The 71263-nt window shown below is 42.7% G+C and overlaps 3 protein-coding genes across 10 annotated transcripts; 2 read left to right on the top strand and 1 right to left on the bottom strand.

Moving 5' to 3' along the window:
• Positions 1-25191: 25191 nt before the first annotated feature.
• On the top strand, positions 25192-36710 carry hey2 (hes-related family bHLH transcription factor with YRPW motif 2). The gene is made up of 5 exons (XM_040018246.1): positions 25192-25838; positions 27752-27830; positions 27915-27998; positions 29689-29770; positions 32757-36710. The coding sequence occupies exons 1-5, from the start codon at positions 25753-25755 to the stop codon at positions 33398-33400; spliced, it is 975 nt and encodes a 324-aa protein (XP_039874180.1). The 5' UTR covers positions 25192-25752; the 3' UTR covers positions 33401-36710.
• A 7494-nt stretch (positions 36711-44204) lies between these two features.
• Positions 44205-56064, bottom strand: LOC120724974 (mitotic checkpoint serine/threonine-protein kinase BUB1-like). The gene is given in 25 exon segments (XM_040017528.1): positions 44205-45140; positions 45142-45231; positions 45320-45426; positions 46256-46433; positions 46581-46738; positions 47347-47508; positions 47683-47783; positions 47896-48683; positions 48767-48830; positions 48949-49126; positions 49230-49314; positions 50016-50100; positions 50278-50388; positions 50585-50704; positions 50781-50821; positions 50990-51354; positions 52496-52587; positions 52680-52864; positions 53432-53481; positions 53568-53641; positions 53760-53800; positions 54627-54823; positions 54934-55075; positions 55563-55622; positions 55776-56064. Coding segments are annotated over 25 exon segments (3606 nt in total). The 5' UTR covers positions 55799-56064; the 3' UTR covers positions 44205-45031.
• A 475-nt stretch (positions 56065-56539) lies between these two features.
• On the top strand, positions 56540-65905 carry LOC120724975 (heterogeneous nuclear ribonucleoprotein Q). Of its 8 annotated transcripts, none has more exons than XR_005694028.1 (12): positions 56540-56682; positions 57283-57442; positions 58465-58583; positions 58696-58917; positions 60388-60564; positions 60958-61093; positions 61218-61423; positions 62269-62418; positions 62497-62618; positions 62711-63249; positions 64782-64863; positions 64960-65905. XR_005694028.1 is itself a non-coding variant. In XM_040017533.1 (12 exons), exons 1-11 carry the CDS (start codon positions 56680-56682, stop codon positions 64818-64820), a joined length of 1719 nt encoding a protein of 572 aa, XP_039873467.1. In that variant the 5' UTR covers positions 56541-56679; the 3' UTR covers positions 64821-64863; positions 64960-65905. The 8 variants fall into 8 exon arrangements, 6 of the variants coding, with proteins under 6 accessions (XP_039873465.1, XP_039873464.1, XP_039873463.1 ...); XR_005694027.1 differs by having other exon boundaries at positions 64779-64863; XM_040017533.1 differs by having other exon boundaries at positions 56541-56682; positions 62711-63092; positions 64779-64863.
• Positions 65906-71263: the final 5358 nt, after the last annotated feature.

Genomic DNA, 71263 nt, shown 5'->3' with positions numbered 1-71263 from the left:
ACTGGAGGATTGCTCACTCACTGGCGCTCAACTTGTTTTTCTCCAAATTTTATTAATCCAGGGCACCGACGGCCTTCTTGTCTTTGCAGTCATGCTGCCTGACACGGCTCAGGGTTTAGCCCTCAGCTACAACACAGGAAAATACTAGCACAAATAAATAAAGGTGCAGTAAAGGTAAATAATGGGAACCGTCCCCCTGGGTGGGATTGGGCAGTTATTCCGAGAAACAATGAAAACCTGTGAGCCCATAAATGCTTTTAAATGAGCAGTTTTCCTGGAGAAAAGCACCTTATCATCTGTTTGTCCATGTGACCTCTGCTAAAGAATTCCACACTGAACTCTAGTGACTGTCCTCTTCCTACTCCTTTAGTTTGGGGTGTCGGTTATGAAATGGATGCTGTTACTTTCAGTGGGTCACAAAGTCAAGCTCAGTCACAGTCACAGCGAATCATGTGATGTTACAGCTGACCCCCTTCTGTACAGTTCCAAACAGCAACTCTAATTTCAAGTGCAAAATTTTAGCTTCATACAGCTACTACATGTGTGCAAGCTGCTTTGCAACCCACTCCACTCCAGCTCCTCCTTTTCATGCAGGCTCTGACTCCGTCGCTGGTGCCTCTCAGGGGGTCTTGCTTCTGTTTTACCCACCACTAATTTCTATGTGCGCACATGGACTAACAGGGAGGTGCCAGAGCAAACTGCCATCGTGCCAAATAAAAACGGCTGCAGACGGAAACGTCGGTCTTTTATACGATAATGTCACTGCTGGAAAGTTGCTGGTATTTGTTCAGTCTTATGCAAACAACCAAGAAACTTTTGGAGGTTTCTATCTGAAGCTGGTGATTTTATTTGCAACCAAAATGTTTACATGAGTGACAAAACAGGGGCAACTTCAGTTTTTTCTTCTTCTTTGACTTTTCAAACTAGCTTTCAATAAGCCAAGCATGGTGACAGAGGAGGATCAATAAAAGTGTAAATCATTCTTGAATAACGGCACAAACATTTTAATATCAGAGTATCTAAAGTATTGCACAAAGGCTGTAAACCATTAGTCATGACAGCCTTGTGGGCTTTCCTCTCATGCCCATCTTTACAATCATGAAGTCAGAGTAAAGTTTAACACAACACCTCATCACACCGTGTGTGCGGTGATCCAGGTGAGGACGAGTGTGTGTTCACGGCAGTGTGTGACTCTGTTCTGCTGGCTTTCCCTTTCAGTCACCACAGAGGCCTGAGAGGAAGGGTGTGTGTGTGTGTGTGTGTGTGCTCTTTGTAAATGCATCTTAAATATGCGTGAGTGTGTTTGTGTGTGTGTGTGTGCGGCGGGGTGTAGCAGTGTCTGCAGACTGTCGAGGATGTGTGTGAGTGTGTGTGTGTGATGGTGGGAAACACGGGAGTGCTTTCTTATCTTGATAGTGTTTAACAAGGGTGGAGGGGTTAAAGCGTATCGCTGCTGTATGTGAGTGTGTGTGTGTGTGTGTGTGTGTGGCAGGCCTATCGTTGTGCCCATCGCCTACAACAACAGTGGGAAGTGGTTCAGAGCAAAGGCCATTGTAGCTGCAGTGCTGTGTGTGTCCTTTATACTTGAAATGCAGCAAACTTGAGGAGAACAGAAGAAGAACGCAGCGTGCAACCTGCGAGCACACGCTGGTACACGGGTGTGGTCACATGGTCATGCAGTGTCCACGCCACGTGCGCAGACTAGTATAGTAAGAAAGACTGTTTTTAAAACGACCAACACTTTTATGCCAGTTCAGCTCCGTTTGCTTGACTGTGATCAAATTTATAACAATATTAGAAACTTTTGTGTCTGCAGTTGTTTAGGATGAGGTGTGACGGCCCTCCTGCATTCACTTTACCTGTGGAGTCTTTCAGAGCTGGTCGACTGAAGCTTTGCTCTCTCCATCCCAGCACCACGCTTGGTCTCCCCCAGTGTTTGTCACAGTTGAAATGTGGAGTTTGCATTAAACAGGCTGAATTTTCTCAGTGCCTCAAAACTCTAAAGCACAGCTGCTGCCTGGGTTCATTTCGAGTACTCTTTATTTTATTGCATGTTTGTTTCATGTAGCATGCTTTCATGTTCCGTGAATATGAATATTCGTGATTATTTCAATTTGTTGTGTTTTCAGCTGCACACCTCAGATCAGTTTGTTGGTGTTCTGGTTCAGCTGCTGGCAAACATTCTCCTCTTCAGGAACGTGACCCAGCTCAGCATGACCTCCCGACCCCACACGTTCCACTGAAATTGGCCGCGCTCTGTGTGTGTGTGTGTGTGTGTGTGCATGTTTTGACATTTGTGGCACTTTCTAAAGAGAGAAAGTGGGTGTGGGAAAGACCTGCTCGCCCATCTCAGACTGTCCAGGACGCACACACTCTCACACATGGTCAGCTGATCCCTGACTCCCCCAACTCTCCCAGTACTTTATCTGTGTGTGTGTGTGTGTGTGTGTCTGTGAGAGTGTGAGTGTGAGTGTGTGTGAGAGTGTGAGTGTGAGTGTGTGTGCGTGTGTGTGTGTGTGTGAGAGAGTGTGTGTGTGAGAGAGTGTGTGTGTGTGTGTGTGTGTGTGTTGCCTTGTAGCAGAGCTGCTGGGAAAGTCCCCTCGTCTACAATAATATTTTAATGTGAGCAGATTCTCAGAAACATCACATGCATTCATGTTTGAAATTCTTTCTAGATTGGTAAAAATTCTAACTGTAGAAGTATTTTATTCTGAAAGTCTTTCTGGTGATTTTATTTCCTGTGTTTTATAACTTCCATTCACAGGTATAAATTATTAATATGAACTTGGATCACTGTGTGTGAGCTGTAGTAATTATGTTATTAATGCTTGTCTCGGTATGGAGCTAATTTGTGGTGTCTGGAGCAGTTTATTATTATTTTATATGTTCATGTGTTGTTTTACTGCAGGGTCGACGTGTAAAGTTTTGTGACCCCAGGAAGAATCACTCACTCTGGACTATGAATCTGCTGCTTTGCTTTGAAAGTTGAGAAATATTCAACATCATCAGTGTTCATCCAATCAAATCACTCTGCAATACTTAGAAATGGATCATTTGAGTGAAAAATCATCAGGCTTTGGAATCAGGCTTTTATCAGAGCTTGCACAATCATCAGTATCCGGTTGTTAAGTGATGACGTATGAACCCTGCTTCCTACTCTGCGTTTATTAAAGTTGTTGTGTTTAAAACATGTTTTAATGCTTCGTATCCAGTTCCATTTAATCTGAACAAGCCCCTAAAAAAAGTCAGTGATCACTGTTGGCCTCTCTCGGTTTTTATTACCACTATTCATTTTAAAGCTCAGTTTTTAAAACCTTATGATGTAGCTACAGCCCAGCCCATGCAGCAGTACATTAATGACGAACCTCGTATTGTGGATGGATTATCTTAGTTGTTCTCCTGACTAAAGTTTGGTCCATTTAGCATCCTACCATCCGATTGCATTTGTCCCTAACCATCGGGAAACCTCACATTAACTTTTATTGAGTGGAAAAAGGTTAGCGTTCATCCTCCAGCTTCAATGTGTTTATATTATGCTAACTATAGCTGTGTAGCTAGCCTCCACGTAGCACATAATTATATACCAGCTAGCCCAACTTCAGTAACCCTACAAATGTCATTACTGTTTAGTTTTGTCTTCATTTATGTCAGAAGTGATAGCAGAGCTGTACATTTTAATTTTTCAGAAATCCCTCCATCAAAACATGGTATATCATCTTTAGATGGAAACTAGCGAGCTAACTCTCTGCTAACTTCTAACTCCGTTAAATATCATAAATTCTCTTTTCATGGATGCCTGGATGTTAAACTTAATCGTTACACCTGGTAGAGCAGCCACACTGATCATTTTATTAACGATGAAAGAATTTAGACAGTCTGTAACTCTCAGTGATGCTGCACGTCACACTTAAAAGACTGAATTCAACGTGTCATGATCACTGATCAGTAGCCACGAGTGCTTTTCACAGTGAGCTGAATAACACCTGCAAAATGACGGGCTATTTTACTCAGACTGAAACCTCCATCAGTCATGGAGGATATTTGAAAGAGAGGTGTACTTTACTTGCGACATGGATGAGCACGCATCCCGAATCCCGAATTTCAGTGCCCCTCCCAAAAATCTCCCTGAGCCACCATTCTCCCAAATTTCTCCCGATTTTCCACCCGGACAACAAAATTTAAAAACCATATCCCAGATTTCATATCGCAGCCCAGCCAATTTCAAACAATGGCGGCAGCTACTTAGTTTCAATATTACTCTTATTACTCTTTCTGGGTCGTAAAACAAACTTTTAACAGATTTTCAGTCAAGAATGTAGCTGTGTAACCTTCAAATATCTGAGCCAGCAAGAACAGCGAACTCCTGGCTAGGGATGGGTATTGATAAGATTTTCACGATTCCAATTCCCTTTTCGATTCTGTTTAACGATTCGATACTTTATCGATTCTCTTATCGATTATTTTTAAAAAAGGAGAACACTAAAGTCGATTAGCTTAGAACTTTGTTTTATATCTTCTCTTTGAACAAGATAGAAATTTAGGAGTTATCTTAAGTGACTTATATATAGATGCTACCGGTAGACTGCAGCAACAACTGCCAGCATCTGAGCCAGACTCTGTCTCTCTCATCATGGTCACCTAAATGCACAGTAATGGCAGGTTTTGTAATAAGGCAGATCGCGCTAACATAATATGCACTGTTAGTTGATTATTTACCTGCCGCGTTAACGGGAGAGGACCTTCAAACGTTACCGTTGCTGCTGGGTGAGATTCACGAGTCCGGAGCGGAATTAAAAACACGACATTCATTTAAGGTCATCGCGTGTTTTGTGAGCAAATGCTTTTGCATATTCGTAGTATTTCCTCCCTTAAATGAAATAGCTACTTTGCAAGTATTGCAAGTTGCCCTGTTGTCATCTGTTCTCGTAAAGTATAACCAAACTTTTTAGCGTTTGAGCCGCTTACGCGCCGTGTTTCCTGCCAGGTAAATGACGCTCCGCAACGTGGTGACGTCATTCGGGGTGACTGGAATCGATAAAGGAATCGTTTGCAAAAATGGCAAACAATTCCAAGGAACTGAAACAGTGGGAACCGGTTCTCAACAAGAACCGGGTTTCGATACCCATCCCTACTCCCGGCACATTGTTTGCAGACCGCCCGCGGTCTTTAACTAGTCAGATTAAACATGATATATACAGTTGTGGTCAAAAGTTTACATACACTTGTAAAGAATATAACATAATGGATCTACTGAGTGTCCCGTTATTTCTAAAACTCTGATTTTTCTCTGATAGAGTGATTGGAACAGATACTTCTTTGTCACAAAAAACATTCATGAAGTTTGGTTCTTTAATGACTTTATTATGGGTTAACAGAAAAAAGTGATCACATCTGCTGGGTCAAAATTATACATACAGCAACATGAATTAGCAATTTTGGTGACTTAGAAAGTTGTCAGTGAACTGAGCTTCATAGCATGGCCTCTTAACTTCTTGTGAGTGATTATGAGTGACTACAGCTGGTGACTTCTCTTAGACAGGTTAAATAGGGCTCATTGGATACAAACGCCCACAAATGCTACAATGGGAAAGTCAAAGGAGCTCAGCATGGATCTGAAAAAGTGAATTATTGACTTGAACAAGTCAGGAAAGTCACTTGGGGCCATTTCAAAGCAGCTGCATGTCCCAAGAGCAACAGTGCAAACAATTGTTTGTAAGTATAAAGTGCATGGCACTGTTTCATCACTGCCGAGACCAGGAAGAGAACGCAAGCTATCACCTGCTGCTGAGAGAAAATTGGTCAGGAGGGTAAAGAGTCAACCAAGAATCACCAAAAGGCAGATCTGCCAAGAATTAGAAGCTGCTGAAACACAGGTGTCATTGTCCACAGTTAAACGTGTTTTGCATCTCCATGGACTGAGAGGCTGCCGTGCAAGAAGGAAGCCCTTGCTCCAAAAGCGGCACCTTAAGGCTCAACTGAAGTTTGCTGCTGATCACATGGACAAAGATAAGACCTTCTGGAGGAAAGTTCTGTGGTCAGACTAAACAAAAATCGAGCTTTTTGGCCACAATGCCCAGCGATATGTTTGGAGGAGAAAAGGTGAGGCCTTTGACCCCAAGAACACCATGCCTACAATCAAGCATGGTGGTGGGAGTATTATGCTGTGGGGCTGTTTTGCTGCCAATGGAACTGGTGCTTTACAGAGAGTAAATGGGACAATGAAGAAGGAGGATTACCTTCACATTCTTCAACATAGCCTAAAATCATCAGCATGAAGGTTGGGTCTTGGGCGCAGTTGGGTGTTCCAACAGGACAATGACCCCAAACACACATCAAAAGTGGTAAAGGAATGGCTAAATCAGGCTAGAATAAGGATTTTAGAATGGCCTTCTCAAAGTCCTGACTTAAACCCCATTGTGACAAAGTGGAGAAGCAGTTGTAATTCTCTCCATTTGTCCCATATGTGTTTACCTTTTTTTTGCACATTGTACACATTATTCTGTTTCTATGTATTTGCTATGATTTGCTATTTGTCAAGTAACATTGCTTCACTCACTATCCCGGGTTTGTTTGTGTAAGCGTTTTGTTGCCGGCAAATCAAACATTCTGCAAATTAAGACAAATACTAAGTTATGTTTCTTTATACTTTATTATGTTACAGATTAAGTCATTTGTTCATACTTACTCTGTTTGTCTTTTCAGTCATCATGAGTGTCAGGTGTGGGGAAACGCCCGCTTGGCATTTCCTCATTTTAAAGTCCTGATCATGTCACACATGACATCATCAGGTCAAACCATGTGGAGGGGTTTCTTTTTCCAGAGAGATGCTTCCTTTTGTCTGTGTTAATGTTTAAAGGGATTTGTTGAATGTTTTTCCTTTTGTTAATACTGCCATTTAGTTGTGTAAATGTGCATATTAGAAGTGAGTAGAGGTTTTGTGTTTTTAGATAATCTGTGTAGAGTTTTAGATCCCTCAGTTGAGTGAGTGGTACTGGCTGGGCAATTGGAGGGAAATTGATGGCCCTATTTAAAGCCAGTCTCTACCAGATGCAGGAGAGGTGAGGTGAGCTGTGTCACCAGAGCCATGTTATGTTGAGTTTTTGAATTGATTTGGGGGAAGTTTTGTTAAGTTACATTAAAATTAAGTTCACTGTAAATAAATTGCTCACCTTGGAAACCTAAAATGTCTGCATAGTCTGCTTCCCTACCACCTTCCTTGACGTTCGAGTCTGACTACTTCACACCCATTGAAAACGTGGACAATGCTGAAGAAACAAGTCCATGTCAGAAAGCCATCAAATTTAACTGAACTGCACCAATTCTGTCAAGAGCAGTGGTCAAAGATTCAACCAGAAGCTCGTGGAAGGCTACCAAAAGCACCTAATTGAAGTGAAAATGGCTAAGGGACATGTAACCAAATATTAGCACTGCTGTATGTATATTTTTGACCCAGCAGATGTGATCACTTTTTTCTGTTAACCCATAATAAAGTCATAAGAGAACCAAACTTCATGAATGTTTTTTGTGACAAAGAAGTATCTGTTCCAATCACTCTATCAGAGAAAAATCAGAGTTTTAGAAATAACGGGACACTCGGTAGAGCCATTATATTATATTCTTTACAAGTGTATGTAAACTTTTGACCACAACTGTAAGTCACTTAAGATAACTTAAAAATGTTATTGTTTGGCTTTTTTCAGTGTTTTATTTGTTCGTGAGTAAATCGGTTTGGCTGAGATTAAAGTTAGTAGATTAGATTAAATATAACTGTTTTAATCCCTCGGGAGGGTTACTCTGGGGTTTTCACACAGCTGAATAAACATGGATGGATGGAGGGATGAATAAACGTCAAACAGAAAACTGATTAAACAGAAGTGTGAGATGGTCGAGAATTTACGGCAGCGTACGGTCATATTTTAGATAGCAAGGAGCAGACGGCAGAGTTTCACTCCACCGAGAGAGCTTGTGACGTAATTCTGAAGGGTAGACGGTCAAATTTCACAGTCGCTCACTTCCGGCCTACCCGGCTTTCGGAGGACCTGGCCCACGTAGACCACAAAGGCCAGGTCCTCAGGAGGATGCAGCCTGAATTTGGACATCCCCGCTGTTTCCGGCTGGACAGTAATAACGGCGACATTTAGCTTATTTTATCTGATAAATGAACACTGTAAAATTCACGTTACTAACAGGCTAATGCTAACAGCTAACCAAGGTTCAACTTGCTTGTGCTGTGATGATGGGTTATTATTGATGATGTCATCAGCAATTGTAACAACCCTTTATATATAGCACCACTGGGGGGGGGGGCGTTGCCCTACTATTGTAATAGCTTTGGGAGTCTCCTAGTGGGTGTGTGTTGTTAGTGGCAGCCACTCCATGCTGCTCGTGTTCCATTCTCAAAGAAAACCTTACTGTTGTAACAGGCTGGCACCGGCAATACCGACATCCTGAATATATGATACCATACAGCTCTGGGTCCTTTCTGCTTACAGTACTATTTTGGTGGTTAACAAATAAATAAATAGTAGAACTTCAGAAACCTTTGTGGGAAGTATTGTAATGCTTCAGTAAATTCTGTTTTGTCAGTTTGAATTATTAATTACAGTATAAATATGTAAAATTGGCAGCTTTGGGTTGAGCAACATGTGGTTAGCTTCTAGTTTGGAACTCGGCGAGGGAAAAAGGTCTTCTGAGAAAGAAAGAAAGAACAACAAAAAAGAACTTTTACATTAGAAAACGTCCCATTTCTTCCTTTTTCCCATCCATTTCTATAAATACTGAACATGAGAACAGCTTTGATGGTGACTAACACTCACAGAGAGGACAGAGGAGGTTTCTTTGTGCGAAAAGTTGTTCTTTAAGTGAATTAACATCTTGACCGATGAAAGAAAGACTGAGAGAGTTTGAGGGAGCTAGTGCGGTGGATGAAGAGAGAAAAGGATAATTGTGTGTCCCTGCAGTGAAAGACTGTTATTCTTTGGTGCTGCTGAGAGGCGGTCATTGTTTAGTGGAGTTTACAAGTGGGACCGGTCATGAGAGATCACACATCCCGATAGTCGCCCTCAGACCTGACATCCACGAGCTGCCGGAGGAGGCTTACCCAAGATTATCTCCCGGATTCGACAGGAAACTGCAGAGAGATCAAGCCCATCTGGTCGCTGTGTCTTTATCTGTTCATTTATCATCTGTAATAGCCCAAAACATCCGAACCATTATATAAAATTCCAGGTTTGTGCTTTTTGTTGTTTGGCCTGGTCCAGTAAAAGGAATCTAGAGAATTAAAAAGCTTTTTCCTAAAATCTGCCTCAAGGTTTGTTGATGTTTTATTTGTACACTTGGTCTCAGAAATCTGATTGAGACTAAACAGAACATGAAGGAAACTTGCAGTCAGCTCCAAACGTATTTGTATAACCAAATTTAAACCATTTTAAACCAAACAATCCAGACATAACTCTAGTTCAGTCACCAGATTGCTCCAAATGTTCCAGCCTTCGCTCGTGCTTCCAGGGGTTATTTGTGTATGGCTACTGCTCATTCTTGACCCGTGATGTTGTCTGCAGCTTGACTTCTAATGCATTGTGTATTTTTGGATTCTGTCCTTTGCTTCCCCGGTTGCCTGCGTGCGTGTCGACTCACTGTTTGCTTATTGAACTAAAAATGCTGGACTTCAGTTTGTTGTTTTGATCCCTGCTTCCAAGTCCAGTTTGGTCCACGGCCATTACAGTGTTTACGAAGTGGCTGAAAGGAAGGAGTGGTTGGCTTAATCTCCGCTTACAGCGCCTCATTTTGTGTGGTTGCTGGTGTTATTGACTTGATTTAAAACATGTTGCATACATGTGTATGTAACATACATAAGTGGCTGATATGATGCTGGTGTTAATGCTCGAGCTGGTGCATTATGTGATATTTACTGTGTGATCGTATCCCAGTGTTTCATACATGGTGCCAGCTGACAAAAATACATTTTTCTGCATAGCTGGTTACTGTGGAGTTAGGTATGTAGTCCCATGAGGCTGGGGCCTAACTGGGGATTTATGCTTCAGATAAGTACCTACACGCCAGGTCAACGCTGCCTCTGACTGGCCTGTTCCCTACCATTGATTCCTCCTGTTCATTTCTGGCTACTTTTTCATTCAGGAAATAACAATACATGTGTCAGTATATTAAAATAATCATAACTTAAGTATAAGGACTCACAAATGTGGCACTGTCACTTGGTTTTTGCTCTCTCTGTAGTAGAGTATCACTTCCTCTTCCTGTTCCAACACACAGTGCTGTTTTTCTAGCAATTTAATTAAAACCCTTTAGATAAATTCTTATTTCATAGTGTAATCCTCACGTGCTTCATCAGAAGCACACTTTTCATGTACTCACTCGCTAATTTACAGCCAAAGTATTCACTCACCGTGTCTTTATTGTTTTGCTAGCTTAGCTTAGCTCATAGCCGACTTGCTAACAGCATGGCCTCTTCACCTGTACCCCCTGCACTTTCCTTCTCATTGTGTCAGATGTTTAGTTACTCCTCAGCCTCCTTTAGCAGTAATGATACTTATTGCAGGGTTTACCATACAATATAAAGCACCTTGAGGTGACTGTTGTTGTGATTTGGTCCTGTATATATAAAATTGAATTGAATTGAATTGTTGTCGGACATCTCAGGAAACATTACAAAAAAACATGAAAAAAAATTTTAATTTACTAAAATCAAAAAATTCCAACCAATTGAAACGATTCTGTGAACTTGAAAAACTGAAATAAAATAAACAGAGGAAATGTCCTTAGTTGTAGTTAATTTTATTACAGCTTGGCTTACGAGTCAGTGATGGACATGTCTGACTCTACACGACTGTGACTGACGGCTTTCAACAAGTTCACCTTAGAATCTAAATCAGCCCTTGAAGGATGCGATTAGAACGGATGGTTAATATAAATAATGCGCAGCACATAATCTAATGTTACTGAAACATCAAACGTGATGCTGGAGCCTATTACATTGGCAGTGCAAGCAGGGATGGTCAGCCTGTGGTGACTTCAAGGTTTTTCTCAAAAAATAGGCGAGCGACTTGGCGCTGATATTTGGAAATATCAGCACTGAATCATACTTTGAGACGTGACTCCCCAGCCTTCTTCAAGTTCTATTAAATCCCCCTCTCTCTCCTCCGTTGCCCCTTCCCTTCCCTGTTCCCATGGTTTTCCCAGGCCTGCTCTCCCAGGGTGTTTGACCTGACTTCGTGCCCCTCTCTGCCCTCTTTCTGCCCCTTTTGGTGCTTCCTGCCCCCTGCTACTGCTACACAGGCTCTTATTGTAACAGAGCCTACGCTGTCACTGCCCATCGCACATCAGCACAAAAAATAAATGCACACGACACATACAACGCACACATGCACACCACAGCAGAGAAACAGAAGAGGAGAATCCCGATCACCTGGAGCTCCACGGCCTGTCTGATTTATCGGACAAAGGTGCTGCTGAACTTCATTTCCCACACATTCCAGTTGTGAACACTGTGTGTGAATGTGTTCTTATACGCATGCATGTGTGTGGTGTGTGTCGTGTCAGTCTGATGGAAGTGCCCGAGCCTCCCGAGGTGAGACTAATGCTGAACAGGACGTCGGAGAGAACAGAGCAGCTCTTGCTACAAACATCAGCTCTCACACCTCCCGACATGAAGACAGGAGGGTTTGGTTTCAGTGATGGGGGGCGAGGTTGATGGACAGCATTTTACTCTTTAAATGTTGACTGAGGGAAAATAAAATAGTTACCAGAAGAAGAAAAGGTGCCGAAACTTTGAGCTTTCAGCAGGCTTGTCACGTTTCTTTCTTTTGTAAATACATTTAAATGTAAATCAAATAAATTAATTAATCAGTAAAACGATTAAATTGTACTTCGTGTAAGTGGAAACATACTTATGTCTCATCTTCATGTATATATTTTATTTCTTTTGTACTTAAAATAAGAAAAAAAATGGATTTGGATGCAGCTCTGTCCCTAAAGATCGAAGGAAGAAATGACCCAAACACCAGCCACAGAAGTTCAAATATTCTCACGAGGATGGAGGATGATGATGGTGTGAAGCACGCTAAAGTCTCAGCAGGCCTGCGCTGGACTAATAAAGAGTTTATAAAAGCACTTCAGTGTGTGTGAATTTCCAGACTGGGTGTTGCCTCTGATAAGTTCAAAACCAGACGAGTCGTATCAGTGCAGAAGGGACGACTGTGGGCGAGAGAGATAAGGAAAGAATGGGAGAAATCTACACCAGCTCTCTCTTTCTTTTCCCAACATGTGATGATGGTTTAATTAAACTTCACACAGAATTACCGTCATTAGAGAAAGAACACGTCCGCTGAAGGCTCTGCAGGCACGTTTATCCACACAGCAACACTCACCTCCAGGTGTGTACAGTATAAATCACCTGGTTATATTAATAGACTATGTTCAGTTTAAACCAGTTCAGTTTAAATCATACAGCAGCACTCCTTCAGGTGATTTATGTTGTAAATCTGTTCAAAGCAAAACTGACTTGAGTCCTTTTTTATTTAGATTGGTTATTATTTCAAATGTTTTAAACACAATTAGATAACTAAATTTTATATATATATATATATTAGGGGTGCAACGATATTCGTATCGATATTGAACCGTTCGATACAGTGCTTTCGGTTCGGTACGCATATGTATCGAACAATACAACATTTGTAATTTATTTTATCAACTTTCCTTCTGACGATGCTGTCTGTGTGGAGCGCTCAGTGAATCTGCGTTCGACTACTCCGCCTAGGCTGCACTGTCGAGCGCAGATCCACTGAGCGCTCCACACAGACAGCATAGTCAGAAGGAAGAGCACAGGGCAAGCTAGCAAGACAGAAGTTTTTTGTTTTTTTTTTGTTTTTTTTAGCAAGACAGAAGTTAAGCTCTCCTTCCAACATGGACTTCCCCCACCCTCATTCAGATCTGGCGTTTGGAATTATTTTGGTTTTCATGTGACGTATGACCCTGAAGGTAAGCGAGTCATGGACTAAAGTAAAACAGTATGTTGGATGTGCCACGCAATGCTCAATTACATGGGTGGGAACAAGTGTGTTAGCGCAGTTAGCTCGTTAACGTGTTGGCTGTCTAGCCCCATGCACGGGGCGATCGGCGGTAGCTCGTTAACGGAGATTTGCTGTGTTGTGGCGTTAAGGTCATTTCAACGAGATTAACCTGAAAGCACTAGTGGGAACACAACGAATATGACTGCACATTTACGCTGACATCATCCTAGTGCAAAGACAAAAACAACAAGCATGCTACTAACTTTAGCCGAGTCATTTAGACAGCTGTTAGCACATGATTCTCCTTATGCTGCTGAGAATATAGCCCAGAAGAAGCGGATAGTATAGCTTTTATTTTGGAAAGAGCCATTTCTCTGTAATAAACTCTCTTTTCCAAAGATGAGTGATTCCTCAATCAGATACAGGGCTTGCAATATCGCTAGCCCGACGTCCCGGAGCTAGCGATTTTTTCAGTCGGGCTACCAAAATCTATCTCTTCCCTGCCCGTCGGGCTATTGTAGGAAAAATATATGTCAATGCTTTTGCATTCTTTCAGAAATGTAGCTGGGTAATTATGTCATTGGCATCGGTGAGCCACTGTCAATATGTGACATATTGAAGTCGAGTTTGAATTTGCGCTTGTTTTTTTGCTTTCACTTTGCAATCGTGCAAACTGTGTATAGAGAGCGACAGCACTGATCTGTGAGTGATGATAATTTGTGCACCAATTCCTCTGACATCGTCTTATTAATCGTTAGCTTACTATGCAAACATGACAAGTGAAATCTCCCGCAGCAAGCTTAAACATGTGAGAGGTTGATCACGCAGAGAATCGCTGAGCTTATGTGAGTGCGTGTGTAAAAGCATTTCAGTTCTGCTGAGCCAAATAAGACAGGTCAGGGTGAAGAAGTGACAGCCAAAGAAAAGCTTACCACAAAACGGAGAAGTTATGACAAATCAGACTATAAGGCAAAAAGAAAGTGCAGCTTTATGGTTTCATGGACAAAAGAATTTCTGTGGCTGCAATATGATGAGCTAAATAACCAGGGCTGCACATAAGTGGTCCGCAGGTGCGCATTCGCTGTCAAAATAAAAAACACGCACAAGGGTTAGGGTTAAATTTAAAAACTGTACTTTTGAGTTAAAATATATATTTATAATTTTAATAAATGACAAATTAAAAATGCATGAACATTTTTTTGTATCGAAAAAATATCGAACCGTGACACCAAAGTATCGAACCGAACCGAACCGTGAATTTTGTGTATCGTTGCACCCCTAATATATATATATATATATATATATATATACACAGTGTTGGGGGTAACACGTTACAGTAACTACGTTATTATTGTGGTAACGAGCACGGTAACTAGTTATTATGCCAAAATCAGGAACGCGTTAATCATTACTGGGATTTAGATAGGCTCCTTATTCGTTACTTCGTGTGGTGGCTATGGCGGAGCTTCCACAGATTCAGTAACATTAGCAAGTGGTGGAGGCCAGCAGGTGGATGAGGGAAAGGGGAGGCAGGAGGAGGAGAGACCCGAAGCAGCAGAACTTCAGGTAAGAAGTTATGACCTGCAGTCTATCTGGGTCAGATATAAACCAAGTTTAGGTGGAGTTTATTTTCGTTGTGCTGACTTTTTATAGTCAGTTACATTAACTCGTACTGCGTACTAGCTAGCATGACGGAGTTTCTATACAGCTGGGTGGGTGCTATGATGTTACTGATACTGAACTTTATTTTATTCATAAGGTTAATTATTAGAGTTGCCAACCATCCCGTAAAAAATGGAATCATTCTGTATTCAGAGAAAATATTACGCGTTTTGTAATATTTTCGTTTCGTATTGAGGTGAAAAGGAACACAGTTTGTCCCGGACTTCAGCTAGAATGAAAAAGACACAAAGCTGTATTTATTCTATGTCTTTGCTGCACAGCTGCCTCCTCTCCTCTCATTCTCTCTCTCTCCCACTTCTACTTCAATCATGAAACTGATCAATGATCAGCTGATCGGCTTTTCTCTCTTGTTTGTTTATTGCCCACTTCGCGCCAGAAAGAAGAAACCAATGTCGCGCTAAACAACAGTAGCACGTTTAAGCTGTTGTTAGAATTTATTTAATATTACTTTCTAGTATCAGCTGATGTTTGCTGGAGCCACAGCTGTAAAAGCTGCTGGTCATGATATCGGTTTGGATATGTGGTGAGAGGGAAACATGAAGATGAAACCAGGAGATGTCTTTACTGAATCATCAGAGCTGAACAGGTGATGGAGAAACAGGTTTACCTTTTAGGTGACATGAATGAGGTGAAGGGAAATTATGAACTGTTTCTGAGAGACAAATAACACCAGGATCCTTTTCTATGTAGCTGACAGCTGGTAATTGTGCAGGGGCGGGTCTAGCAAAGTGTTGCCAGGAGGCCAGTTAGGGCATTAACAGGGAAAGGGGGGCACAAAGAAATACTTTTCTTTCTTATTCTCATTTAAAATGTCTAGCTTTTAAAAAGTAATTATCTGAATCTTACAACAAACGATTGATACATATATACCATCAGAACAGTGTACATCACTGTCACAACAGCGTTTGTTTTCATTCAAAGGCTTTATGATTTTTCCTATAATGGCGGGCCGGTCAGTCAAAATGCCCGGGCCGATTTTTTTGTCCCAGTCCAGCCCTGTATGCAGCTCATCTGCAGTCTGGTGTTACCTACATCTTCCTATTCAGAAGGCAGAATTTCCGAGCTCTGAGTACAATCGAAAGCACCACGACTGCAGTTTTCGTGTTGGTAGAAGTAACTAGTAATGTAACTAAGTTACTATTTTAAAGTAACTTCACCATCAAATGCGGGATCTACCAAGGAGATGCTCTGTCCCCACTGCTGTTCTGCATAGGCCTGAACCCCCTCAGTGAGATATTTGACAAGACTGGCTACGGATACCGACTACGCAACAGAGCTTTTGTCAGCCACCTCCTGTACATGGATGACATCAAACTGTATGCCAAGAGTGAACGAGACATCGATTCACTGATCCACATCACCAGGATATACAGCAATGACATCGGGATGTCATTCGGGCTGGAGAAGTGTAGTCGGATGATAACAAAGAGAGGGAAGTCAGAGCGGAGGGGATCAAACTGCCAGAAGGCAACATTGCAGACATAGAGGACAGTTACAAGTACCTGGGGATCCCGCAGGCGAATGGGAACCATGAAGAGGCAGCTAGGAAAGCTGCAACCACCAAGTACCTGCAGAGGGTCAGGCAAGTCCTGAGGAGTCAGCTGAACTGTAAGAACAAGATCCGGGCTATCAACACCCACGCCCTGCCCATGATCAGGTACCCAGCTGGTATAATAAGTTGGCCAAAGAAGGAGATAGAAGCCACTGACTTAAAGACAAGAAAGCTCCTTACCATGCATGGAGGGTTCCACCCCAAGTCCAGCACCCTGAGGCTGTACGCTAAGCGGAAGGAAGGGGGCCGGGGACTGGTGAGTGTCAGCACCACAGTCCAGGATGAGATAAGGAACATCCACGAATACATCACGAAGATGGCCCCAACTGACCGAGTGCTCAGTGAATACCTCAGGCAGCAGAAACCCAAGAAAGAGGAGGGAGACGAGGAACCATCATGGAAGGACAGGCCCCGGCACGGTATGTACCACCGGCAGATAGAGGAGGTGGCTGATATCCAGAAATCCTACCAGTGGCTGGACAAAGCTGGACTGAAAGACAGCACAGAGGCACTAATCATGGCAGCACAAGAACAAGCTCTGAGTACAAGATCCATAGAGGCTGGGGTCTATCACACCAGGCAAGATCCCAGGTGCAGGCTGTATAAAGATGCTCCAGAGACAATCCAGCACATAACAGCAGGGTGCAAGATGCTAGCTGGCAGGGCATACATGGAACGCCATAACCAAGTGGCCGGCATAGTGTACAGAAACATCTGTGCCGAGTATAACCTGGAAGTCCCGAGGTCAAAATGGGAGACGCCCCCCAAGGGTGATGGAGAATGACCGAGCTAAGATCCTGTGGGACTTCCAGATACAGACGGACAAAATGGTGGTGGCTAACCAACCGGACATAGTGGTGGTAGACAAACAGAAGAAGACGGCCGTAGTGATCGATGTAGCGGTTCCGAATGACAGCAACATCAGGAAGAAGGAACACGAGAAGCTCGAGAAATACCAACGGCTCAGAGAAGAGCTCAAGAGGATGTGGAGGGTGAAGGTGACGGTGGTCTAATCATTGGTAATCAGAGCACTAGGTGACTCCCAAGCTAGGCGAGTGGCTCCAGCAGATCCCAGGAACAACATCGGAGATCTCTGTCCAGAAGAGCGCAGTCCTAGGAACAGCTAAGATACTGCACAGGACCCTCAAGCTCCCAGGCCTCTGGTAGAGGACCCAAGCTTGAAGGATAAACCGCCCGCAGGGGCGTGCTGGGTGTTTTTTTTTATATACATATGTGTGTGTGGGTGGGGGGGGGGGGGGGTATAAACATGCAATAATATAAGCATATAGTATTTATATCAATAGATCTGGTTTTAAAGTGCTTGATAAGTGTGTCATTTTGCTGCATGTAGCAGAGTAACACAATGAAAAGCACAATTTACCTAAATAAAAAAATGAAAGTCTCAAATTATATACCTATAAAAATATTTTAATATTTTGTATTGCATATCAACAGTGACGGCTAGGCAGTGTGAGAGTTAGAAAATATGTGTTCAAATTCTGAAAACACTGAAATATGGAAATATTGCATAGTAACTGTTGAAGGAAAGAAACATTTAATTTTTCTCATTGCAATTTACTGAAACAGACATTTAAATAAAACAAAATCATAATTATCCAGTTTTAGAAGTTTTATCAGAGTATTGAGTTTGTTTTCATTGTTGTAAATGTCTTTTCTTTGTTTCAGAGCTTAAATCCTAGTAAAAAGATTTTAACCCCGCGAAGCCTGAGCCGTCAAATAACTGCCAGAAAACTATAATTTTGTCTGGCAAATAAAAAAAATAATTACATTTAAATGTCGGTTTATATTTATAAAATACCTTTGAATTTAAATATGTTTTTATACAATTTATTGCTTAAAATTGTATGCAAACATGCAAATATGCAGTTTATTCAAGGGAAAACACACTGATGATGATGACTAAAAAAAATCCCATTAAATTTGATGCACTTGGATTAATTACTGTTTTCTATCATTCTCACTTTTTAAAATGATGAGACATGAAAGTCCAGGTACCTGTTGGTAATATAGGAAGGTGTGTGTGTGTGTGTGTGTGTGTGTGTGTGTGTGTGTGTGTGTGTGTGTGTGTGTGTGTGTGTGTGTGTGCTTTAGATGTGATGGAGCTGCTGACAGGTATTTTCTCCAGTCTGGACTGTAACAACCTCACCTCTCACACATTTACTGCAGATTTTCCGGAGAGTTCCTGAGTGTGTGATGAGGTGTTTGGAGATTAGAGGCTTAAACTCCTTCAACACTCTTCCACCTTCATCTCTGCTGGGAACTTCTCATCTTCTCCTCTCAGTTCTCCTCCTCTGCTGATAAAGTGAAGGGTCTTCAAGGGTTCTTCGCTGAGCTGGGAGGTTATATTTACTGACTTATTCCAAGTGCATGCGCATATCTGACAAGGTATAAAAGTTCCAAAATGAACTACAAAAAAAATCCACAGGACTAAACTGGACTGTTACTGCACTTGTGTTTCTGAGAGGAAGTCCAGTTCTGCTACAATTCCTGCTCATAGTGCATAGTGCTAATGATTGTTGTTGGGGGGGTTTTGAGCGTCTTAAGGCGACTGCTGTTGTGATTTGGCGCTGTGCTTCTCTCCTTCTGTTTCTGTTCTTGATGAGACAGCTTCTGCTTAACTTAGCTTTTCTTTTCTTAGAGGGGAGGTGGAGGAAAGGTCAGAGGTCAAGTGAGTGTTAAAATGACCCTAAGAGTCAATAACGGTCAGCGTTTACATCTCAGTCGCTCTTCAAACACTCTCTGTCATGTTTTAATATCACAATCTCTGCGAGACATTTAAACACAGCTGATTCACACACATACACACACGCACACACACACATCTGCATCGTGTCCCGATGAGAAACACAGGTCAGGTGACAGGAAGGAAGCGGGGTAGTGCTGCACCTGCAGGTTATTCGTACCGCACGGCTCCCAGAGGACGAGTCTGTGAGCTTCCTTCATCACAACAATGGAGCATTCTGTCCTCAGACAGCAGACATTCATACAGTCTGTGGGAGTGCATTAAAGCTGCTGATAAACACCCCTCAGCCCCACCTCCACTGGCATGCAGACGTCCTGTAAAGGTGTTAAGAACGCGCTTCAGTTTTTCGCTTTGAAAATAAAGAGCTCTCACATATAAAGTGGTCAGACGTCGTTTCTGCATCTACTCTTTGGTTTAAAGTTTTGCCATCGATGTGCTGATGTTTTAATATCTGGTACTGCTGGTGAGCATTTTCAATTAAATCTACTTCCTATCTGAGTGTCGGCAACACAGCACACGATCATCAGCAATACAAGACACATGTAGAGGTTTAAATAATTAAATAAATTGTAATTTTATTGTTGTTTTGTGGGAAAGCAGAACAAATGTGTCAGACTGTTTTAATGCAAGTACAGAATTCACATCTATCCATTTTTCTGAATGCTTATTCTACTCAGGGTCACGGGAGGCTGGCTGGAGGTTGGGTGCGCTCAGAACGGGTCACCAGTCTGTCCCCGGGCTAATTCACAGCAGGAATGTGAAATAATCCAACCACCACAAAGAATAAAAACATGAATACGCCCTCTAAAGTGTCAGCATATTCATTCCACACCAAACAGAATGTGGTTGGTGCTGTATCGTGTTCTTTTACACATCGGCCATATGTATATGTATTTATAGAGAGTATTCAGGACTTGGGGTATTCAGGACTTGGAGTATTCAGGACTCGGAGGTGTTTCAAGAGATGGTATCTGGGCAGGATGTGTCTGGCTTGGCTTTGTCCAAACACCAAATCACAGGAAGCTGCTAATAAAAACATGTCAGGCATCAATCACTCAATGTGTGTATTCACAGAGAAGCTGATTTCCTTTTACCAGAAGAATCCACAGATCTGCTGTTTCAGAGAGCATCCTCAGACAGCAGGCAAGTTATTTACTGCGCACGTTCCACCAGTGTCATGATGCTGTTTAAGATCTAAATATAAACACAATGCAATGATTTGCTAATCTCATGAATCCAAATTTCATAGACAATAGAACACAGAAACACGTCCACATCCAGACGTGCATTTCATGGAAGGCCTGCATATTTCAGCAGGAGGATGCTAAACCACAGACTGCATCTACTCCAGCAGCACGGCTTTGTAAGAGAAGAGTCCGGGTGCTGAGCTGATGTGCTTGCAGTCCAGACCTTTGACCAGCTGAGAACATCTGGAGCATCATGAAACCCACAACAGGACAAAGCAGTGGCAGGACTGCTGAGCAGCTAGAATCCTCCTCAGACCAGAACGGGGCAACGATCCTCTGTTAAAGTCTACAGCTACTCTCCTCAGCTCACAGATGTAGACAGAAGAAGACGGGATGCTGTGCAGTGGCAACACGGAGCTGCGCAGTTCCTACAGAACAGAGCATCAGCGTTCCAACTGGTTCCACGTTCAAATTCTGTGTCTGTGAACTGATGCAGACTCAGTATCTAGGTGTGGTTGTGTATCATTGGTCTGTAGATTTTATATATGTGTACATGCTGCAGGTTTGTAAGGTCACCAGGAGGCAGGCTAACAGCAGTGATGAGCTGTTTTTGGTACTTTGTCTCCTGCGGATGAGACAGACGTGTGAGGATACCAAGAGTGTCTCTGTGCTGAAAGTGAAACTAAGGAAATCGGTGAACACTGCCCACTGCATCAGTCATCGTCTGAGCTTTTAACGTGTGTTTGATTTGTTTTTAGCTTCTTTGTCTTGATGCACTTTTCGAGCAGTTAGCATTCGATGTACACGGCTACATGCTGTTAGCTTTTTGGTCCGGATGGATGGATGGATGGATGAACAAAAGTCCCACAATCTCTGCAAATTCAACGACCCACATTCTACGTAAAGGGTCAGGCAGCAAAACTCAAGGATTTCTGTACCAGTCGTGGGAGTGCTCCAACGCCACCATCTTCATCTGGAGCTGATGAACATCGTCCCCATACTGCTCCGCATCCATTATAAGATTTGCACTAATGGACCCCAGCAGCAGAGGAAATGCCATGTAACTGTGGAAAACTCAGCTCTGCAAACAAAACGGTCCTGCTGTGGAGGAGACAAAGGAGAGCGACACAAAACTGAAAGAAAAAGGATCAAACTCCAGACAGCTGCAGATGCAACACCCTGAAAACAGGCAGAGAGGCTGAAAGGGTTTCTGCTGCATGATTTGCATGTCCATGGTGCTGCTTGGAGTCTCACAGGTCCTCCCAAAATTCAAAGGAGTTGTGAGGTGAAACAGCATGAGCTGAAACTGCACAGAGGACTCTGAAGCCTCTGCGGGAGGCGCATAAAGCAGCAGTTATCTGCTCAGACACGAGCCGTGCTCCATGTTGTTTCTGAGCACACTGCCTTACTATAAAAAGTGATGTGCCCGAAGCAGTGCTTAAAGCCTGAAGGAGTCTGAAACCATATAACGTCTGTGATTCAGCCCAAGGAAAAGATGTTTAACTAACTGTGTGAGGGTTCATTGAACAGTCTGTAAGGACACTGTAACATGATAAACCTGATAAACATAAAAAAGGAAGACAGAAAAGAAAAAAACATCTTTTAATCACTTTAACAAGTTATTGCAATAAAAATTGAGTTTCTTCTTATTTTCTGGAAAAAAGATGACAATTATGGTGTGTGTGTGTGTGTGTGTGTGTGTGTGTGTGTGTGTGTGTGTGTGTGTGTGTGTGTGTGTGTGTGTGTGTGTGTGCGTGCGTGTAATGGACGTCCTGTGGGAACGAGGGGTTGAGTGGTGTGAGGTCCGAGGCGTCGTAACGACGGACGGGCGGCGAGCACCATTTAACTGAGAATAATACACCATTTCCTCCCATTCTCTCTCTCTCTCACACACACACAGTGTATAAACAGACACACACACACACCTCCCAGTCATGTTCCCTTGTTCCAAAAGGATTTCCGACTCACGGCCCAGCACTCCGGCTCAGCGCTCCCTGAGATATTACCCTCTACACACAGAGATATTCCTCCCTCGACACGCTGCGTTTCCTGCTATAGGATGGCCCTGCTTGTCCTCTGTGACCCCCGACACCAATAAACCTCTGATATCATCAACACACACAGAACCGGGAGTGCGTTGGCAGCAGCTTCTCTTGTAAAACAACTTTAACTGAAACTAACTGTGTTTAATTGACATCTGAGTTTCTGCTCATTTATTTTCGTTTGTTCTTTTGTTCCTTTGTTTTCCGTCTCAGCTCAGAAGCAGAGGTTTTCTGACTGACGCCGTGTGAGGCTGCATGAACTGAGCTGTGTTAGTTTGTCCCAGATGCAGTCCACAGCTGAACTCTGGGATAGTTTCACCTGAGCTCCACAGCTGCAAGGCAACACCTTGGAGTGAGACTTTTCAGTCCAGCAGAAACCCAAGCTTCTGTTTCTGTCAGTGTTTGGTGCCACTCTAACTAATATAACAGTTATTGTACTTTGTTTATCTCCATGATGGGTGGATGGACAGTCAAATATTCCATTTCCTGTGTGCTGTCTCACATGTCATTCATGTGGGAGATGGAACTAAAACAGCAGCTTGAGCTAAAACTTCTGGACCATGCTCAGTGCCACAAAGTGACAAGAATGTGACGATGAAGCGCAAACTCAGCACAACCCCAAAGCTGGCACTTTATCTGAGCTCCTCTGTGAGCTTGGCTCTCAGCTTTGTGGTAATAAAGAAAGATTTTCCTATTATGGTAAGGGTTTGTGTAGATACACTGTGGACCTCATATGAATAATGCTTAAGTGATGTAATGAGTGTAGCTCTTCTTAGAGCTTCACAGAGGTCTTCTTGGAGAGGTTCATCATCCCTCTGTGCTTACTGCAGCTCTGCACATCAGCCTCATTCTTGAAAACATGCAGCAACAAGTGAAATAATGCATTACTTTTTCTTTTTCTTTCTTAAAAGTACAGAGTAATGCGTATTACTTTAAGACACAACTCCCAAGTTAGAGGGCGAATATGAGCCTCATAAAATGAGTCAGAGTTGTTCCAAACTTTAGCTTTACCAAATTTAAAACAACAGAAATGAAGCACAACAACAGCAAAAATCATAACTACGGTTTCACCGGGCGGCCTCATCAGCGGTGCAGTGAGAGAGACCTGCAGGATGGATATATGAAGGAGCATCACAATCCTAAAGTATTTTATTTTGAAAGTTGATGGGTTTAGTTCACCTCCTCTCCTGTAAGTCTTTTGTCCCTTAGACTTGACCTTCCAGGAGAGCGAAACCTGAGGACAGCTGACTGCTTCATTTTTGAAGTGATGAAATAAAAATTCTGATGTTCTCAGAATGTGTACGGACTATTTGACTCCAGCTAAATTAAAGTTGTTACTCGACTGGTAATTTGTTAGAAGTGCAGTACTGTCATTTCATGACTTCGTGCAGGCACGCGTAAAGTAAGCAGACCTTTTAAGATTCAAAAATGTAATTACTGATCTTTAAACTGAGTCAGGATTCATCATTCATGTCTTGGATAACACCTGGAGTTCTTGCTGTCTTCATTAACTGACCCGCAGCAGAGGTTTCCATCCCGCAGGAAAAATCTGAGATTTCAGTGCATTTCAGATTTGAGCTTTAATGAAGGCCTTGCTGTGTAGATGTGTAGACAGACTCACTGTTACAGTAATTACCCGGACAGAAAGAGGAGGAGCTCAGCCAATGAGAGGGTGCTGACAAGCCCACTTGAAGTTATCAGAACGAACGGAGAAACGGGGGGGGGGGGTCCTGTGTGAGTCTGTGTGCTCGTATCTGCGTCAATGTGAGGACCAGTTTGGTTTTAGTCAGTCCTCGCAGTGAGACCAGTCTGTGTATCAGTGTGTGTATCAGTGTGTGTGTTGGTACAGTATAATTCCTGCATTAAATCCTTGTTGCACCGCTAACAGATTAGCAGGTGTGAAAAGACAGACGCTTCTGTGTGTGTGCGTGTGTGTGTGTGTGTGTGTGTGTGTGTGTGTGTGTGTGTGTGTGTGTGTGTGTGTGTGTGATATTCCCACAGCTCCTGGCTGTGTTCACTGAAACCCAATCATCGTGTGAGAGAGACCAGACACACACACACACACACACTAGCCTTTTTTCCCGGCATGGCAGCAAGGGATTGGTGGATGCAGGTCCAGTGGGTCAGAGCCTCATTTTAAAGTGAAGATTGAATCTGGTGTAAAAATCAATAAAACAAAAGCAAAGTGACATCACATACACAAAACACAGTTCAGACTCACAGACAAGAACTTGAAGTAACGATTTGGTGAGTGACTTCTCTCGGTCAGGACATTTGGCCCTCTCTGCTTCATGTCCGTCAGCTGACTGTGGGTGTTTCGTGCTCAGCTCTCCTAGCATTTATGTCAAGCTGAGGTCCAACATCTTACTGTGTCTTGAGATACAACTCACCCCTCTTTACTACACGATGGTAACCGCTGATGTCCGTGCATCAGTCTCTTTCATCCTGCAAAAATCCGGCCAACGCTTCCAAGTTCGTGTTGTTTTTCCTACTGACCACATTCAGCTTCCTGACCAACGTCCTTCTAGGATGGAGTGTTAGAGTTAAATTGAGTGTTAAAGAAAATATTATTATTGTTTTGAGGGGGAAAAAAAGGATATTTGGACCAAAATATTTGATGTATCTCTAATTCCATCACACCACAGAGACCAAAGCTCAAGCTGCAGGTTTTCACTGTTAAGACGTGCCTGAGGACACTTGGTCACCACCTTCACTGACCTCCTGCCTCCAGTGGGCTGAAGCTGAATGTACCCAAAACCTTCATGATGCCATTTCAGCCTTCTGCTCTATCAGCCTCTTGCTAAAGTGCTCTAAGCAGTCAGTAAGACGAGAAAAGTACTTTATAAACTTTTTTTTAAGTATTTTATACTATGGAATAAAGCATCAGTGGGGTGAGCTGCTGGAAATAAAAGGACCTCAGAGCTTCAGAGGACCTCAGGTTTGCGGTGCAGCAGTCACTCTCAGACCTGCTGCCTGATATAATCGTTGTTTTCTGACGGCCTCGTTCCCATACACGCACGCATGCGCACGCTCGTGTACGTGCGTACTCCCTCCGAACCAGACGCACCTCACAGTGTGTGTGTGATTCCCAGGCTTCGTGGGAAAGCTCCAGCGGCAGAGGAGGAGGAGGAGAAGCAGGAGAAGGAGGAGAAGGACTCACCGGTCAACAGTCCAGTCTGCAGCCGACACCCAGTCCACCTGTCCCGGACTTCTGGCCGGACACGCACCGCTGAGAGAAACCGGAACCCTGTGAAACTAACGTGACTTTTATTTGGAGAAAACGTTTTTTGTCTCAGGAACCTGACCCCGTGGATTAACCGCACACGCTCTTAGGGCACATTAACACCAGATCATCAGGACCCACCGGGTTTCGATCATTCATTCACTCCGGTCTGATCTCCGGCCAGCAAATTCGCAGGAATAAAAGAAGTCTTTGAAACCTTCGCGTCTCCTCCCGGGACAGACGGCCACATTTCCCCGCCAACAACGCGCTATGAAGCGGCCGTGCGAGGACAGCAGCTCCGCGGAGAGCGAGGTAGAGGAGACCATCGACGTGGGCAGCGAGAACATTTATCCGGGGTGAGATTTCACACACGTTTCTCTTTTTCTTATGACAGAAATGAAAACATCGCAGTTCGTTTAGCTTATGTCTTTATATTTCACATCGTTTCAACCTAAATGTTGACGCTCACGGAGCTCTTTATTACTGATGTGTCTAAACAAACATTAATCGCCCTAAAAATAAATGTGAGGAATTTTAGCGGTTCATAAAATGTCACAAAAGATTATTGGCAAACCTTTCATTTCTAATCAGATTTTCCAGTGAATGAGACAAAAAAGGAACATAAATAAGACATGTAAATACAGTTTTAGGGACTTTGTGCTTCAAAAATGAGTCAAACAAAAACGTTTGCTAATTCAGCAGATCTCCTAAAAACCGAGATGAGCACAAGCTTTTAATTATTCCTGAAAGAAAAGGCAAAGGAGAATAAACATGATGAAAACTGCGCTCGTTTTTACCGAGTGACGTCACTGAACCTTAAAATCCGCTCAAAGCTGGAAAAAGTTCAAAACAATAAAATTTTACTTTCAGCTAATTTTCCCTCCAAGTTACTTTTCATGGTTTGTTTGTTTTGGTTTTGTTCAGTTTTGTATTTCTGAATTTAAAAGTGAATTTAAAGGGCTCGGTTTATTCCACATGTTCTACTATTTATATTTTACTTTATTCCTGCACAGCTGGAGTGGAGCACCCACAATTTCGTTGTACATGTATAATGGCAGTAACGGGCTATTCTATTCTATTCTATTCTATTCTATTCTATTCTATGTTCACTGTTGGTGAAATGCTCAAATACTTCAGTAAAATAAAGGTACTGCAGATTCTAAATACACCCTTATAAATACCTTTAAAGTGAACTGGTGCAGTCAAATGCATGCATTTAATAGAAATCCATCAGCGTGTAATCAGCTGCTTTTATCTGCTTTTAATACGATCAGTTTAGTTGAGCGGTTCCCAAGTTAAGGGTTACTCCCCATTCGAAGGATCGCCTGATAAACCTTCGGTGTCAGAAGAAGATGAGAAGAAAGGAAATCAAAACCAGCTTCGTCTCTCCGAAATCTTGTGTAGTAATTTGCAGAGTTTAAAGGAGCTGCTTTTTCACCGGAACAGTTCAAAGACCACTGTATAAAGAAATCACGGCATACATTTTATTAAATGTGTTACAAAATTGTTACAAGACTATTTCTGTAGAACTGAACAATCTTTGTCGTTATCTAAATTTAATTGTCGCAGTATTAATATCTTAAAGGTGGTGAAACGAACAAAGCATGAAATGGAAACAGTGAAGTTAAATACGTCAGACTTACACTCTAGTAAATGTTTTCTGTAAGAAGATGCGGTGCTCGTTTATTATATGTTAATATAAAATTGGGCAGTTTAGTCTAATAAAATCTACTATATTTTATCCAAGCATGCAGTGTTATTAATATTCTACACTAAGTGGGATGATCTGCAGAGGAGTGAGTGGATGATGGGTTAGAGATAAGAAATGAAGACAAACACATGATGAAATATAAATAAATATAAAAAATCTGTCACACAGATTTTTGCAGCGTTTACTCTTCTCTCTCTAACCTTCATCTCTCATAAATAAGCAGAGGAATAAACTTTGCAGTCCCGGTGTTCACATGTTTATGTCGACACAGCGGTGCTCAAACTCTGGGGCGGGTCCCCCTGGTGGGGCACAGAGACACTGCAGGGATCTTTGTGCACCACCAGGAAAATTATGCAGAGAGACTGAGGTGATAATTTATGTGTGTGTGTGGGGGGGTCACTGATGATTTCCTGACATTATTTTAATAAAATCTAACTTTTTATTTTTAGTTATTCATAAAAATTTTCTTGTGTGCATCATGGGCTTCTTTTCTTCTTCTGAGCATGCCTGAAAAGGTCTGAGAAAAAAAAATTTCCACAGTTCGTTTATTTTCCGCAGACACATGAAAGAATCTTTGGTAAGATGTGGCTCTCCAACCACGACGACGCAAGTGATGGCGAGGAAAAAACGCAGAGGGGTAAGGTCACTGTTTCTGTCAGCGGATGTGTACAGGAGTATCCAACGGTGATGATTTCAACTGATTTTAATATTTTTTCTTAAGATTATCGAGAAGAGACGCAGAGACAGAATCAATAACAGCCTGTCGGAGTTACGGAGACTTGTCCCAACAGCGTTTGAGAAACAGGTACCGACCGACAGTCTCCTGTTTACCTGCTGCGTGCTCAGTGGGTGTGTTTCAATTCAGGGGCTGCATCCTTAGGAGGACCCAGCCCACGTTGACCGCAAAGGCCGGGTTCTGCGAAGACCGAGAAGGCCAGAAGTGTGAGGCTGTGAAATGGGACAGTCTAGCCTTCAGATTTATGTCACCAGCTGTCTCAGTGGAGTTTAATAAACTCAGCCGTCTGCTTCTCGCTATCTAAAATATGACAGGTCACTGAAGTCAATTCTCGACCGTCTCATACTTCTGTTTGATCAGTTTTCTGTTTGACGTTTATTCAGCTGTGTGTGAACTATAACTTTAATCTCAGCCAAACAAATTTACTCAGGGACAAATAAAAACCAAAAAAAGCCAAACAATAACATTTTTAAGTTATCTAAGTGACTTATATATCATGTTTAACCTGAGTAGTGTAAGACCACGCGGGGTCTGAAAACGATGTGCCGGGAGTTTGCTGTTCTTGCCGGGCTCTAGTGAGCCTTCATCACCCAGTCAGCTATCGAGTTGGCGGGTAACAGACTTCTCCGAAAATGACAGAGCACTTTTGGCGATATGTGATGTCTTGATAAACCGAGCAGATATTTGAAGTTTACACACCTACTTTCTCGCCTGAAAATATGTTAAAACTTTATATTGTGACCCAGAAAGAGCAATATTTCAAACTCTTTAGCTGCGCTCCTCCACCATTGCCGCATTTGACAAGAATTTTATATCATTATGAAAATACTAGTATTGAAAAGAGTAATAAGAGTAATATTACAACTAAGTAGCTGCCGCCATTGTTGGAAACTGGAAATGGCTGGGCCACACTATGAATTCTGGGATAGGTTGGGCCACTAAGGATACATCGACCCATCTTTCAAATTCGGGGAAATGAAGGACGCATTTGTCAGCCTAATTTGGAGCAGCCTTCCAATAGGGACATCCTTCGTCGCGTCGCTTTGACGTAATCAGCCTTCAAATGCGGCCTCCGAAGGATGCAGTCCCTGAATTGAGACACAGCCACGTGTCTGTGCAGCGCTTCCACTCAACTCCAAAATACATTTGAGTGTCATCTGCAAAGAAATGTTTTCTTATATGGGAAATTTCAAGATTTGACCTTAGAAGTAGCAGACAGATGGATTAATAAATCATGAGGTCTAAAACTAAACACTAGACAGGTGAAGTAGGCAGTGAGGAGTTTCACATACATGCGAGAAGAAACCTGAAATAATCAGCGTAGTTGTCTTGAAAACATTTAACGCAGCATGCATGTGGGCTTGTTTACAAATTGTTGCTCAGTGCATTAAACTGTCGCAGTCTTAATGGATTTTACAAAAACACAGATATAATCTACAGCAGTTTGTATTTTTAGATTACTAAGCATTAATCACTTGGATGTTACGCTCCAAGTGGAAGATTTTACAGATGATGCATTACATGAGTTTTCTTTGCTTAGCAGTTACATTTTAATCGGACTTTTGATCAGAAGCTTTTGTGGATGGACAGCTGCAATAAACTCACTCCAAGTATGCTGCAAACATGGTTTTTATTTCATGTAAAACTTCAGTACTTGGTTAAAGTGGATCAACCCGCAGGCCTGGTTTGGAGTCACCCTCAAAAGATGATGTTTTACTGGAATCGGTGTGAACTGTTATCTGTCGTCCCTCTCTGTCAGAGTTCAGCTAAACTGGAGAAGGCAGAAATCCTCCAGATGACTGTGGATCACCTGAAGATGCTGCAGGCCACAGGAGGAAAAGGTACCCACATTACTCCATACTACCACAATATGATTTTCTACACTATGGTAACAACAGCTGATTGGTAGCTAGGCCATGACTGATCAGGGTTTGGATTTTGATCTGCTGACCTCGCATAAAAACAGAGTTTGGGTATGTACTGGGAGGTCGTCAGTGTGGAAGTGATGCACAGTCAGGTTTTGGAATATTCTAAGTTAAGTAGGCAGAAAGTGACTGAATGTACGTCAGTGTGATGTCCTCTGAAGTGATACAAACAGGACTGTGTGTGTGTGTGTTATTGAGAGAGAGAGAGAGAGAGGCGGTGGTGAGTCCATGGGAAAACGCTGCAGGGATAAAAGCAGTACTTGACCCTGAGCAGCGCTGTTTGCTTTCATAAAGTGGATGGGTGGAGGTGGGGGGCGGGCAGTGTTGGCTGCGTTCACAGGCGGTCTGTGCAGCATTTGTTTGGGTTTACAGCAGCAGAGACGGAGCTGAGAGTACGTCTGGCTCTCACAAACTGAAATCATAGTGCAAACGTTTCTCTGGAAGTGTTTGGGAAGCAATGACGGCCGTTTGTCACACACAGTGAAGCTGAGCGTCACTTGAAAGTGTTGAATATTGTCACTCCACAGGCTTACATCACTTCCGATCTTCACTCCACTGCAGACCTTTTCAGTAATGAGATACGTCACATTGTTTAAAAAAATAAAATAAAATATGTCGGGTTTCTGGGATTTAGACTCAGGCCACTTTTGTTTTAATGCTCCTCAGAGCTTCAGACAAACATAAATGAACCAAGCCACAGTAAACGCAAAACTTATGCACAGTACTTTTTATGTTACATCTGAAGGGATCAGGCCTGCCTCCATGGTCAACATTTTTTTTAAAGAAATTTAGGCATCTCTGCTGTACTGCATGCTTCAAAGTGTGCAGCGCTGATTTTGGAAAGTGCCTGCAGCCAGTTACCTTCCAGTCCGCTCCTGAAGCACAGCCGGGGTAAATAGAAGACGAGACTTTATTTTCCCGAATTACTGCAAAAACAAAGAAACAAAATACAGCTCAGGCATAAAGACGTCTGCAAATAAATCAATAAATAAGAAAAAATGAGGCGGAAAAGTCAAACAAAAAGAGGGAGCATGGCAGGGAATACAGGGGAAGGACTATTTATACACACTAGCCTGAACATCCAGCAGCAGGGCAACAAGACAAAAGTAAAAGCAGTCACACACACACATGGGAGGTAGGTAACACAGGACATGAACAAGAAATAACCAAAGGAAACTGAAACAGACACAAGAAGACCCGCAGTGAACACGGAGACAGAGACAGAAAAACAGGACTGACAACCTGAACATCATCATTAGACTCCAAAGAAAATGGAAACAGAGGACCGAGACAGAGAAGAACACGAAAGCTCAGATTATTGGTTAATCCAGAGCACAGGTGTTGAACTCCAGGCCTCGAGGGCTGGTGTCCTGCAGGTTTTAGACACGTCCAGCTGATTTAAATGGCTAAATTACCTCCTCAACATGTCTTGAAGTTCTCCAAAGGCCTGGTAATGAACTAATCATTTGATTCAGGTGTGTTGACCCAGGGTGAGATCTAAAACCTGCAGGACACCAGCCCTCGAGGCCTGGAGTTGGACACCCCAGATCCAGAGGTTCCCAAAGAGGGACAAACAGTATCTCACATTGTGGAATTTTAGTTCACAAACACTTCTTATAATGACTAACTACTCCTGACATTTTGGAGATGTCAGCTCTTTATACAGTAAAGTTACAGTGGGATACAAATAATATCAGGCTGATCCTGCCACGATTTGTTCCCCCGGTTCAAATCACAGACAAACAGTATCCCACAGCTGTTTATGTTTTTGCACAGAGAGGCATTTTTTGAAAAATGCATTGATAGCGATGTTGAATATTATTACACAGGAAAAAAAACAACTACACATAAAATAATTACACCATGACGCCTCTGCCTTTCTAAATAGAGGGACAGTAACTGCGTGTGTATATGTAAGCGTGTAAAAATTGCAGATAGTAAGAGTAACAGTAACAGTATTTTATCTCTATCCGCCATTGTAGAAATTCATCTCATGTAAACAATAACGTGGCGCACAGCGTGATGTGAAAACGGGGACATACCTTTGACGTTGCGTGACGAACTCCGTATTCCTGCTCCACAGGTAAACGCAAAAATCTCCAACCTGACAGGAGTTTAAAAAAAGTCTCAGTTTTCGGTGATTCGAAATGCTGTTTACGTGTGGACGAAAGGGCCAAACGCATAGAAACGGCTGCATTTTCAAAAATACCTGTGTAGGTGTGGACGAGGCGTAAAAGAGTCAGTAGTTTATTTTATTGCTACCTGTGATTTCTTGCAGTTTACTTTTATTTGTTTAATTGTTTACTCAGTGTTTGAGGTATGAAGTGAACTGCACGGGAGTTTGTGGTTGGAGGTTGTGATTGTGCGGTGGGGGGGGGGGGTGTTATTCTGTGCGGTAACATACATGCTCAATGAAGACATGAGCAGACTTTTATTTCATAGACATTTTAATGTGTAACTGATGTCAGCACTGCTCTGTGTGTCCCAACATGACACACAGGCACAGTGTTTGCATCACCTGCTCAGGTGATCGACTCTTCTTTCTTGTCTTCCACTCTTTTTTTAAAAATTATTATTCTAATTTTACTGGCCAATTAACAAACCAGCTTACAGGTTACTGCTACATTGCATAGATCCCAGCATGGTGCATAAATAGGAGACTGATCAGACACTGAACCCTGAACCTTCAGCTTCACCTGTGCTCACCTGTCCTCCCACAGCTGAGCTTAAACCAACACCCCGTCACCCCAAAGTGACAGGTTTTAGTGTTTCTGGTGACGTTTGTGTTTCTGGTGGAGTTTGTAATGACTGGCTGCCCTCATAATTTTTCAATTTGATTTAGAATCTGATTTTAAGCCCCACCTCCCTCCATGATGTTAACCCCGCCCTTTTCTGCCTGCAGGTTATTTCGACGCCCACGCTCTCGCCCTGGACTTCCTGTCTCTGGGCTTCAGGGAGTGCGTGACTGAGGTTTCCCGCTACCTGAGCGCTGTGGAGGGGCTCGACTCCGGCGACCCACTGCGCTCCCGCCTTCTCTCCCACCTCGCCTCCTGTGCCTCCCAGCGTGACGCCGCCGCCCTTACAACTGCCTCCCATTCGTCACACCACCCCCAGCAGCCCCACCCCCTGCCTCACCCGTTCCACCACCCGCACCATTGGGCGGCTGCTTTGGCCGCCTTTCGTCCTTTGCCCTACAGACTTAGCGGGCTGGTTTCTCCAGACGTTGGAGGAGGCGGAGGCTCCCAGCGCGGTGTTGTCTCCTCCTCCTTTTCTTCCCATGCAGACTCCACCTCCTCCTCGCCTTCTTCCTCCTCTTCCTCATCCCTCGTGCTCCCCTGCACCCCCACCCCTCTCTCCGCCTCCCTGCTTTCCCTCTCAGCGTCGTTTCCCATCGCCCTCCACGGAGGCATTCCCATCCTCCCTCACTCCTCCTTCACCTCCTCTGCTGCCAGTCCCCCCGTCTCCTCCTCCTCTTCCTCGCAGACTCCACACAGCAGCAGCGGTAAACCCTACAGGCCGTGGGGAACCGAGGTCGGAGCTTTCTGACTGTGTGCTGCTCACTAACCTCTGCTGACAGTTTAACAGCCTGGAAATGTTTGAGCTCCACGGCTGGTGTTAGCATCTCGTTATTAACTTCTTGGGGATGTTTGTGACTGACTTCCACCTGCTGCTTTCACACACTGGCTCGATTCAGAACAGGAACGCGTGGTTTGTCTCCTCTGAGCATAGTTTTCATGTTTCAGCTGCTTCAAACTCACAAAAACTTTGTTGTTTATCCGAGATAAGTCAGGTTAAATATTGTTTATTACTAATTTACCTCAACCCCACATATACAATGCTACTTGCCCAAATGCTCACTAAAAGGTGAGATGTGAATGAGTGCCACTGAAAATAGGTCCCAACAGATGCCCAGTTTCCTCCTGTTTGTTAAAAACTAGCTTATTGTTCCAGTTTTTAAAACTGAGAAGCTACCGACAAGACGCCAGGTAATGCTGCTTATCACATCCCATTGCACCGCCACACACCAGGTGTTTTTTCACTTTGATGCACCTGCTGTGCGGTCCACATCAGGGGGCAGCAGGGCCGGGGTAGGCACTGGTCTCATGTGTCAGGTTTAATAGCCAGCAGGCTGTGGTTGGTGTTTCTACTTCAGCTTCCTGTATTTAAAATACAGCCCTTCACAGCAGAAACCCTGTACGCTGAAAAACGGCTGTCAGCGTGTCACGCAGCACTGTGAGGGACACATAACCAAGCCGCACCACCAGCTTACTGTGCACCCCTCAAACTCAAGCGTCCCCTTGAGTTTGACTCTTTGACTCTCTCAGCTGCAGTTTGATGGTGTTAAAGAAATCTGTCCACACAGGTATGAAGCTCCATCTACAGGTGATTAACCACAGACTCCAGCACACCAGCGTCTTTTAAAGCAAACCTGACACAAACTCACGTTCACGTTTAACCTGACTAACACAAACGGACTTCTGTCGTATTTGATCGATTTGATGGAGAATCTATGAAGTGACAGAAAAGTGTTCCCCAGCAGACTTCAGAAAGCTCAATATTAAATAAATAATATTGCTATTTGATTATATGAAATCTTCTTTAAAGGTTAAAAAAGGTGAACTGTCACTGAACTTTGAGCCAAATGTCTCTGATACCTTGTGTGCCTTGTACAAATAAAGACGACTAAACAGATTTGCTGCTGTAGTGAAAGCTCGAGTCGTGACGTCTTTTTCTTATTTTATTTATTTATTTTTTAAATATCTATAATTAAATTGTGAACCGGGCTCTTTACCTGTTGCTCTACTGCAACCCGAAACAGCAGCTCTGCCGCTGTTTTTGACTCTGACGTGTCAGGCAGCGTTGAAGTCTGTAAAATGATTTTTCTGCTTCATAAAAGGTGTTTTTTTGTGTACTGACAAGCGTCTCCGATATTTTTCCACCATCATGTGTGTTAATATGGTGGACAGAATATTCAGAAATGTGTTTGCAGTAAAGAGTTTATGACTATTTTTTAACAAAAAAATAAGAAACAACTCTCAGCAGTTACTGAGGGTTAGTGTTCAGAGAGAGATCTCAGGTAAGGCATGAGATCTCTCACAATGTAAATGCCACCTCATAACGTCATAATTACCACAGTAATGAGGTGGCAATTACATGCATGTTTCATCATTGTGTTTCACTGAACCATAAAGAGACTTACTGACAATAAAAAGACCAGACAAAATTAAAAACGATCACAAAATGTAAAAAAGAAACAGAAAAATGTCCTTAAATAGACACAATGACAAACACGTAAGCTACCATGAGAGAAATAATATCCTTAGTTATTTGACAGAAAAAGGCACAAAAACAAAAGAAAATGACCACAAAAAGACACAATGACTATAAAATGACCAGAAAGTGGCAAAAACAATACAAAAAGACGCTTTAAAAATTCCAGAAACAAATCAAAAAAATTGGCCATAAAGGGCAAAGTACAAAGAGACAGAGCTGCAAATATACACCAGAAAAACAGCAAAATGACAGAAAAATGCAACGACAAAAACAACACTTCTACCAGGAGTCACAAAATGATGGTAACCAAAAACAAAGAGAAAATTACTCCTTTCACAACATGAGATGAAAAAGTTCAGAGAAACCAGAAAGACACGAGGGAAGGACCGTAACAAAACAACAAAACAATCCTGAGACAAAGTGACATGAATACAAAGACGCACAAAAATGAGACAGACTATCTTGCAGAGACAACACTACAGTGAGGGGGGAGGGGCTTTTACATGTGTGAGACCAGGTGAGCTGACTTCACCTATTCAGTCAGGTCACGTGATCTTCCTCAGGGCTGGACAAAACAGCAGGTCGTCCACCACGAGGCAAACGTTTTTACCTCAGTATGATGGCATGTGTGACCAACCACACTGTACACACATGCACGCACACACACACACACACACTTGTCTTTGCCTTTGTCTTGTGGCTCAATCGCCGTTACAGCCAGTAAATCCTCCCGGAGCACAAAACAGTGTCACTTCCAGCTCAGTGGAGGATTAAAGGCCGACAGCCCTGGGAACGACGCTGCGGGCCGTAAATCTGCTCCGGTCAGCCGACACGGTTCTCACGCTGCGACGCGGCTTTGAATCAAGTGGCAGTAAATTAGGTGACATGATTCATGCTTTATATCCTCACAGAGGGAGAGGACGGATTACAGCGAGGAGGACGTGAGCTGGGCACTGTAGTGAGTACTTACAAACTGATGACACATTTTCATCTCTTAAATTCATCAGATTCCATTTACTGCTCGGCTGTTTGACTTCAGTTAAAAGTGCAAATACCTCACAATAAAAATACTCCATTACAAGTAAAAGTACTGATAACTGTATAAAATACACAGTGACAGTTTCGGAAGTCTCAAGCTGAACATGGTCGCCGTCTACCATCTTTAAACCCTCCCTCAGATCAGAGCTGAGACCTGTTTGCTGACGCAGGAGTCGCCCTCTGCTGGCCAAGACAAAGAACACAGGTTTAAGGTGCTTCAGCCTTATTTTTCAGAGCAGGAAATCTTCCATCTTTTATATACAGACAGTGTGTGCTGCAAACATAATTCTGAAAACTGAATTTGTGCAAAAACAAGTAATTTGATCAGAAATAAATACAGTAAGCAGGATGTCCATGCGTGTGCAGCTCTGTGCACTCATACAGATGTCTGACATGAAAAAACACCGCTTAATATATGTATATCACTCTTACTACATACCATTTCAAATAAATGTCATGAAGTAAAAAGTATAACAGTTACACTCAACATATAGTGGAATTGAAGTAGAAAGCAGCATGACATAGAAACACTCAAAGTCAAGTGAGTTTATTTCTATGGCACATTTAAAAACAGCTGTTCAGCGAAGTGCTGCACATCTGGAATAATGAAAAAAACAGCACAAACAGTGAGCAGGTTTGACCATCTGTGCTTTTATCCATTTAAAACGTAAATGTGCCACATTACTTTATTATATCCTTTACTGTTAATATGACATAACGTTCATAACGTACAGTCCTCCTCTGTTTCAGTGATGCGACTCTAAGACGACATGAGGGAGAACGTGTTGTTTGGACTTAAGATCTCGATCCAGCACGCACCGGGTCCTGAACAAAGGCCAGACCCTTCCTTCTACCTGCGACAGCAGAAACAGACTGTCATCAGTGAAGTTCAAGGAGAGAAGCTGACTTCCATCCACTCCTTGCAAAGTACAGGCCTCAACTCAAACAGGCGATCTGACCAGCTGTGTCTGTGCGCCCCCTGCTGGTACAGACGTGTCAGCAGCAGAGCGCAGACGAGGTTCTTCAAGACTGAGGAAGATTTTTTTACTTTTTCAAACTTCACAATGTTTAATCTAATCACCAGTCACAGAGGCTCAAAAGCTTTTTCAGTTTAAAAAAAATCAGTTAATGAAAGGCCACCTGCAGGACAGGTAGGGGCTGATTGATGAACAGTGGAGTTTGGCTTCACTATGGTGGTGTTTTGAGGCTGGACCGCTGACTGAAAAACTCACCTGTCTCTGGTTTCTTGACAAACCTCACTCCTTGCTCTTCAAATAACTTGCAGGCAGCGTAAACATCAGGAACAGCAATGCCGATGTGACCTGCGTGGAAGCAGGACAGCAGTGACAACCACAACAAGTCAAGCATTGAGAAGCCAACGAAACGGTCTGAACGTTGAACAAACAAGTTCTCACCAAATCCTCACGGCTCATTGTTCCCGTTGTGGTATGACAGATCTGCATCAGACTCCGTGCCCCAGTTACTGACAGGTGGAGGAATATTATTTATTATAAATAATACTCATATCGAGTTTAACTGTTGAACTGGTTGTTTCCATACGTACTGCGTGAGCTCCAGGGTGGCTCTGCGGGAGAATGTCCACACTGTCCTCTCCTTGACATCTGCCGGGGTGTCCGCCTTGTCCTCGTAACCCAGGGAGTAGAAGGTGAAGTGCATTGAAGGGAAGTCGATCTTCTGCAGCAGCCTAGAGAGCACAGAGCACTGGGGCGGTTAGGGCAGAGCAGCACGGGAGAAGTTTGGGATCAGACTGAGGACTTACATCATGCCCAGGATTCAAGTGTAGAAGTCCAGCGAGCGAGCCGGATCTTTGACCCTCAGCATCGTCTGCTGCAGCATGTAGTCCTGCAGAGAGCAGGTGGGGGAGACCAAAGCAGAGCTGAAAGAAGGGTAAACACTGGACTCCTCTGTGCCTGTGCACTTCAAAATAAGAGCAGGAAACACAAACCAGAATCCTTCACATGAAATTTGTCATTTCGTGTCATCCAGACGTCGTTTTATGTCACTTTGTATCACTTTTGTGTGTTTCAGTGTGACACATAGGAGGACACGGAAAATGAACTTTAACATGAATGCACTGAGATTCAGGATAACACGACGGGCGAGTCAGGAGCAGCGCCCTGACTCACCCTGACCAACGGCCATCACAATTCAGTTCAATTCAATTTTTATTTAGCAGCGCCAAATCACAACAACAGTCAACTTATATTGTAAGGTAGACCCATACATATGAGAAAAACCCAACAATGTCCCACTATGAAGAAGCACTTTGGCGACAGTGGGAAGGAAAAACTCCCTTTTAACAGGAAGAAACCTCCCACAGTACCAGGCTCGGGGAGTGGTGGCCGGTTGGGGAGAGTCACACACAGTGACTGGCTTACAGCTCCCAGAACAGACTGTGAATGTGCTGTGGCGTCAGTCTGTAAGCCTGTGTACTCAGGTACATTCCACAGGTGCTGGGTGGGGATGGGCAGGACGCCTTCAGTCTGATGGTGGAACGATAACAACATTTTCACATAAAACTGCAGCTTCACATAAAGCCCTTAAGATAATTTGCGATTATGGCTTTTATACTCATTATTTTAACAAACATCTCAACTTTACCTGAGTTTCAGGTGTTTAGCCTGCCTGTGAGTGTTGCTGTGGTCTCCTGCAGGTTTACACACAGCCATTCAGCAATCAGTCCTGACTTTTGACCCTGTGCCCGAGCTATAGAATCAAATCTGAGCTGTGAGGTTTGAAGCACTGACCTTAGTAAGGGCGTGTCCCTCTGAGCAGGCGGTAGACGCAGCCTCGTCCATTTCTCAGACTCCACTGATGAACGCCATCGGCGGAGCAGGGGGGTAGCTTATTGGGCTAAACAAGCACTGATCGGTTTCAGTTATTTACTGATGAACACAACAATGGACATAAGGGTCTTCTTTCAAAGAAAAAACTCAGGTAGATGTTATTTTATATATTATGCTTTGTATGTTGTTCAGTATATTTCTATGCAAAACAAGAGGAATTTCAATACACAGCAGTATATTCACAGTTGAAACCAGATATTTACATACACTTTAGGGAAAAACATAAAAACCTTTTTTTTTTGTTAAACATCAATTTAGAGTAAACCTGCTTTGTTTTAGATAAATAAATATTGAAAGATCTTTTGAATTAGTTAAATGTCAGAATAAAGAGAGAGCTGTCTATTTTTTATCACTTTCATCAAATTTAGGAGTACATATACACTAAGTTTATTGTTAATTAATAAGAAAACTCCAGACGATTCCATTCTGAGCTGAAGAAGCTTCTGATAGGCTAGTAGAGTCCATGTGAGTAAATTGGTGACACACCTGTGGATGCATATAAGGCAAAACACAGAGCCTGTTTCTTTGACATGGGAAAATCAAGAGATATCAACCAAAACACCAGGAACAGAACTGTGGAGCTCCATAAGTGTGGCTCAGTTTGGATACAATTTGGTGCCATTTGCAATTAAGAAATACAGATAGTTTCTCTCTTTACTCTTAAAGTTAACAAATGTGTTTTTTTTATATTTATCAATCTAAAAAAAATAAACATTTAGTCTGATTTGATGTTACAATTAAAAAAGTGTTTGTGTTTTTATCTGAAGAGTTTGTAAATATCTGGTTTCAACTGTATATTTGATGATGTTGGTGTTTGGCTTGATTGTCAGCACAAAGAGGGAGAGAGAGGAACAGAGCGAGAGAGAGACAGCAGGTGAGACACACATGTTAGCCAAATGGTTGTTTGCCAAAACTCATCAGAACATGTATTTCGTACCTAGTGTAACTTTTTAGATACCATTTGTTAATTTTCAAATTCTATATTTATTAAGTTCTGCAGGCTTGTTTGCACAACAAGACTAAATAATTATATAAACTTTTCTGAATCTAAATATTGTACTTTGGTAGAATTAAAAAATAAGTGTAGTGCAGGTCTATGATGATTTTTAGTGCTACTATCATCTAGTTCTGATTCTGGTTCTGTCTTGGTTAAATCCTCAGTAGTCCTGATTTTGAACTGTTGTGTCCTGTTTTAATTCCGGATCAGTTCTGGGTCTGGTTCAATTGGGGTTTAGTCCTCGTGTCTTGATACAGCCCTGATTTTGTTCTGCCTTGCTGCTTAATTAAAAAACTAGTTTAAGGTGTCCTGCATATGTGATATATTTTTTTTTCCTATATGAAGTCATTCTTTTTTGAACAAAACTCAAAACACTTCACTTCAACAAATCTTTCAGTCATTTCTAAACATGAAACACACACGCTGGGTAAGTTTTGGGTTTTTTTTTGTTGAAGTTGAGACTTTAAAAAAGAGAAAAAAGTTGTTTTAAATTTTATTTTAAAAGATGAAATCATGATGTCTCTATAAATAAACATGCAGGTGGTGAACTGGGGGTGTGATTAAAAAGCCATTTAAAGTAAAATGCATAGTTTGAGATTACAGGGAGTGCAGAATTATTAGGCAAAGGAGTATTTTGTCCACATCATCCTCTTCATGCATGTTGTCTTACTCCAAGCTGTATAGGCTCGAAAGCCTACTACCAATTAAGCATATTAGGTGATGTGCATCTCTGTAATGAGAAGGGGTGTGGTCTAATGACATCAACACCCTATATCAGGTGTGCATAATTATTAGGCAACGTCCTTTCCTTTGGCAAAATGGGTCAAAAGAAGGACTTGACAGGCTCAGAAAAGTCAAAAATAGTGAGATATCTTGCAGAGGGATGCAGCAGTCTCAAAATTGCAAAGCTTCTGAAGCGTGATCATCGACCAATCAAGCGTTTCATTCAAAATAGTCAACAGGGTCGCAAGAAGCGTGTGGAAAAACCAAGGTGCAAAATAACTGCCCATGAACTGAGAAAAGTCAAGCGTGCAGCTGCCAAGATGCCACTTGCCACCAGTTTGGCCATATTTCAGAGCTGCAACATCACTGGAGTGCCCAAAAGCACAAGGTGTGCAATACTCAGAGACATGGCCAAGGTAAGAAAGGCTGAAAGACGACCACCACTGAACAAGACACACAAGCTGAAACGTCAAGACTGGGCCAAGAAATATCTCAAGACTGATTTTTCTAAGGTTTTATGGACTGATGAAATGAGAGTGAGTCTTGATGGGCCAGATGGATGGGCCCGTGGCTGGATTGGTAAAGGGCAGAGAGCTCCAGTCCGACTTAGACGCCAGCAAGGTGGAGGTGGAGTACTGGTTTGGGCTGGTATCATCAAAGATGAGCTTGTGGGGCCTTTTCGGGTTGAGGATGGAGTCAAGCTCAACTCCCAGTCCTACTGCCAGTTTCTGGAAGACACCTTCTTCAAGCAGTGGTACAGGAAGAAGTCTGCATCCTTCAAGAAAAACATGATTTTCATGCAGGACAATGCTCCATCACACGCGTCCAAGTACTCCACAGCGTGGCTGGCAAGAAAGGGTATAAAAGAAGAAAAACTAATGACATGGCCTCCTTGTTCACCTGATCTGAACCCCATTGAGAACCTGTGGTCCATCATCAAATGTGAGATTTACAAGGAGGGAAAACAGTACACCTCTCTGAACAGTGTCTGGGAGGCTGTGGTTGCTGCTGCACGCAATGTTGATGGTGAACAGATCAAAACACTGACAGAATCCATGGATGGCAGGCTTTTGAGTGTCCTTGCAAAGAAAGGTGGCTATATTGGTCACTGATTTGTTTTTGTTTTGTTTTTGAATGTCAGAAATGTATATTTGTGAATGTGGAGATGTTATATTGGTTTCACTGGTAAAAATAAATAATTGAAATGGGTATATATTTGTTTTTTGTTAAGTTGCCTAATAATTATGCACAGTAATAGTCACCTGCACACACAGATATCCCCCTAAAATAGCTAAAACTAAAAACAAACTGAAAACTACTTCCAAAAACATTCAGCTTTGATATTAATGAGTTTTTTGGGTTCATTGAGAACATGGTTGTTGTTCAATAATAAAATTATTCCTCAAAAATACAACTTGCCTAATAATTCTGCACTCCCTGTATACAGTACACATTAGTCTCTTTAAAGTCTTCATTATCCGATGATAATCCGAGCTGAAATCACCAGATTCTAAAAAGCTGGGACGTTGTGAAAAATATCCATAAAAACAGAATGTAAAGATTTGTAACTATTCATCATAAAAAGGCAGCAACACGTCTCAACGGGGCAACAAAAGTAACATGACTGGACAGAAAAACAAAAAAAGTCTTTAAATATGGAATCATCTACAGTAAACACACTCCTGATCAAAAGTCTAAGACCACTTGAAAAATGGCAAAAAAAAAAATCATATTTTGCATGGTTGGATCTTAACAAGTTCCAAGTACAGCTTCAACATGCAGCAAGAAGAAATGGGAGTGAGACAAAGCATTTAATGAGCATGCAATTTACTGAAAACAAAGCTTAAACTGAAACAGGCTGTTTTACAGCTGATCAAAAATTTAGGAACACACCTCCAAAAAAAGAGTAATGAGTAGCTCCACCGTTATTGTTGATCACTTTAAAAATTCATTGCGGCATGCTGGATGCATGAGGTGAGTGGGAACATTTTTCCAAGTGGTGAAGACGGCCATACGAGGGGCATCTACTGTCTGGAACTATTGTCCATTTTTGTAAACTTCCCCAAAGGTTCTCAGTCTCACTGAGATGAGGGGAACACGCAGGATGGTCAAAAAGAGTTATTCTCCTGGAAGAACTAACTTCTCCTGCTGGCATTGTGTACTGTAGCATTGTCCTGTTGAAAACCCCAGTCGTTACCACGCAGACGAGGGCCTTCAGTCATGAGGGATGTTTTCTATGCGCCATAGTGGAACCATAATGATCTGGGGTGCTTTTCCCTTCAGTGGAACAATGGAGCTTTAGGAGGTGCAGGTGTCAAACGGCCGCTGGCTATGCCCAGATGTTGCAGAGACCATTTCAGCTGGGATCTGCTTGTCATGACAGTAACATTGGAAACCTTCAGGACCAACAATGTTAATTTTTTTCTCCTCAGAGAAAAAAACTTTCTTCCACCTTTCAATGTCCCATGTTTGGAGCTCTTCTGCAAAGTCCAAACGGTCAGTTCTGTGGCGTTCAAGCCCATATGGAAAAGATATATAGAAATCTTATAAAGGTTGTATCTATCTTGTGTGAAACATGTATGAAAAGCATACAAGAGTGAAAACAGATATAAGATCCCTTGAAAAATTATATAAATGAAACTTGTATGTTTCGGATACTTACTAAAACAATATATGAAAGTAATGAGAAAGTGGCCACTTTCATAAGTAAATCATATATGCCTTATATGATTCACTATATGGAGTAAACCAAATCTTATGCAAGTCTTTTATAAGTTTTTTCTATTTCTTTTCCATATGAGAGGAGACGAGGCCTTTGAAGAAGGTTTTTGTTTTTGAAGCCCTTCAGTCTCAGATGCAGTCTGATGGTTATGGGGCTGCAGTCGGCACCAGTAACAGCCTTGATTTGTGAGAGACCCTGCTTATGCACTTCAACCCGACCACGTTCAAAAAGGGAAAGTTTCATGACAATGTGACTACCTGATACTCCACATTTCTTCTTGTTGCATGTTTAAGCTCTACATGGAACCTTGTTAAGATCGAACCATTCAAAATAATATTTTCTGCCATTTTTCAAGTGGTCTTAAACTTTTGATTGGGACTGTAGTTATTACTGAATCATCAATATCATCATCACCATCCTCTAGTTATGCTGCCAGACTCAGGCTGCTGCAAGACTTCCCATGATGCACTGGGAATTTTATACGTCACCACTCCCTTTCATTAACTTGATTTCTCTCTTCTCAGGTTTGTTTCGTTCTCATCTCTGCTCCTATCAGAAGATTGCTGCTTGTCTGTGATCCTGGTTCTGTCTCGTTCTGCTAAAAGGGAGTTTTTCCTTCCCACTGTTGCTGACAGGGGATCATCTGATCAGAAAAGCCCCCTTATCTTTCATTTAAATGTAAAAATATAGACAAAAAAATGAAGCTTTATATATGAAATCCATTTTCTTTCAACATAACTTTGACATAATTCTCCTCCTTTTCAGTGAGGCATGCTTGTTATTATTATTAAAATTATTATTACACCTGTGTCAATGACAGAAAGATAAAAATAAACACCGTTTAACAGAACATGAAACATTACAACTTGTGTACAGTGAACATAAAACACTCACAGGTACAAATATCTTTACATGTGACTGATAATCCAGAAATAAACCCATGAACTACGACCATCTTTCCACTAAAATCACACAAAAACATTTTGATGTTTAATGTTTCTCATCATAAGATGAATGAAAGAAGCTGAATTCAATGCGGTTTTTAAAATTTAGAATAAAAGCAGGTCAACATTTATGCTTTATCAGTTTATGTTTGTCTCCTGCCATCTTAATCCCTATGTTTTCAGGCTGGGACATTTACCAAAGTTCCTGCCTCACTTACTTCCTGAGATTGTCAGTGAGACAACAACATCAAATTTTTAGGTGTTTTGATTTGTCTGGTTGTTTTAATGAGAGAAGAAAAAGGTCAAAAACAACCCTGACACTATAAAACTTCCTTAAACACTGAAAAACGTGAAGCTTCAAACAGACTCTATCGTTTATTGTTTTTCAAGGGAAAAAAACAAAACAAAACAAAACAAAATTGTTTCACAAAATGGGAACAAATTCAATTTAAAAAGTGACCTAAGAGAAATATACATTTATGCATTTGTACGAGCTGAAATGCTTCACTCCTCCCGTGACGCGTTCACAGTCCGATGTGTCAAAGAGTGTTCGCTTAAACGAGTGTAAACGGAGGATAAAAAGCAGCCTTTTTTCAGAGCGAGGCACATCCGTTATCTCCGCACCGTCTTGCGGTTCTCCAGCAGCAGCACCACCAGCCGGCTCTTAAGCGTGGGTAGTTTGTTGCCATAGTTCTCCTGCAGAACGGTGTTCATCCTGGCAGCGGAGGCTCCGCAGGCTTGGCAGCGAGCCGGAGTCTGGAATGTTCAGCAGCGTGTGAAACAAGTCCAGCCACAGGTCGCTGTGAGGTTTTCTGGGGGTGGGGGGGTTACCATCAGCACACATATGCACCAAAAACGAGGTCAAATAAAGACAAATGGGAGCTTCCTTTGAGCACTCACCTTCTAAACACGCCGTTTGTCTTCCACACGCCTCCTTCGTTGGTCACCTGCATGTACGTCCCAAACAGCATGCAGTACACGGTCCCCGCAATCCCAAAGTAGTCGGTCTGAAACACAAACAACAGTCAGACCTTCAGAATAAAACTCGCTTTCCATCTTTAAAAGGAGTCTTCAACAAAATCTTCAGATGTTTATTTCTATAAAACATGTGGGGCTCCAGATGTCGTGGTTCACACATCGGGTGACATGCAAAAGCTCTCTGTTTGAGAACAGAAGGCGACAAGCCTTTTGGCTTTGTGTCAGGAAATGATCTGTTATATGAAGGCACAGCTGAAAATAGCCTCCTATTAACCATCAAAAACAGTCATCAGGTCATGAAATGTGTTCATGACACTTCCCGGTGTTCCTCCGAGTGTCTGAGGGACGCCTGAGAGTGATGATCAGCTGAACCCTATAATCCCCTTTAAATGGAGAGAACTCAGCTCATACAAGATCTACAAGATCATTTCCCATAACATCATGCTCTTTTCATTCAGCCAGCTGACCGAGTGACCTCCAGAGATGAAACTCATCATACAAAGACACAGGCTACCATCACAAACTATCAGCTGTGCAAATCTAAATATGAATTATCGCGAGGAAAATGAGACCAGCAAGACCTTTTTAATGAACCTGAAAACTTGATAAGCTGAGTTTTGGACTTTCCATTAGATTAACAACACTACAAAGTTTCCCGTACACAACTCCAGGGACAGAAACAACAAACACCGGGCGCTAACCCACAGAGACATTACTCTTAGCTCTCAAACACATACAGAGTATGAGAGAAGCTGCAGCTCAGGAAAAACCGCACTACTGTCCAATGTTGCTGAAACGTGACAGTGTTCGACCCTCCCTGTGTATGTTAATGCCTCTTCTTGTCCTTGCTGTGCTCACCTGGTAGTTCCACGGTTTTCCACTCAGCATCTCTGTGCACTGGAAGCCCGACGTCAGGCACTTGGCAGTGAATGCAGTGCCTGCTGGGAAGAGCTCCATGTCGATGCTCTGTCCGAGGTCGACAAGGACCAGGCCGTGGTCCGCGCTCTCTGAATCGAAACGCTTGTTCTCCAAGAACCTGAAGGACACGAGTGATGACGAGGCGTTTCAACAGAGCCTGAAACTGAAGTGTCGCGAGGGGAGGACCGGGCCTGCCCGCCTCACCTCTGACACTTAAGCTGCAAATACGAGCAGCGCAGAGATAAAAGCAGCGTGTGATTGGTACCTCTCTCCCAGCAGGAAGTTGTCAGGTTTGATGTCGGCGTGGATGATGTGGATCCTGTGCAGCAGCTCCACCATGTGGAGGATGCAGACGGTGAAGTACATGACGAGGGGCTGAGGCATCACTTTGTCACTGAGGGTTCTGTACATGTTCACAGCGTTCTGCAGGTGGAGCAACAGCATTACAGTGAAACAGAGAAGCTTTAAACCGACCGACTGAATAGTCTCTGCAGACTCCACAACAATGGTTTAAACCATCATAACAACTTATGGGGGGGAAACTGTTTTTATTATTAAGGCTTGTATTTGTAAAATTTGATACCAAATAGGCTGCTTGGCTTCAATTCCACTAATTAGAGCCCCTGAACTGGACGTCTGGACTGTGTGCTGTTTTAGCCTTTTTGGAGCATTTTTAATGACATCATCTGACGAATAACAAGGCTGCTGTGAGGTTACCGTGCCAACAGACCGACCCACATGTCCAAGCTCAGCTGTGGCAAGCAAAACTCTAGTATTTAAAGTTTCTCTTCCTTCATACTGATTAACAGTCTTTGTCATCCATGTTATGGATTCATTATGTGCTCAACTTATTGTTTAATATACTGAAAAGTGACCACTAGAAAATTCTGTAACAAAAGTCAAGTTACGTAAACACAGATCAAATCCGAAATTATGGCGCAAAAACGAAGAAACCAACAAATTACTCTATTTTAAAAACATATATACAAAAGTAAATTTATATCCATAAATCCACACTGACGGTAACTGACCAGCAGGGTGCCGTAGCTGTGAAGCTCACCGAGCAGCACGCTCCCGTTATGGAAGAGGTGAGCTGAGTGCATACTGCTGTAGAGGTGACGGACGTCGGGCCTCAGCCGAGCGTCGAGCTGGGTGTTGATGTAAAACTCCCAGGGATTGGCCGGCTTCTGAACCTGCAGCGAGGACACATGTGAATCCTGCAGTCATGTCCAAATGTCTCTGAGAACACGGTTCATTTCTGAGATGATTCAATAAGATTTGTTTCACCACTACATTAAAAAAAAAAAAAAAAAAGGAGCTGAGTAACACAGAGACAGGGACGCGGCACTCTTCATCCGCAGCCTCACCTTTAAAACGGTCTTCTCTAAGGTCACGGGGTTCGTGGCCTGGTAAACTGTCGCAAAGGCTCCCTCTCCAAGAACGCAGTCCACTCTGAGGGACTCCTTTCCTGTCACGACACAAACATTCATCGTTTCAATCAACACAGCGTACAGTTTTTCTCTGCAGCTGGATCAAAGCCAGACTTCCACACCTAACGGAGCAGGCGCTGCAGATCTTACCCATGCTGATGGTCATTTTTGGAGTGATGTTCGGTATGTTGCACTGCCAGGTGGTGCAGCGCGGATGGGTGGCGAGAGGCGGGCTGAGTCCAGACAGCAGGCTGGAGATCAGTTCGGTGTCCCAGGGATCCGACATCAGCTGGACTGCCCCCGTCTGGGCTTTCTGCGGCGTGTCACTGTTCATTGAGATGTCAGCGCTCAGCCTCAGCCCCCTCTCTGGACTCATGGGTTCGTCCTCCCTGCTGATTGATGTCGGGCTCATGGGCACGTCAGCACAGAGCTGTGGGTGCCCTGGACTCATGGGGAAGTCCAGATTCTTGGGCTGATGGGGACTCAGGAAGGCATCCAGGTCTGGCTCGGCCATGGCCTCTGGGCTCCTGATGGCTAGCCAGTCTGGTTTGAGAGCACCCTCGGGGCTCATGGGAACGTCACAGACCTGATTCTGGGCTTGCTGGGGGCTGCTGGGGGTCTCTAGGTCCTCCATGATCTGAAAAGGTTCGCTCATGGGTCTGCCTGAGATGAAGGAGGCCTGCTTGGGTGGCTGCTCGGGGCTTGCATACACCTCCCAGCCGGGCCCCGCTGTCCTAGAGGAGTCGGCAGGACAGAGCGTCTGGTCCCTGAAGGACAGCACGCCGGGAGGAGGAGGCTGCACCATGGTGAGTGAGGACGCAGTAAGGCAGTGCTGGGCCGCTGCAAACTCCTCTCCCACGATGGTGCCCTGCCTGGCAGAGGAGGGCACCGTCTGGCCGACGGTGCTTTCGTCGGTCGGACTCTGCTCCAGGATGGGGCTAACAGAGGAGAGGACACATCTGTGACATCTGCACTGATAACAGTGACACGAATGGGCAGTGGATACCTGAAGACTGATTACCTCAGCTTTTTGGTCTGACGCCTCAGGTAAGCTTCTTCATCAGCTTCCCCCTCACATTTATTCTCTGTGGGGCAGAAACATTTATTATTTAGGGAAACTTTAAATTACTTTCAGCTTGTTATTAAAATGAGACAGGTGCGGAGGCTGCGGGAGGAATAAGCCGCAGGTTTGGCTCCTCTTACCTCGGTCCTCGAGGAAGTCGCTGCTGATAAAGGTTTTGCGAGTGAATGGCGTGGAGACGAACTGAGCCAGCATGGCGAAGTCTGTGGTGCTGTTGGGACAGGCGGCGAGCGAGTTGAGCGAGTTGTAGCGAGCTCCCCACATGGTGCTCTCATCTGGGATCAGATCTGAAGGAGTCTCCTGATGAGGATAAGAAAAACACGAGGATGTGAACCTGAAACAAACACACCAAACACTCGTCCAGAAATCTGGAATTTAGCTTAACATGAGAAAATTCACTCACGTTGGGCTTGTCTGCCTTTGACACCGGGATTTCAGCCAGAGCTCTGACTCCTTTAGGCTTCTCGGCATCAGCAGGAGCAGCGGCACTAAACAGCACAGGGACAAAATAACAGGAACACTTGGCTGTCATGAAGATGCACTTCATTTTATCCTCAAGGTTTCACAGCAGCACAAACATTAAGATGAACTGATCTACAAAAAAACATATGACAGAATGAAATGTGTGCCATTCTGCACCTTGACCCCAGCAGCTGAAAGAGTCCACGACAAACAGGAATTATTTAAAAACGGGGGTTTGTGGGTTTTTCTCATAAAATAAGTGAAAAATATGTCTGTGTTTGTTTTAGCAGCCTTTAGCAAACACCATTTCCCAGAAGCCTTGAGTGTTTGTGAACTAGGTCTCTCCTAGTAATGACATTTAAATCTCAGTGTGAGTTCAGTGAGACCTGAAGCTGGAGATCACATCAACATCTGAGTGGAAATCAAAAGTTAAATCCTCCTGAAAGCTGTTTTATTGCATTCACTACACGAGCTAACAGAGTAAACAACTGTTAAAAAAAGTCTATAAATTACCACCTTTGTTATTCATATTCAAAATTAAAAGCACTAAAGAGTCCCCGAGTCTTCTCAGGCTGAAGCACAAAATTCTCTTATCCTGGATAAGCAGAAGAAGATAGATGGATACAGGACATCCAGCACAGACAGAATATCACACAGGTACAAGTACATGGGAGTGTAACGTCACAGCTGGGGTTTAGGGTGTCCAAAGTGTGGGGGCCATATTTACCTGCGGTTTTCTTTGCTGTCATCATCCTGAAAGATGGTGAATGGAGTCGTGGTGGGAGGCTTAGATAATGAGGAGGCTCCTCCTGCTAATCATCAGAGACAGAATAATTAGGTTATCTGGAGCGAGACCAAGAATCAGTCTCAGAGGTTCAGGCCTGAGTTGGCTTTGACTCAAACAGGAGGAACATTAATTTTAAGCACTGGTGACCGGATCCAGTTAGATTCTGTGAAAATTATCCCGACTGTGTTCAGAGCCTATTTACCGCCTATCCAGAATCCGGCTTCAGACTCCTTCTCGGCAGCGTGGAGGACTGATGTGCTGCTGAACGGTTCCTCGAGTAAGGTCGGAGCCTGGAACATGTCCATGATCACGCCTGAGTCGACACAAAGAAGTAAACAACTCAGTGAAGGAGTTTTTACCACAGCCGCCAAAGCCTGAGCAGCAGTGAAGAGCAGTTTGATTAAAGGACAGAGACATAACATGAAAGTAACTCTTTGAATCCAAAAACATTAAATTTGATATAAAAACACCTCTGACGTGACAGCAAAGAGACAAACTGTCGTGCTCACCCAGCGCCTCCCGTGTGTTGACAGTAGGTGACGGCAGCACCCGCGACGGCGTGGCCTGAACGAAGCCGAGCGAGTTATTAGGAGTGACGTGAGACAAGTTAGCTGTGGCTCCCTGCGACACTGAGAGGGACAAAGAGGGCTGTGACTACATCCACCAGAGACACGCAACAGCTCGACAAAATAAAAGCACACTTACCATCAAGCTTGTCCTCAGGCTCTGCAGGCAGACCCACATCCCTGAGAGAAAGACAAGATCAGTAACGTATCTAACCGTCTCTGTAGCTGTTCTTACATCTCGCATTTTCATGATATTAAATATTAGGTTCAATGTTTTCCTTGCACAACCAGAAACCTATGCTCCACAGAGTATCAGAAGCAGCGTCGAGGGAGTTAGAGGGTACTCACGTTGCATTGTTCTCTGGGGGTGAGAGCCTGTCTGTGCTCTCAAAGCTCACAGGCTGATGAAGTGAGGTATGTGGGACCGCTGAGGTCCAGCGGAGCGGCTCCCGATCTGCAGACTTCTGCAAACCCACGCCCCGCTCAGCTGGGACAGAGGGATGATGGGATGCCACCAAACTTAGCGTGTCAATGTTCTGCTGGTGAGGAGGTTCGGGAATGCTGGCGGCGGCCTCTTGGATGAAGGTCGGCTCGGTGTTTAATCTCAAGCCAAGAGAGCGCCGGCTGCTCAGACGGTTTGAGGGCGGAGGTTGCTTGAAGGAGGGTTGGGTAAGACTCGGGTTTACATCGGCAGCCGTTTCTGCTGCAGGCGGCTGAAATAAAGAAGAAGAAAAGCCTCTCAGACTGACGCAGTGAACCCGATGTGCTTATCACTCACTGTTTTCATTCTTGGATGCTGCTAGAGCAACTTTGCATGATTCGCAGCTCAGACTAGGGCTGCTCGATTATGGCAAAAATGATAATCACGATTATTTTCACTGAAATTGAGATCACGATTATTTGACGATATTTATTTAACCCTTTAAGACCTACTATAGAACCAAGTCCACCAGAGCTTATATTATTATTTTTTTTTTTTATATGCTGTAGTGCCATTTGTGGGAGCATTTCAAGTTGCTATACATCAATACAACTGTTATAGCCCATATTTTAATAGTATGTATGCATTAAGTCCATAGTAATTACATAAATTGCAAAAAAGTGCAATAAACTACAAAAAAAATTGAAAATCGCTTTTGTTTTGTTTACATATATTTCTACTTGGAGAAATTTAAGAGGTTTATCCCTCAAAACTTTAAATACAATAAAGTTGCAAAAAATAGTTTACAACAACAGGAAATTTATTTTGAGTGTCTTCATAGTTTTATTTTGGAGATACAGCAATTTTTATATACACTGCAGGAAAAACAAAAAACAATCCTATGATGCAAATTTGCAAAGAAAACAGCATGTGCATCATTTCAGCGTGCTGCTCTGACCGGCTTTAAAGGGTTAACAATGACTTTAAAAAAATAATATAAAATAGTGTGCAACACCACTGAAGTTTTTTTTTTTTTTTTAAACTCTCTTTTCAACCAATGGCAGTCACTCTCCAAATAACTTTTGCTTAACTTTCCGAGCTTCCCTCGGGTCCTCTTAATCAGCGGTCTCCAACCTTTTTTGCGCCACGGACTGGTTTATGCCCGACAATATTTTCACGGACCGGCCTTTAAGGTGTCGCGGATAAATGAGGGAGGGGCTAATAATCGGCTCAGTCATTTTTAATGATCGTTGAAAGCCCAGATCGTAATCGTGATTAAAATTCGATTAATTGAGCAGCCCTAGCTCAGACTAATCCTTACTTGTCTTTTTTTCCCCTTATTATTTTTGCTGGCACTTTGGCTTTGAGCCTGAAGCTTAGGCCTCTGATGCACATTCAGCACAGCCTATTGCATCAGGATGCTTTCGTCTTACCTTTTGAGATGAAGTCTGTCTGATTTCAAGATCGCAGAAAACTTTCTCCAGCAACCATTTATTCCTCTCCTCAAACTCGCTCTGTGTCAGCGCTGACATGAAAACAATAAAAAGGACATTTACTAGAAATCCAGACAAGTGTTCGGAACACGGATTTATTTTAACTGCAGAATTAAAAACTCACTGAAGTCTGTCTTGTCTTTCTCCTCCTGCTCACGGAGCTTGCGGAAGTAATTCTGAGCTCGGGCCTCTTCGAAGCATAGCTCAGATTCGTCGCAGACGAGATCTTCTACCGTGTACTCGGACACGGTCTGAATGCCAGAGCCCTGACTGGTGGGAATTGTCCCGGAAGTCTCAGAGCGAGAGACTCTGTGAGCGACAGAAGAAATCAGGTGACATCATGCTGTTAAGATCCTCGAAACTGTGCGAGTGTAGATGAACGTAAAGTGAAGCTCTTCTGCTTCTATTCTCTGTCACAGAAAGCCCATCCCAGTACACGAATTTTTACATTAACTGGAAGAAATTCCACATGAATCAATCCCTGTGAGCCCAAAGCCATCATCAGGCAAAGCTACTCTAGGATCAACAGCTGACATTTGCCACATTATGACTTTCTAAGATGCTTATTCCACCTTTGATGAGATAAAAGGAAGACAGATTTAAAAAACAGAAGATCTTTTTCCAAAAAATTCCAAATAAAACAAACAAACCCTCCTAAGACACTTTTATTTACTGTTCCTGTGGTTAATGTAAATCTAATTTGCTTCCAGAAACACAGTTAAAGGGTGACTTAAACTCTTTCCTCCCCCCCCCTATTTCTGTCTTTGAGCCTCCTCCTTTTTCATCTCATGGCTGTAACATGTTGTGTTGGTACGAGCGCACTCTGCTGACATCAGAAACAGGAACCCCAAAAACTGAGTTCAGTGTTTCACTCACATGTCGATGAATTTACTCGCAGGTGGTTTGGAGGGACAGTCCACAGACATCTGTGACAGAGGACGCACAGTGTGAATGGAAAAGCAGAAAATGGCATTCATGCACAATTAGGATGAAAAACCAGAGATAAACACACCTTGTTCTGAGTGACAGGCTCTCTGTGGGGCACCTGATTGGTTAAATTGGAGTTCTGCAAAGGGTTTCGACTTCCTGCTTCATAAAATATACATATAAAAAAAATAGTCAGACAGTAGAACAACAATAAAATTTTCTAAAGAAAGAAATCCAACATTATATAATAAAGGAACTTTTAAATAAGCTATCTTACCGGACACTGCCGTCTCACTTCTGGTTCTGGTCTGAAACTGCCTGCAGATCAGAGTTTCTGTTAGCCCACAGTATGTAACATACAGCACAGTAACATACCGCTGTCACTGCATGTGTAGAGTGACTACACACAGCCAGATATCATTCACATTAGAAGGCCGGATTAATATCCAGGCTTCAGTTGTTAACACAGACTTTAAATTCTTTCACTTCTTAATTGCACCATCCCTAAAAGATTACAGCAATATTAGAGTTTCCATACCCCAGATTATGTGAACGTCCTGCCCGGACAAGAGTGACGTAAATGCCATCATCAGAGGGTAAACGCGAGGCTCAGAGCAGATGCTCACACTTTATTACTGCTGGGGCTTTCCATCACGCTTCCTTTAGACCAGGAGTCTCAAACTTAAATGAGCTGTGGGCCACTGCTGGCACGGTCACCTCATGCAGGGCTCTAGACCAGAGGTGGGCAACTCCAGGTCTTGAGGGCCAGTGTCCCCGCAGGTTTTAGATGTGTCCTTGAACCAACACAGCTGATTTGAATGGCTAAATTAGGTCCTCAACATGTCCTGAAGTTCTCCAGAGGCCTGGTAACGAACTAATCATGTGATTCAGGTGTGTTGACCCAAGGTGAGATCTAAAACCTACTTTTAATACAATAACAGGCTGGCAGTTGGGTTAACAACAGCTACACCACAACACAGAGGTTAAACCACTTCCACACATTTCCACTGGCATACTTTCTCTACAAAACACTCTGAAAGGTATCTACATAGGCCAGACTCCCACCGACACTGGCACAGACAGCTTTGTATTTAACCGTCTGAGGTTACCATGAGAAACTTCGTCTCACTCTTCAAATGCTTACTTGTATTCATGGAGAACAGTGCTGGCTGGATGAGCTTGGTTCTCCAGCGCTTTCTGGTATACTGCATCAGCCTGTTCATGCAGTCCTCTCTGTTCAAAGTGCTGAGCCCAGGCCACATACAGGGCAGCTGTCCTGGTGCCGACGCCCCTACTGAAGACCTGACTGTACAGGGAAACAGGGTCCACGTAATAACTTGCCTGTAAGACACAGTGAGGCAAGAAAAGAGCTCGAGTAAGACTTTATCCAACTTAAAAAGATACAAACTATGGAGACAACTGTAAAAATACAATGTTTTAATCAGACTTACACATTTGATGCAGTAGTTCACATATCTGATGTCATTCGCGTATTGCTCGACATTCAAAAATCTCTGGATGAGACGCTCAAACACCAGCAACATCCCTCTGCCACCATCTGCAGGTAGCCTCTGCTCCAGGTACTCCACAAACCTAAAGAAGTACCCAGAGAAACTTGCCTTCAGTACTTCTCATTTTGTGTGCATCTTTTTGTATTAAATCATCAAAAAATGATTCACAATATTTTTGTGACAGACTATTATTGTATTTTATTAAGATATTACGCAGTTATTTATCTTTGAGGCTGGTTGGTTTGCTGTTTTGTGCTCTGAGACAAGCAAACATTTGTGATACATATATTCAGCCTTAATATCCAAAAGTGTTATTAAATAACCTAAAGCTGGAAATAGACGGTAAAGAACAGGAAGTGTGACTTTGAAAAGTAAATCCAGGTCTACTTCCGACGTCAACACTCAAAAATGAAATAAGCGGACGATCATTTGTTGTGTACCTCCTGTGTTTAAGACTGTCTCTTACACTCTTACAGGTTTCAATATGATTTTAATGGCTGCAGGACTAATAACTTTTCCTAAATTACTATAAAACATTACACATCAGTGAAAACAGTCGAAATTCTCACTTGATCCAGGCGTCCAGTGGGTCGTCACCTGTGTATGAGGTCAAACTGTTTTCAAAACGCCTGAAGGGTAGAAGTATGAGTAATTAAAACATGTCTGACAGCTACGTTGTTTATGAATTAGTTATAAAACATCCATACATTCATGTTAGCACTGAAGCTAACCCCTTCAATTGAGCTAACAGCGGCTAACGTCCATGTTCCATCGTGACTTACTGTAAATACGAGGCGATATCCATTTCGCTTTAAGTTAAAAAAAAGTTCTCCCAAGAAAACCGATAGTAAACTTTTTTGTAGCACTTAATTCCTCTGGTTTGATATCTAAAAAATTCGCATATTTAGCCTTGTTGTTGTCCTCCGAGCCGCTAACGTTCCCCTTACATTTCAAATTTCGCGCTAAGCCAATAGCGTTTCAGAGGGCGTAGGAAATCCACGCCCATAACACGTGACGCACAGGCGTAAAAAAAATTAAACAAAATGTATTAAAAACTAAAAAACATCACACAAAGTGCCGTCTATAGTGCCCTTTCTGTGAGATTCAGTTTATTTTACTGAGAAAACAATGCTAAGTTTTACTATTGAAAATTTGAAATGGACGAACGCCATGATTTTGATTTTAATTTACAGGTTCTCCAGTTTAAGGATCAAAGTAAATAAGACTTTACTTCGAAATAATCAGGAAGCACCTGGTGTCTATGTGCTTAAACATCTTCATAATAAAATTGCAAGAGAAAAAATAATCATCTGAAATTAATTAATTTACTCTAAAAGCAGTGTTACATTTACACGTACATTGTATAGAATATACATTTAAACAAGCAGTATATTTAAACTAAAATACAGACATCTCTTTGTTGTAAAATAAAATAAAATAAAATAAAGAATCACTGGTTCAACGCCACCGCTCGAAGCCCCAAAGTAGCCCATGAAAAGCAGTTTCAGAAGCCCCGTACACGCAGGGGGTGGGGTGGAGAAGCGGAGTTTGCGACGTTACGTAGCTGCCATTTTGTTTCACCGGGAGTAAAGAAGCCAGCCTGAGAGCCCCGGCGTGAAAATTTCCCCTCATTCGGACTACCTAAATCACTGCGGAGCTGCATTGTGCACCCAAATTCAGATTCGCATGGTACGTACGCTCTCGAGGCAACGAGAGGGGATGTTAAATTCGGCTATTAACCTGCAGCTTTCTGCACGCTAATGTTCGATGCGTTGCACGACCGGGTGCTGTTAGCATAGCAGCTTGTTTTCATGGCTAGCCGGCATTTTGGAAAAAACGGGCCTGTTTGCATTTACTAATGGGAAAATAAATGTGCTCTACGTTATGAGTAATGGGCCAAACACACAGAACCACCACAAATTGCACGTGCTTGATATTTGGACCTTGTTTAACTAATGCTAATCTCGTGCATTTTGCACTTCCATGCGTACCGCACTCAGTGAGGCCTGTGATCTGTACGAGCCACAGATGTTAGCTCACAGACGCGTGGTGACTACATGGATGCCGCCTTTTCTGCTCACTGCTTAGCTGCTTGTTTGTGTGCTGTTTGGGCAAGTTTGTTTTTCCGCTGGCGTCTAACACGTGGTGTTAGTTTCGCAGCGTCTGCAGGACGTGCCTGTAAACCAAGTGGACGATGGCGCCAAACTGCACGCTTGATGTTATTGTCCCACTTTAGTCCGGCGAGTGCGTTGTTCCTGGTGGTAAATGTTTGCTCACTTCTCTGCGCAGATGTCTGAAGACATGGCCACAGATCACGTTAACGGGAACGGGACGGAGGAGCCGATGGACACTACAGCCGAGGTGACCCACTCGGAACACTTCCAGGCTTTACTGGAGGCAGGTTTACCTCAGAATGTCGCTGAGAAGCTGGATGAACTTTATGTAGCAGGTAAGAGAACGCCCTGCCTCCGTTTTCAGCTCACAGTGTGTGCACAGATAAATCCACCCTCCAGCACACAGTGTGAAAGTCAGTAGTATCTGAAATTTGTGAATGAAATGTAGTACAGTACCTGGAGAGGTGATGCAAACATTACAAACACAGGAGTGGTGTGCTGGTCTAGCCTGCTTGAGATGACATGGGGTGGCCCATGAACCAAAGTTGAGTTTGACTGAGTTAAAATATTTGTCATGAACTCTTTGAAATCCTCTGCCACGTTCTCCTTTGTTGTTCAGGTATGTTTATTAGTGTCTAATTACCACTAAAACCTTCCTGCTCCTGAAGGAATGTCAGCACAAGTTAATGAAATTTTAATTCAGAGCAATTTTAACTCTTTTTAGTGTCTTTACTGGTTATTTTGTTAACCAGTAATAAAAATAAAACAATGACAGTGAATTAAGCAACACCCTAAATGAACAACAGTGAACAGGGAGCTGATTCAAAGTAGTTAAACCAGTCGTATCAGCTGCTGACAGATGGCTGAGGGAGCATCAGATTGATCATTGTCACACTGAAGTATAGAAATCGGATCAAATGAAAGAACTCCTGTTACTACAAAAGCCTGAGTGAAGGTAGATGGAGGCCAGCTGGCAGGAACAAAAGAGCAGCTGTGTGTGTCCGCAGCAGGTCGGCAGGACTGTCTGAACCTCCAGCAGATGGTGACAAACACTGAAAGGAGACCTCAGGGCTTCTTCAGCCTCCTGAAACCTGGCAGTATGACAGGAAAACTTTTATGTCCATAATAATGAAACTGCTTCATACCTTCAGCTGTTTTACTTTGCTTCCTTTTGGATCACATTGATGATCCTCAATCCTCTGTTGCACAACTGCATGAGTCCCACTGCCTCTGTGAACCTTCTCACCTGTGCTGAGTATTGATGAAGTTGATCAGGTTTCTAATGTCGTATGGGGGTGTTTCTGGTGGGGTCATGTGCGTTTGCCAGTTATTTTGAGGTGTGTTTTGTGACCGTCAGGCCTGGTAGCACACGGTGACCTCGATGAAAGAGCTATTGAGGCTTTGAAAGAATTCAACGAAGATGGAGCCCTGCAAGTGTTGGTGCAGTTCAAAGAGAGCGACCTGTCACACGTGCAGGTGAGTTTTAAATCATGCGAGACATGAAGGGAACGCTCTGCTGTTTATTTTTACCCCCTAACCGCAGCTAAATGTCCAGGTTTCTAATTTTCTGCTGTTTCTTATTCCCCAGAATAAAAGTGCCTTTCTCTGTGGGGTGATGAAGACTTACAGACAGAGAGAGAAACAAGGGACTAAAGTTTCAGACTCCATCAAAGGACCAGATGAGGCTAAAATCAAAGAACTCCTCGAGAGAACCAGCTACACACTTGATGTTACAACCGGCCAGAGGAAATACGGCGGACCCCCGCCAGAGTCCGTGTACTCGGGTTCTCAGCCCCCTGTCGGCACAGAGGTACTCCTCGTCAATTCATAGAAAATAGGGTCTTGTATTATTTCCTGAGATGTTGCTCTAGGTGTTACATTTTCACGTCATGTCATTGGAGAATTTGGTTGTTTTGAAATCAGGAAGCTGTAAATAAAAGGCAGGCACAGACAGAGGTGCTTTAAATGGTTAAACCCATGATCAGAGTGGCATCAAGATTCACTTCATCAGATCCTGTGAAGCAGGAATTACTGCTCTGCTGAACAGGCATAAACATAGCTAAAGTAAATGATTTACTTATACTTAAGATTTTATAAACCACCACCAATCATTTTGACAATATTTGGTCTGAAATTTTATTCAGAGGTTTTAAAACTGATACATCAACACTGAGTTTGATTTATAAAAAGTGTTGGGAAGAACATGAAGCAGAATGAGTTTCTTTTAACGAGGTGAAAATTATGCGAGGCTTCAGTTTCTTACTGCTGAGGAAAAAAGATGTATAAATAAAACTCTGAGGACCTAACGAGATGTACTTTGAGTTTTAGCTGCACTGGGGTATATATTTGGTGTATTCGGATATGCTGACTTCGCTGTGACAGGTCTCGCAATGTGATGTGGGCTTTGGATCTGTAGATGTTGATGTGAATTGTTGGTGTGTCATTGGCCTCACGTGGACGGGGGGAACGAATGCACTGCTCAGTTTATCCACGGCCTGTCATACAGTCGCGTAACGGTGCAGAACAAGGAGCATTTCTTTACTAATCTCCACTTAATCCAGCAAATTTTGGGCTGTCAGTTCTTCTACAGCATGAACAGTTTCAGCATTCTCTGTAGTTCCTGTGGTCCGATACTAGCACCGGTTAACTCATCTTAACAGATGATTGTGCAGAAGGCCCCTGACGGTCCAGCTCAGTTATTTCTGCCTAGTTTTTCCCTTCAGCTGTTTTTACGTGGGGTTCGCCACACAGTGTGGTCACCTTTACCTCCTCACATGTTCTCCTCCTCAATATCAGTATCTCACACGAGGTTTTTCTTCGCTTTTCATGAGTTATGGTGCAGTAATATTTGTTTCGGCATTATCACAAGACTGAGCGTAGCCAGTTTTAAACTTCTTAAAAAGTGTGCAGCACAAGCTAACCTGACACTGTCTCAGTGTTTACCAATGTCAAAATGCAAGGATGCATAAGACTGCAAATATTTCTGTGCATATTTTATATCAATATAACTTTACTGAGATTTTTAACATGCACGTGTTTAAAAAGGCTTAAAATGTGATTTTCCTGTTCGGCAGCGTTTATAGGAAAAAGCTGTACAGACATGAAGTGTTTTCAGTCCACTTCACTGAAGCAACTTTAAGAGTAACTCCTAATTAACATAAACTGCACTGTTGAAATGAAACCATTTTCAGCTGGTTAACTAATAAATATTCAATAAAACCAGTTGCTTGTGGGTGTTTATATTTAGAATATCCTTCTTTCTTTTTTTGTCCTGTTGTAGATCTTTGTTGGGAAGATTCCCCGTGATCTGTACGAAGACGAGCTGGTTCCTCTGTTTGAGAAGGCCGGTCCGATCTGGGACCTTCGGCTAATGATGGATCCGCTGAGTAGCCTGAACAGGGGCTATGCCTTCATCACGTTCTGCAGTAAAGAGGGGGCCCAGGAGGCCGTAAAGCTGGTGAGTTTGTCAGGAGCACGCGGCTGAGCATGCCGCTTTACTAGAAAGTGACGGCGTTCAGGAGACCTGTCACTTTGTAACGGAGGAAGCTGTAGTTCAGGAGGTGAAGGGGGTTATATTCTGATTGGAATGGGTTGGGCTGGTGGTTCGATCTCTGCTCCAGTCTGCATGCCAACTATTCTTGGGCAAGATGCTAACCCCAGGTTGCTCATGAATCTGTGTGAATATTAGATATAAAGCACTTTCGCATGAAAACCATAGAGAAAAGTGCTGCATGAATGCGTGAATGAGGCGTGTTGTTCTGCTCTATGAGAATCGGTCAATTTACCTCAAAAACCTGTGTGCTGGAAAGGTTTTGAATCTAATGAGTTCATTGGCTTTATTTTTTTGCAGTGCAATAATCATGAGATTCGCCCTGGCAAGCACATTGGGGTGTGTATATCTGTTGCCAACAACCGGCTATTTGTTGGTTCAATTCCCAAGAGTAAAACAAAGGAGCAGATTGTTGAAGAGTTTTCCAAAGTCACAGGTAATGCTTTCTGACAGTTTTGTTTTTCTAAGAATGCCCTGCTGTTCTCGTTATTCTGCTCAGAAACACCCAGACTCTTAATATTGAACCACAGGCAATGTTTTTGTTTTCTTTCTTCACCCAGAGGGCCTGAGTGATGTCATACTCTACCATCAGCCCGACGACAAAAAGAAGAACCGAGGCTTCTGCTTCTTAGAGTATGAAGACCACAAAACGGCCGCTCAGGCCCGTCGCCGGCTAATGAGCGGCAAGGTGAAAGTTTGGGGCAACCTCGTGACCGTGGAGTGGGCAGACCCCATCGAAGACCCCGACCCAGAAGTCATGGCCAAGGTGAGCATTGGGAATCTGAAGTGTTCTTCAATCTTTAAGCCAACCACCCATGAACTTAATCCCACCTCTCACTTTAAGGTCTGAAAGGCTTTTGTCCAATTAGTGATTAAAAGCTCCATTAAATAACCAGTAACTAAAAATAACCTAAAGCTGTGGGATTTAAAGATTACAAGTTGTTTTTGGTTTTTTTCCCTTTTTTTTTTTTTTTTTTAATGCTGAACTCGTTTCTATTGAAACGACAGCAGAGCCAGAGTTAAAGCTGTTAATGAAGAAGGAAAATGTTAAGATCAGATCTCAATCTTTGGCTCCTTTTGATGATCGGATGTCAAATTCTTGCATTTGTAGCTGACTCTCCAAAGCAAAGCTTGTCTGTGTTGCTGATTCCAGTAGGAGGCCCTGCACTGGCAGCAAAACATCAGTGCTTATGCCCTTTGTGCTGTCTTTGTTTTTTGTTTTTAAACACGAGATAACAAGCTAGATGACACACATCAGCATTATAATGAACTGTTGTATTTTTAAATGTGACGGTGGGTTCATAAAAACTGAATCTTGCCCTTTTTTCCCCTCTTAATTCAGTGATGCAGAAAGTGCCGTTAAACAAGCAATACCACTGAAATCACAAAACTTTGCCATTTCTCTGTATAATTTTAAGGCAGGTTATATAAATAATAAAATATTAACATTTAACTACATTCGTGTTGTTGAACATAAATCTGTTTGTTCATATTGTGACCCTTTGTCTTCTTTAAATCAATCAAATTTTCCAAAATATGTGATTTTACTGCCTGCTGATAAATGCGCAGGAGGAGATGAGCTGATTAAATCTGAGCTTTACTTTGTTGCAGGTGAAGGTTTTATTTGTGAGAAATCTCGCTAATGGCGTCACGGAGGAACTCCTGGAGACGTCCTTCAGTGAGTTTGGAAAGCTGGAGCGAGTGAAGAAGCTCAAAGACTACGCCTTCATTCACTTTGAGGAGCGGGACGGTGCGGTGAAGGTATGTGTTACCCTGATGGTTAGCGCTGGATTAGAAACGAGGTGCAGAGACGTTAACAATCTTTTATTCTGTGTCCAGGCACTGGAGGAAATGAACGGGAAGGAGTTGGAGGGAGAGCCAATCGAGATAGTGTTCGCCAAGCCGCCCGATCAGAAAAGGAAGGAGCGCAAAGCCCAGAGGCAAGCGGCCAAAACGCAAATGTAAGAAATGTCTTCTCGAAGCGTTCTGAGCAATCAAACCTTTGTTTTTGTCAGAGCTGTCTTTCTAACCCGTGCCGTCTTACTCTCATCAGGTACGATGACTATTACTACTACCCTCCCCCTCCCCACATGCCCCCTCCCAGCAGAAATCGGGGTCGAGGAGGGAACAGAGGCGGCTACGCCTACCCTCCTGACTACTACGGTTACGAGGACTACTACGATTACTACGGCTATGACTATCACAACTACCGCGGTGGCTACGATGACCCCTACTATGGGTACGATGACTTCCAGGCCCCAAGCCGGGGGCGGGGCGGCAGCAGGGGCGCACGGGGCGGATCCTCCCCGGCCAGAGGACGTGGCGGCTCGGGGGCACCCAGAGGGAGGGCAAACTTCTCCCAGCGCGGCGGGCCAGGACCAGGCCGTGGCGGGCGCGGCGCAAGAGGAGGCGTGCAGCTGAGAGGGCGAGGAGGGGTACGTGGTGCACGGGGTGGCCGCGGTGGAAATGTAGGAGGAAAGCGCAAAGCTGATGGGTACAACCAGCCAGATTCCAAGCGTCGCCAGACCAATAATCAGAACTGGGGCTCTCAACCCATTGCTCAGCAACCGCTCCAAGGTGGTGATCATTCTGGTAACTATTCCGGTTACAAATCTGACAACCAGGAATTTTATCAGGATTCTTTTGGGCAGCAGTGGAAGTAAACCCCGTAGTGCTTTGATAACAAAACCCGTGTTTGTTTTTGTCTTTTTATTTAGAGACTTGATCTGATTGGCCCTCAATCCCATACGGTTGCCTGCATTTTTTTCTTTTTGTTTTCCTCAAAATTGGTGACATCTGGCAAGATCTCCTTTTTGTACATATTTTAATAATCCGCTTGGACTCGTCTTAGTCACACTCCCACCTGTTTCTGGCGAACTGGTTTTCTCTCTTCCTTTTGGGGTTTTTATTTTTTAAAATGACGAAAAGAGAAAAAAAAAAATACAATGGGCGTTTAAAAGATTTTCCATAACGGAGTTTGAAAAAATTTTTAGATGCAAATGTGCTCGAGCTGTCTATTTGGCTATAGCTTTATGTCTGTTTTTAGAAATTCTGGTTACCATGTTTTAAGTAGCTAACGGCAACAAAGCATATGTCTCCTAAACATGTATTTAAATCCAATGAATACGATTTGTATTGTCAAAAAGTAATGCGTGTCTTGTTATTGAAAAGAAGAAAAAAAGGACCATCGTAGTCCTATGGTTTTTCTTTTTTTGGCTTTACATTTTGGCTTGTATTCTTTGCTGTTTGTCTGCTTTAATAAACATACACGCACTCGTGTACAAAACTTCAAATTGTGTTGCAAATTCATGTTTCGGCAAATTCTCTCTTCAAATTACCTTCAAATTTAAGGCTCCTTGTGGAAGAAAATGGACCAAAGGTTTGCCAAATGTTTGGCCACGTGCTACAGTGTCACCTTGCATGCCATCAAATTCAAATCACCTTCTGATAGTCGGCATCTCTCAAGTGCTCTGTATGTGTAGTGACATACTCCATCCTTATGAGTTTCTCTCATGTCCAAAGAACATTGTTTCACAAATTGGTGTCCGAAATTCACTCTCAGCAGCGTCAGGGTTAAGCCCCGCCCCCTACAAGTCTCTTAGAGTCCTTGTTATCAGCTTTGGTTGGGGTTTTTTTTTTTTTTGGGAGGGGGGGGCATAAAAGCACAATTTGATTTGTTTCAAAGTGAAGCTTTTCCTTGTCCCAGAAGGATCTACTTAGCTGTTGAAGGCCTGGATACTAATCTTGCATGTTTTACTCTGGAGGTCTGATAATTGTGCTCTTGTGCATGACCTGCTTCTAGGTGTTTTGTTTTTATTTTACTCCCCTTTTGCTTTTACTGATAATGATGGCTGCTCTTACCCCCCTCACCTGCCCCCTTACCTTCCTCCCCCTCCTCCCTCCCTCTGTCTGTCTTGAGCCGCGTCTCACCTACTGCACCTCGGTTTTACGTTTAATAACCGGCCCGGCTGACTCTGCTCGCCGTCTTCTCTTTAAGGCATTGCCATGTGCATGTTAACGTCTGAGCTTGTGCGTGTGAGCTCCAGAAACTGTAAATGTGTGTAGATGTGATGCGATCCTGTTTTCAGTTCTCTAATTGCTTCCTTTTGTTACCTGACTAGCAGGAAAAAGGGGGCGAGGCTGGTCCTGATGTGTTGCTATGAGGACTGACGGCGACGCACGCTGCGGGCTTCGGTGGATGAAATGGTAAGGTCAGCTGACTGAATGGTCCAATGGTTGTCCAGCCTTTTATTTTATCTATTTTTTTTTAAATTTTATTTTTTTTTTATTTTTAATGTAAAGGAGGAAGGTTTTTCATTTTGTTTTTGATCATCTTCGAACTGCCATGTTTGAAGATGATAAACCCCACCTCCTCCAACCCTAAGGCAGCCATGTGAGATGTACTGAGGTCACGATGGACATCCTTCTGGAAAAGGCTTTGCACTTTTTTTTTTTTTTTTTTTTTTTTTTTTTTCCCCTCTTTTTTTTAAATTGAGGCTTGGAGTGGTGCAGTGGGACTTGTTGTTTCTGAGTTTTTGGACTGAGACATGTGAGGTGCCGACACCTGGGTCTCGCAGGAAAACTGGTTCACGAGCTACCTCGGTTTCACGGAAACGCCTCAGATCATCTACTTAAGGAAACTGAGACAGGGCTCGAGCCTCTCCAGCCTTGCAGCAGAGCACTTGATTTAATTGAAGCTCTCTCTGAGACCTGGCACCGGCCGGTCCTGTGGGAGCGAGCCTGAACATGCCTTTTTTGCTGTCTTTGTACATGAACTGAGTGACAATGAAGTTAACGGACAGATTGTTTTGTCTTTTATTTGTAAGGCCTGAAAACCACAGCCCTCCTCTTCTTCATGTCTTCCACAGCCTGACCCAACAGCTGTCTTAACTACAGATTTAGGATGTCATGTGACATCCTGCCATGTCTAAGAGGGTCTGGAAGAAAATGGGTTACATGTTTTTGCATTGTATGTATGCCTTTGTAGACTATCATGCCATGTATGTATGTGCTTATGAGAAATTTACCTGTGGTGTTGACTCATGACTTCTCACTGGTGCGAGTGTAAAGGAGAAATTTACCGCTGGCTGCTCAGTATTTGGAAGGGTGGGAGTTTAAGGCTTGTTTTGATTGAGAAGATAACCAACCAAAGAGCCTGAAAGTAGTTTTAACACTTAGTTTTATACTCCTGCGATTTTAAAACTGGTTAAAAAGAGTAAAAATATAGTCAGACATGTTAGAGTGAGAGTAAAACATCTTAACATTGGTCTGTTCTTTCAGCGTTAAACGTTGAAGGGAAATGCAGACTTTGATCTGTGGTTTTATTTGAATCAAAAGGAGAAAATTAATTTCTTCAGAGGACAAAATTTAAAACAAGTTTTTATGCTCAGTGTCAGATAAAAGCTCTTTTTCTTTGTTTATTTTTATTTATTTATTTTAACCCAGACAGCTAGGGCTGTGCGATATGACAAAAATCTCATATCCTGATATAAGACATTTATCGTCCTGACAACGATATAAATCACAAAAATGTAATATTTTCTGTAAATTCTGTGACTCTCGTCCAACTCGACTTGCATGAAGTTTTTCCAGCTAGGCGTCCTTTACCTGGATTCGAGTGTTTTAACCGATGCGTGAAACTATACATTTTTAGACATAAGTTGTAACAGTGCCATTTTCTTTCAAAATTTGAGTCTAAGGTTTATTTTTAGCACCTGACGGCTTTTTTTTTTTTTTTTTTCTTCTTCTCATCCGTAAACTCTCTGCATACTCTTTTACATGATTCAGTTTATTTTGAAAAGTCTCAACAGGATCTTGAGCTTTATTGTGAAAGGTTTATGTGGAAAACAAACAAGCGGACAGCGGAGCCACGCCATGGTTTTACCGTCGTTGTTGCTAACGACAACACGTAAAAACAGATGCTTGTGCGTCAGTAGTGTGGTTATATTAAATATGAGAAAGAGAGAACTTTAAGAAATTAATATAGCCACTACAGTGACCATCAAAATGATGAAAAAATATTACTGTAAACACTTTATTTTAGGACACTACGAAACAAACGATAGCGTAATAGGAAACAATAGACGTTTTTATATCGTCTTATGATATATATCGTTATATCGAACAGCCGTAAAAGGCCACTGCAGTTTTGTCGTCAAGCCACTCGAACAAGGCTACTTACAGGGTCGGCCATGGTTTAAAAACATTTTAAAATGTGTTCTGCAGGAATACTCGTAACTCGTTTTCCACTTGATGTTTCTGTTAAAATACTATATTTGGAAAATATTTAGTAAAAGGGGTGATGCCTTTTCCCCCCTTTTCATCTTTTGTAGAAACGCCCATAAATCAGTGTTTTTAAAAACACTTGTTTCTAAACACGTAAATATCTGTCGTCCTTTAGAGCTGAAATTTTAATTATGTTGCATCTGCTCTCATGAGAGAAATGATCTCTGAGCATAAAAGTTGAAATGTATGCCGCTATGACATCGATAAACACCAGTTTGACCATTTTGAATAATTTCAGAACTTTTAATAATGACAATATAATGAATGAATTAAATTATTTTGTTTAGAAACTTGTTTGGAGGTAAATGGTTTGGTCGCTAGGTTTTGGTGGTGTTACCCCCACCATGACGCTTTCCTCTTTGTTCTACCTCGCACAGAGAGATCAATCACTCTGATCGATTAGTAGAAAGAAAAGAATGATCTGTTACACGTCCCTTTAAAGTAGTGGGAGATCGGCGGCTCCAGAGTCAATGCATTGTAGCCTTTGGAAGGACAATGTGAGGTTGGATTTCTCCTTTAAGCTCCTTTCAGTGCATTTTTGTGTCTCTGCCTTGTGTTGTGACCTTTGACCTTTGACATGAGCCCAGAGGCTTGGTCTCATGTTGAGCTTTGTCCTATCTCTGAGGGCCGTGCTGCTGCTGCTGCCGCTGCCGCCGCCACCTCCTCTATGGGGAAAAATAGAGCCACATTAGTGTTTGTTTCCATGTTAGACCAGACTTGATTTTATGGGTCAACAATGTGTTTTTGTTTGTTTTTGCTAACGAGTGTGTTTGCAGTTTGCAGATGAATTGTTTTATACTGTACAGCGAGGTGACGTAAACCTATTTTTCTAATAAAGCCATGGACTTTGAACTCAGCTCTGTCTTCTTCTATTTTGAATTTTGCCAGTGCATAATCACATTTCAGAGAGCCTAGAAATATATTAGTGATGTTTAACATTTATTAAACGCCTTAGCTCAACCCAAGCTCAAAAAGAGCAGGGGTAGGCAACCTTTCTGATGAGTGCCATCTAAAATTTCCTCAGAAGTCAGTGTGCCATATGATTGCATTAGCAATAAATTTACTTACGCTCTATATCAATAGTTACACACTATATAGAACAACTTTATACAATTATATTTGTTCACAGATGTTTGCAGCTATCAGCGAATAGTTTTCAGCTATTTTGAAACAAAAAAAAAGACACCTTTTATCCATAACAGCAAATGAACTGTACAACAGAAAATGCAAATGCTATTTATGGTCTCCTCACAACAATGATAAGAAAAAAACTGAGGCAATATGCCATGTTTGTTAATACAGAGATACACATGTTAATGTGATCTCTGCTCTCCCACTCAGAGACACAGGTCCCCGAGTGTCCAGCGTTCAGACGGCTACCTGAGGACTCGTGTGAGAGAAAATCTGCTCACACAGATATGTAGAGCCAAATACTGTCAATAAGGCCTTTGCAATGTTCTGAAGACAGTTAAACTTATTTTTAGCCAATTACAACCTGAATCTGATAGTTGGGGTTGTTAGCTAAGATACCGTCATTAAGAAGCAGCACAACTAATGTTTCTATGCGAGCTAATTTGCGATGTGCACCGCTGGCCCGACCATTTATTTTTTTTAATGCACCTTCTCAGATTATTTCACTGCGTGTCGTGCCCAGAGCTGGACTGGGACAAAAAATCGGCCTGAGCATTTTGACGAGACCGACCCACCAGGTATTAAAGCCATAAAGCCTTTGAATGAAAACAAACACTGTTGTGACAGTGATGTACAGTCTTGTTGGTATATGTATGATTTCTATACATTTTATGTCAGATAAAACTTTGGTTGTAAGATTCAGATAATTATTTAATAAAAGCTAGACATTTTAAATGAGAATAAGAAAGAAATGTACTTCTTTGTGCCCCCTTCTCCCTGTTAATGCCCTACCTGGCCCCCTGGCCCCCTGTACTCAGAGCTCAGAAATTCTGCCTTCTGAATAGGAAGATATAGGTAACACCAGACTGCAGATGAGCTGCATACAGGGCTGGACTGGGACAAAAAAATCGGGCGTTTTGACTGACCGGCCCGCCATTATAGGAAAAATCATAAAGCCTTTGAATGAAAACAAACGCTGTTGTGACAGTGATGTACACTGTTATGATGGTATATATGTATCAATCGTTTGTTGTAAGATTCAGATAATTACTTTTTAAAAGCTAGACATTTTAAATGAGAATAAGAAAGAAAAGTATTTCTTTGTGCCCCCCTTTCCCTGTTAACGCCTTAACTGGCCCCCTGGCAACACTTTGCTAGACCCGCCCCTGCACAATTACCAGCTGTCAGCTACATAGAAAAGGATCCTGGTGTTATTTGTCTCTCAGAAACAGTTCATAACTTCCCTTCAACTCATTCATGTCACCTAAAAGGTAAACCTGTTTCTCCATCACCTGTTCAGCTCTGATGATTCAGTAAGGACATCTCCTGGTTTCATCCTCATGTTTCCCTCTCACCACATATCCAAACCGATATCATGACCAGCAGCTTTTACAGCTGTGGCTCCAGCCAACATCAGCTGATACTAGAAAGTAATATTAAATAAATTCTAACAACAGCTGATCAAGCTTAAACGTGCTGCTGTTGTTTAGCGCGACATCCGCTGGTTTCCTCCTTCTTGTGCAAAGTGGGCGATAAACAAACGAGAGAAAAGCCGATCAGCTGATCATTGATCAGTTTCATGATTGAAGTAGAAACAGGAGAGGGAGGGGAGAGAATGAGAGAAGAAGAGGCAGTTGTGCAGCATAAAGACGCAGAAAAACCCCAGCTTTGTGTCTTTTTCCATTCTAGTTTAAGTATATTTTCTCTGAATGTGGGACGATTCTGTATTTTACTGGACGGTTGGCTGTCCTTACAAAACGCTTAAAACACACACAAACGTGATGACAGTATTTAGAACAAAGCATGGCTTATATATATTATCATAACTCTGGATTTACTGGCCTGTAATTAAAATTTAAAAACTTTGAAGTCCGAATTTTCAATGTGGGCTGAAATAGAAACTCAGCGTGGCTGCAGCTTGTTGCTATGTCAGCTTACATCAGTCATGTGATTTGGAGGTGCAGCGTGTCTGTGGACCACAGAGGGTTAATAACACTCACTTTCCTTCCATTTCCAGAGTGTAACATCCACCCACCTGTGTAAAAAGCGAAATTCCCATGGTGTTGTTCAGAATGTGCTCTGGCACAATCATAAGCATCGCTTGCTACTGAAAACAAGAAAAAAGCCGGTGTTGTGCCAAAAACTGATTTCCGGTATTTGCCAAAAACTGATTGCTCGTATTTAAACTGCTATAAGTAACTTGTTGGGCTATACTATGTGAAACATATGTCAAATGCATCCCTTATGGATGACATAAAGTCATCTTGAGCCACAAACAACATTCGTGTAACAAGGTAGAAGCCGCAATCAGTTTTTGGCAGTGACTTTTATATAACCTTTATGTATGCAGTTAAAAAAATCTCATTAACATTAAAATGTCTTTTGTAAGAGTAAGTTGGCCAAGAGCACAGCAGAAATGGCAGCAAATATTACAATAGTTCTGTAAAAATATTTTAAGTGGTTATAATGTAAGTACAATAACACAGAGTTGTAAAGATACTTGAAAAATGGATAATTTTTTAATTCTCTATATAACCCCTTTGTAAACCCTGTTCACCGAAGTCTATTTACGAATATACGTAAAAATATTACACATAAAACATACACAAACATTGGAAATCAGTTTTTGGCAGACAATCACTTTTTGGCACAACACCCGGTCCTGCTATGGGCTGAACCATTTGTTAATGGTGGAGGGGGGGGTAACACTATGCAGTATTTTCAATTTTAGCATTTATATTCACTGTTGACTGTAACTACGCTCAAACTGTTAATGCTATCTTATTTTAATAAACAACACTGTCATATGCAAAACTGGGGTGGCACTTGGGGTGGCAAGGGATCATTTTAGGGTGGCACTTGCCACCCCATGCCACCCTTCTAGATCCGCCCCTGCTGTAGATACCCAAACAGTTTTGAATATCCAATTTAAATCACATCAGAAATGAGAATGTCCTGTCCCCCTGAGCATTAAATTATCGCACAATAAACTTGTTATGAAAAGCCCGATCTCAGATTATTTACTAGTTAAAGAACAGAAACTCGCTTTCTAATGATCAACCCCCAGCATTTCTAATTCTCACTGTAAACTTATCAAAACAAACCGCCTTACCGGAAGTGGCGTTGCTTGGGTCAAGGGTTGCCATGTCTGCTGAAGAAGTCACGGTTTCATACAGTTACAGTAAAATGC

The sequence above is a fragment of the Simochromis diagramma genome, unplaced genomic scaffold, assembly GCF_900408965.1.
Source record: "Simochromis diagramma unplaced genomic scaffold, fSimDia1.1 OVJJ01000802.1, whole genome shotgun sequence".
NCBI lineage: Eukaryota > Metazoa > Chordata > Actinopteri > Cichliformes > Cichlidae > Simochromis > Simochromis diagramma.
This window is presented reverse-complemented; position numbering and strand designations above follow the sequence as displayed.

What these genes read in the sequence shown, in the direction of transcription:
- hey2 (XM_040018246.1), top strand. Translation starts at nt 25,753, where the DNA reads ATGAAGCGGCCGTGCGAGGACAGCAGCTCCGCGGAGAGCGAGGTAGAG. An exon ending in AGCGAGAACATTTATCCGGG is followed by an intron (nt 25,839 to 27,751) that starts GTGAGATTTCAC and finishes TATTTTCCGCAG; the next exon opens with ACACATGAAAGAATCTTTGG. An exon ending in CAACAGCGTTTGAGAAACAG is followed by an intron (nt 27,999 to 29,688) that starts GTACCGACCGAC and finishes CCTCTCTGTCAG; the next exon opens with AGTTCAGCTAAACTGGAGAA.
- LOC120724975 (XM_040017529.1), top strand. An exon ending in ACCCAGAAGTCATGGCCAAG is followed by an intron (nt 61,424 to 62,268) that starts GTGAGCATTGGG and finishes ACTTTGTTGCAG; the next exon opens with GTGAAGGTTTTATTTGTGAG. An exon ending in CAAGCGGCCAAAACGCAAAT is followed by an intron (nt 62,619 to 62,710) that starts GTAAGAAATGTC and finishes TACTCTCATCAG; the next exon opens with GTACGATGACTATTACTACT.